The 72,089-nt window shown below is 37.4% G+C and overlaps 1 pseudogene; it reads left to right on the plus strand.

Annotated features, from left to right (window-relative positions):
* Nucleotides 1-22,048: 22,048 nt before the first annotated feature.
* LOC113295509 lies at nucleotides 22,049-29,500 on the plus strand (annotated as a pseudogene).
* Nucleotides 29,501-72,089: the final 42,589 nt, after the last annotated feature.

Here is a 72,089-nt window from a genome sequence, read left to right on the forward strand (position 1 = left end):
GGTACTAGATTGGTGACTTAATTTGTCTGCCATGCTAGAATAAGCTAAAATTGTGTTTTGAAAAGGTCTTTGTTGTTGCCATATTCTTTTGTTTCGTCTTGCCACAACTCACATTGTTATCGGTTAGCATATGTCACATTGCTATGTGTTGAGCTCTCATTGGACCGTTCACTAGATTTAAGTAATTTGGATTGACATAGCTTCCCATAATAACTCGGTGAGAGATAAAATTTGCTCAATCCACATTTACTGCATGCGAGATGTTTGGAAAATTTAAGGTTTAATAGAAATCTTATATAAGGCATTCGTTGTTAGGGTTTGTCCTCTTCTTTGCGCACCTTGCGAGACGAAACATTGAAAATAGAAAAATAAAATAAAAAATAGAATAGGTTACCAGCAGAGAAACTGTTTTTGCTTGTGGTGGCGAGCAGTGTTAAAACCTCATTGTCACATACATATCATCTTATAAGAGGAAGAGAAAGAACTTTTGTTCACGGGTGGAACTTGGGGATTCTTGGCATCCCGTATTTTGCATCTGTTTTTCCTTAGGATTATTGCTAACGTTTGAGATAGGCGCAACACAATCAAAAACCTTTTTTTTATTTAAGTTTCTTTTAATTAAGTTTATGTTTGCAAGTTTTCACTAATATATGGATGATAATCGATGTTGTGAGCATGATTATGAATGTTGGGCTGCGGTTCATAGATTATGATTCTTAAAAACATTTTTGAAGGGATACGAGATATCCTTGGGAACGGTTTTGTTTCCCTAAACCCACGTGGGGCTCCCTGGGTCGAGCGGATTGATTGAATTTATTGTTGTTTATGGATGAGGTGTTTCCATGTGTTTGCGGTGTTGTTAATCATGTTAGATGTTTTTAAAAGGAATTGAAAAATATTGCATAAAATGTTTTGTTGCTTCTTTGCCTACTGGGTGTCACAACTCACGTCGCATTATGACAAAAATTCCAGATTTGATGCATGAGAAGGAAGTTGATTAACTTGGAGCCTAGAGAATGATTAGAGATGTATAAAGTTATCATTTATGCCTAAAATTCTATTTTTAAGATTTAATTAATCTTAGTTTGAATGCTGTAAAAATATTGTATGATGTTTAGTTGACTGATCATCATTTTAAATTACCAACAGGTTTTGATATTATTATTTTTGTAATAAATGTAAAACATCTTAAGGGACATTTGGTAAAATTCATAGAATTTTCTGAGTTGTATAACTATTTTTAAAATAATTCTTTATACGAGTGTTAAATCCATAAAATATCTGACCGTTTTAAATGTCTTATAAAAATCCTATTAAGAGCTATGATACATTGGCTTTTAGATCTTAGTGTCCACGGAGGAAATCACCATCTATGTTTTATCTTTCTAAAATGACAAGACTCATCCAATTCTGAGTTGTAAGCGATTTAATATAATTTTTTTAAAACAGAGTGTCATGGTTTTGTTTTTCTGCAGGTTTGGTCGACTATGAGTTTGATTGTGGTCTTGGTCTGCTAATCTCTAATTAAAAATTCTAGAAAATTTATGAACAATAGTGTTAGCAGTGTTGATTAATCCATATAAATATAATGAATTTTGGAACTCGTATGAAGCCTATAAAATTCTAGGAATCTACCTTTATCTGTTTTTCAGTTTTACAATTTGGTTTTGAAATCGTTACTTATTAATTTATCATGAAACATGAACGGTGTTAGTATTTTTATTTGAGAACTAAAATGTGTTTTGTTTCCGGTGGCTTTAAATTTAGATTAAATCAATGGTTAGATTATCCTAAATAATTTTCTAAGTATTCCGCTGCGATAGAAATGGTAACTTGACCATAAATTAATTAAGCCCAAATGAATTACTTAACGAGCTTGGGCTTAGTAGCCGGGATTCGGCTATGGTATCGAAGTAGCACTTCGGGTTTTCGGGCATGGGATCCGAGCAAGATCCGGGCCCGAAAATCGGGGTGTTACAGCCATAACATGGGGATGGCCACATGAGCAAGGGAGGCTATGAGTGGCCATAGCATGGCGCCATTTTTAGGGTTTTCTGGGTCCCGCATGGCTCGTGGTATGTTGTGGGAGCCAAAGTGGCGTAATTTTGGCCACGATTGGAAATTAGGATTTCGACTAATGTTCCTAAAGAAAAGTCGTGTTTTTGATTAGAATACCCTAATTGGAATTTGTTATGGCGTTGGCCACGAATAGGAGGTGGGTTGGCACGTAGGCTCGCTATTTATGGCACGTTGGCACGTTCGGATGCTACTGCGGTAAAGTGGAATGTTTGGCATGTTCGGCATGCTCGGCATGCTGCTGCAGCAAAGTGGCACATTTGGCATGTTTGGCCGATTAGCGTATTGGCGCGGCATGGTATGTTTGGCATGCCATTAGCACGCTGGAGCGGAATGGTACGTTTGGCATGCCATTAGCATGTTGGAGCGGTTTTGGAAAGCCAATTTGGCATTGTGACCATCTGGCACAATATGCCTCTTTTAATACTGTGACAGGTTTAGAACGACCTAATTGGTCAATAGAAAAGGGGCCGGCCAAACATGGGCGTGGCCACACTTCTAGTGTGTGTGTGGCGGTTTTAAAGCGACCTGACTGGTCGATGAGAAAGAGGAGGGTCGGTCAAGCAGCATGGGGGTGTGGCCATCTGCAAGTGGCGCCCGCTGGCCTATGGCACGACCATACCTCCCTTTGTTGATGTTCATATTTTCCGCGGCTCCTCTTTTATCCCTTGTATTCTGATTTTGGGTAGGATTTTGTACCTACTAATCCATGGCGGATCAATTGCGTAGCTTGCCTAGGTTTAGTTTCGACCAGCGGGGTCTGACATACTGCACGGGGCGCAAAACCCTAATTTTGCAAATTAATAGGGTTGAGATTTGATTTTCGTGAGTTATCATGCACAAAATTGATCGAACTCTGGATAGAGTTCTTTAAATTTATTGTCGGAGAGCAGTATGCTTTCCTATTGAGTACTTTTATGCAAATACCTTAACCTTGATATTCGGGAAATTCATGCTACTCTGCGGCGAGTGAATATTAATTGTCATGTCATATCAATATTAAGGGTTCATCCGGGGAATATAGCATAGAAAGCATTCAAATAAGCTCATATTAATTGGACAATATAGGCAAGGTGCCGAAATTTTTACAGAATATATGGGATTGTTGCTGGATGCACCATTCTGGATAAATTTCATGTGAATATATTGAGTTGCTCAATAAATGCGCCAGTGGATAGGTTGAACACTCATCACTTTTACATGGCTTCGTTTCTTTGCAGAGTGACGGCACATTAAATGTAAGGTTTTACAAATTTGGCCCTGAACTAAAAACCACTATCAACATTAAGTCCCCTGCTTAGCACGTAATAGTGACGCTATTGCGGGGTAAGCATTAGATGGTGACAGTCAAAGAAATTCACGAGAGAAGCTTGGCGTACATTACCAGGATAGAGGCTGGCTCGGATTTTGAGCAGGATATGTTTAATTAAATGTCGAGGCGAGTAGCAATCGCCCTTATGGTACGTTGATGCCGAGAACACTAAAATGACGTATTTAAGTAGTGGAGCCTCGACTGATGAGTGTTAAGGAAGTTGATCCTTGAATACAAGGATGAGTGTTGAGGTGGTGGAGCCGCCAACACTATGATGTGTTGAGGCAGTGACGCCTGACAACACGAGTGAGTGATGAACAGATTGCGCGCCTCAACACTAATATGAAGATGTGTTGAGGCAATGATGCCTGACAACACAATAATGAGTGTTGAGGAATTACATCGTCTCAACACTAAGGTGATGATAGGTTGAGGCAGTATGCCTGAAAACACAGTAGTGAGTGTTAAGGAATTTGCACGTCTCAACACTAAGAGGAAGGATGTGTTGAAGCAGCATGCCTGGCAACACAGTAGTGAGTGTTGAGGAATTTGCACGTCTCAACACTAAGAAGAAAGATGTGTTGAAGCAGCATGCCTGGCAACACAGTAGTGAGTGTTGAGGAACTTGCACGTCTCAACACTAAGAGGTAGGATGTGTTGAAGCAGCATGCCTGGAAACACAGTAGTGAGTGTTCATTAATTTGCACGTCTCAACACTAAGAGGAAAGATGTGTTGAAGCAGTATGCCTGGCAACACAGTAGTGAGTGTTGAGGAATTTGCACGTCTCAACACTTATAGGAAAACGTGTTGAGGCAGTACGCCTGGCAACACAATGGTGAGTGTTGAGGGATTTGCACGTCTCAATACTAAGAGGAAAACGTGTTGAGGCAGTACGTCTGACAACACAATGGTGAGTGTTGAGGGATTTGCACATCCCAACACTAATAGGAAAACGTGTTGAGGCAGTACGCCTGGAAACACAATGGTAAGTGTTGAGGGATTTGCACATCTCAACACTAAGAGGAAAACGTGTTGAGGCAGTACCCCTGGAAACACAATGGTGAGTGTTGAGGAATTTGCACATCTCAACACTAATAGGAAAACATGTTGAGGCAGTACGCCTGGCAACACAATGGTGAGTGTTGAGGTATTTGCACATCTCAACACTAAGAGGAAAACGTGTTGAGGCAGTATGCCTGGAAACACAATGGTGAGTGTTGAGGGATTTGCACATCTCAACACTAAGAGGAAAACGTATTGAGGCAGTACGCCTGGCAACACAATGGTGAGTGTTGAGGAATTTTCGCATCTCAACACTAAGAGGAAAACGTGTTGAGGCAGTACGCCTAGTAACACAATGGTGAGTGTTGAGGGATTCGCACATCTCAACACTAAAAGGAAAACGTGTTGAGACAATACGCCTGGTAACACAATGATGGGTGTTGAGGGATTTGCACATCTCAACACTAAGAGGAAAACGTGTTGAGGCAGTACGCCTGGCAACACAATGGTGAGTGTTGAGGGATTTGCACATCTCAACACTAAGAGGAAAACGTGTTGAGGCAGTACGCCTGGCAACACAATGGTAAGTGTTGAGGAATTTGCACGTCTCAACACTAAGATATTTAAAATTTATTTGATAGGCCTAATAGATATAAAACATTTAGTTTAAGGATAGTTACTTAGCTCTGTCTCCGCTAGGCATGTCCTTCGCGCATGATTGGTCTTTGGGTATATTAGGCTCTCCCGTGAGTAAGCGGCATCAGGCGTTAGTGATGACATTAGGATGATGACAGATTGATAGACGAACAAAAGTCCTCAGGTCTTGATGGGACGAAAAATAACCGGGTTTAAATAGAGTTGTTCAACGAGACTTACTTGTGTGTGGAACCTGCGAACAAATGCTGCTACACTCTCTCTGGGCAATTTTATCACATTTGCGAGTTGTCCATACAACATCAAATAATCTTCAGGATTAGATGGCTTGTTGGAGATCCTCTCAGGTATAGACACTGGTGAAGGAGATAATCCTAGTTCCGTTTTCTTGCTACGTATCCATGAGCGCCCCAGAACATATCATAATTCAGGTATTCCTCTCGAGTCCCCAGGTGCAATCTCCTTCGGTAACTCAACTACTCTCTCTATGGGAGAGGAAATTCTGAAAGCGTCTCTCATTGATGTTGTTGCCGTTGAACCAGATATGGTGTAACTTGGACGTGGTTTTCTCATTGTGGTCGTCGCGCATGCGGTACTAGAGTTAGAGTTGGCGGTTTCGGATGCGCAAGATGTTGCATCTCTAGAGCGGTGGCTTTTCTCTTGCTGCTTCAGTGAAACTGCTTACAGAAGACTGAAGGTTGTATTGCATGTTTGTGAGATGTATGCTTCCACGAATATCATGAGGCTCTTCGTTCTTAGAAGGCCTGGTTCTTTCTAGAAGGGTTGGTGCTGTTGTAGTCGACCGCTTAGCAGCTTCATGAAGTTCAGAAAACGTCTAGAAATGCAGGTTCTCCAGTAGAGCGCGATAGACGGGTACCATGTCATTAATGCACAACTCCACTAAATGATGTTCAGTCACCTTTGGATCATGACAATCTAGAGTCTGAATTCTGAATCTCTTGACATAATCATTCGGATGTTCATTGCTTCGCTCCTTCTGAGTTGTGGCCATGTCCATCTGAGCTTTGGCGGGAACTTCTTGTCTCTCCATTAAATTGATAATGGTAATGGGAGTTTGGTTTCCTCTAGTTCCTCCAGTCTCTCGTCTTGAGGAAGAAGTGGTAGCAGCCCTGGTGATGATCGGAGGCGTCATGCTCGAAGAAATATTAGGAGTAACGGCGGCTCTGGCTCTGGTAATAGGAGGCGTCACGCCAAAGGGGATGCTTCTGCTGGCATTGGTGCTAAAGGATGTAACGCCATGGGATGTGTCGACTGCGCTTGCGGACGGTACATTGGTGTTGGTCATTCCCTTTTGCTCTCGTTCGATACGGCCCCATACTCTGTCTGCATCGTCGTTGGCGGAGGCACATACCTCAGACAAGGATTCAACATTTTTGTGTCATCTCTGGCGCTCTCCGAGCAAATGTTTGCGGGCTTTTGCCAAAGACGGTTTGCCATACTCTTCCATGGTGATTCGAGCATTGGCGGCTTTGGAAGTGCTTCGGATGGCCGTGGTAACTCATGAAGCGAAAGGTTGGGATTGATGATTGAAGTGAATTCTGGTTAATGATTGAATTTATATCTAAGACCCACCATCTTGAGTTTGAGAAGATTGGAATGAAAATTGTGAAATTGGCTTCACAACCGAGAGATTAATCTCCCACTGTGGTCGCCAATTGGTTTTGGTAAATTTGGGTGTGTTGATGAGAAACAAATTTAGACCTAAACAAATGCACTGCACGAGAGTACTTTAGATTCGACAGATCAATCTGTACAATCCTGGCCTAAACCAAGAAATGGTCGTTTCAGTCTTGCTTCGGTCACAAAGTGAAGGAGAAGGGTTGGTCATATGGAGGGAAGCGAAGAAGGTGTTGAGACCAGAATGGTTGGTTCTGAAGGTTTGGCTGTTTTGTGACTTGTATCAGAATATGGAACTGGCTTGCGGAATGTAAGCTATCAGTTATTTTGTGTTTTTTATGGATACTTGTGTTGTTGTTAACCAAAACTCTGTTGTTTTGGTCGAGATAGGTAAAACCTATTTATATAAGTCATAATTGTACGCACCCTGATCTCGTAGGAAATGGGAGTGATTGAGTGATGGAGAAGTGGAGTAATGTGTAACTGCCAGAAACCACGCCTCCAATATGAAGGAACGGGTTTGTTTACACCCACTACTTCTTGCCGCCACTAACTTCCCCGTTTTCCTGACACTTTCTTATGATGGGCGTGTTGCACGCCGCACGCTGTAAATCGCCAGACCAATACCCTAATGAGCATCCCCCAGTTTTTGACATGTTTGATGTCTCGAGTATGGAAAAGTGTAATAGATTGCAGAGTGGATCTTGTGTACAAGACCTGGATGCTTTGATTAATTATACGCCAACTAAGTAGCAAATAGCCATGTGTGGTAAGTCAAAGTCATGAGACTTGCCGTAAGAGAATAGCATGTGATGCTATTAGGCTTGCTGGTCGCCTAAAACTTACCATGGGCCTGTCAATTCTGTGGCGAATTTGGACGGCTGAGATTGTAATTCATGCGAGAGGGTGACCATTGATTATGGCCACATACCGTTAGCATCTTTTAATAGCATAGTCGAGCCATTGGCACATGCTGGTGGCATGGTGGCATAGCCGCACCTGTGGCATGGTGGCATAGCCTCGCATGTGGCATGAACAAAGCTAGGATTTGGTGCTGTGGCCAAAGTTAAGGGCTTGGAAGCATGTCCAAGGATAGGATTTTGGCATATTGGTGTTAGACCTAAATATGGCTTCGGCAACATTGGCTCCAGTTGTCATATCAAACTTAATGCCCTAGGGAGCATTACTTGGCTTGGTTGGCGTGGCAACCTTAGCTAAATTAGTGTTTGGCATATCGAAACCCTAATTTGCGCATGTGGCATGTGGTCGTGGCACGGTGACGTTTTTTGTGCGAACGGCGCCATGGCCACGCCAAAGGAATTATGGCAGAGCCATAACATGGGGATGGCCACAGGAGCAAGGGAGGATATGAGTGGCCATAACATGGCGCCATTTTTAGTCCCGCATGGCTCGTGGCATGTTGTGGGAGCCAAAGTGGCGTAATTTGGGCCACGATTGGAAATTAGGGTTTCGAATAATGTCACTAAAGCAAAGTCGTGTTTCTGATTATAATACCATAATTGGAATTCGTTATGGCGTTGGCTACGAACAGGAGGTGGGTTGGCACGTAGGCGCCCTATTTATGGCACGTTGGCACGTTCGGCATGCTATTGCGGCAAAGTGGCACGTTTGGCATGCTCGGCATGCTGCTGCGGCAAAGTGGCACTTTGGCATGCCGGTTAGCGTATTGGCGCGACACGGTATGTTTGGCATGCCATTAGCACGCTAGAGCGGAATGGTACGTTTGGCATGCCATTAGCATGTTGGCGCGGCTTTGGAAAGCCAATTTGGCATTGTGACCATCTGGCACAATTTGCCTCTTTTAGTACTGTGGCAGGTTTGCGACCTAATTGGTCAATAGAAAAGGGGTCGATCAAACATGGGAGTGGCTACACTAGTGTGCGTGTGGCGGGTTTAAAGCGACTTGATTGGTCGATGGGAAATAGGAGGGCCGGTCAAGCAGCATGGGGGTGTGGCCATCTGCAAGTGGCGCCGGTTGGACAATGGCACGGCCACACCTCCCTTTGCTGCTGATCCTATTTTCCGCGACTCCTCTTTTATCCCTTGTTTTCTGATTTTGGGTAGGATTTTGTACCTACTAATCCATGGCGGATCAATTGCATAGCTTGCCTAGGTTTAGTTTCGACCAGCGGGGTCTGACATACTGCGCGGGGCGCAAAACCCTAATTTTGCAAATTAATAGGGTTGAGATTTGATTTTCGTGAGTTATCATGCACAAAATTGATCGAACTCTGCATAGAGTTCTTTAAATTTATTGCCGGAGAGCAGTATGCTTTCCTATTGAGTACTTTTATGCAAAGACCTTAACCTTGATATTTCGGGAAATTCATGCTACTCTGCTGCGAGTGAATATTAATTGTCATGTTATATCAATATTAATGGTTCAACCGGGGAACATAAGACAGAAATCATTCAAAGAAGCTCATATTAATTGGACAATATAGGCAAGGTGCTGAAATTTACAGAATATCTGGGATTGTTGCTGCATGCACCATTCTGGATAAATTTCATGTGAATATATTGAGTTGCTCAATAAATGCGCCAGTGGAGAGGTTGAACACTCATCAATTTTACATAGCTCTGTTTCTTTGCAGAGTGACGACACATTAAATCTAAGGTTTTACAAATTTAGCCCTGAACTAAAAACCAACATCAACAAAAGCTTCTGAACTGCTTTGACATAGATGGTGACATGTCGTATTTGTTCAAGTTTGGTGATAAGTATATAGAGTCCACACCAGAAAATTTTGCTGGTATACTTGCGATGAAGAGGACTGGAAGTAGAAAGGGTCAAAAGTTGTTAAGAGAGTTTAAGATAGGCGATTTGGAAGATAACGTTTTATACAACAAGTACTTTAGTGATAATAAACAAACAACACATACAACGTCGGTGACCAAGAGGAATATCATAGACAAGATAAAACAGGTTATGAACAGAAATAAGATGAGAAAGATTGATAATCAACATGTAGTTTATATGATAGGATTCTATCTTTGATTTGTACTCTTTTTCGGGGACATAAACGCAAGCGCGGTGAATGTGAAATTTCTTGCTATTATCGGGACTTATGAGACTGTGCTCAAAGTGTCATGGCCCGATTTAATACACGAGTACTTGTTTACCCAACTTCTAGAAAATGCTGGTAGTGTTACAAACGTCAAAGCTTGTGTGCCATACCTACTGGTATGGATAATATTTTTACTTTACTGTTGTAAATTAGTTTTATTGTTTCGTTGTAGATATTTTTGTTCAATGATAGGGGTCTAAAACACCTTGATATTTATCTATTTTTTATGCTTTCTTTGATAAGTTTTCTTGTAAATTATGTATTTTATGTTTAATTTTGAGTTTTAGGTACTTTGGAGCAAAAGAAGAAGAAACGTCGCTTAAAAGGGCTAAAGTGTCATTTCATGTGCAACTGCTGTTAGAGGCGACTTATTTCTCATTATTTACTTTTAATTCTTCATCTCATTCTGAAAGGCATGTCGGCTTTAGTGATGCAAGTTTTGTCTGAAAAGCATGGCAACCTTAGTGATGTATAAAAATTGAAGAAAAGAAGTGAATATGAGAGGTAAGAGATGGATTGGCGGCTCGAGAAACTACTAAAAGCACCCAGAAAAGTGTTAAAGGCACCCCCAGAAATGTCCCGGAGGAGTTGATAAAGTCACCTAGCAGTTTTTCACTATATACAGCCCAAAAGTCATCTTTGTACCCCACAAATTTCTATTCGCACCCCAAGAAATTGCTAAACGTAGCCCAAATTGCTAAAGGGACACCGTTGTTGGATAAGGGGAAGGTCATCTTCTCCATTTGAATTTCAAATTTTGGCGGGAAAGCTGGTTTTAATGGCTGCAGAATTAGGGTTTGTGTTTTAGGCAAGTTGTGGTGAGACTAAAGCCCTGAAACTAAATGGGTTCGTCCTAATAGACTTAACAGATCTGGTGATGGTTTTAGTTTCGACTAGAATTGGCTATATAATCGGGAAAAGCTAAATCAGAGCTTTCGAAAATTGGCGGGAAACCTGTTCTTCATGTACCAGAATTAGAGTTTAATTTTTCAGTAAGTTAGAAGGAGATTCAATCGCTGTTTTGACTTGGACTGAGCTTGTTACAGATAAACAGGATTGGTATATCTTCCGGATTCGAGAAAATAGGGTTGAATCACCACATTGAAGCAAAACTGTGGAAGAAATATTCACGGGTTTCTGTTGGTTCGAGTTTGGCATGTTTGGGAGAATTTCAAGGGTTCTACGGTCTGGATACATTGTTACCTAATAAAAAAAAGGAAGAATGACGTGTATTGGATCTAAAAGAAGGAATCAAATCTGGTTATATATACGGTTGTTGCGTTAACAGAGAAGGAGAAATATTCTTGGTTTTCTTACAGGGAAATTTTGAGTTGAAAACAAAGGAAGTTACGTGCAGTTTGGGAATATTTTCGATTACACAGTACACGTATGATCTTACAACTGTATTCTATTGGTTAGAAAAGGTTTTGACAACACAGATAATCCATGTAGAAAAAGGGAAAGTACGAGACTTGGGAGGAAAGATAAGATATTTAATCGAGAAATTTAGGGTTCTGTGGTGTATATATAGCCTTCGATTGAGTCAGAGTCGATATACGGAGAAACCAGGAGAGAATAGATACTACTGAATCGAAAAAAAATCACAAGTTTCAGAAAGTTACCTGCTGCTGCAAAATTCAAGAACACGAAGAACATAGGCCGTTCAGAACAGTCGCAGCGGCAGTCTTATATTCAACAACATAAGGACAATATCGTACACTATTTTAGTTGCAGTAGATCTTTCACAACTGAGTTATTGTAACAGCTTCGTGGCTGAATACCTTTGGCGACCAAAAATTGTTGTAAGCATATTTATATCTTTTTGAATACAATGATTAATCAAGTTTTCTTCAATTCTCGATTCATGAGTAGCTAAATTTCTTTTCTAGGGTTTTGGAAGAAGCTATTTTTGATGCGTAATTTTTAGTAATTATTTTCTATGACAAAAAATACTCCAATATTGTGCTTTAAAATTATTAAAAATTCGTTCTTCTTTACATGCTTCGTAATAATTGTTTTGGGTAATTTCTACCGATCTTTTATAAGCGAAGGAGAATTAGGCCTTAAAATAGTGACAAGAGTCATAAAAAGAGCTTGTAACGTCATATCTTCCAAAGCATGAGATTGGGTTCGAAATTGTTTTGAGTAAAATATGAGTATTTTGTCAAAGAAATTGTTATTGAATTTACAAATATTGGAAGTAGTGGAATCCAAAACCCTAGAATCATCTCTCCTTGATAAATTAAAAATTAACTTTAATTAGTTTGTCTTAGTAAATTCTTTTAGTAATCAAAAACCAAATCTTCATAAAAGTCCGAGAATCGAATCCTTAGTACCACAATCAAAACTACTTCATTCAATCGACTAATTAAATTTATATGTTGCAGATCTTGTTTGTTGAGCACACACCAGCAGGTTTAATCCCCAAAGTTCCAAACCACGAACAACAAATCCCAAGGGTTGGAAGGTGGGATGTACAACAGATTTCGGATTTCATATCTAGGACAAACATGACAGAGTTTTCAGTAAGTGTTCTATGTTACTTGGTTTATATTTTTGTATAATTATGGTACAAATGCATCTGGTAGTTGGACATCATCAGATTTTGTCATGTGTAGCTGTAAGTTACACATGCAAATGAGCTTGTGTAATTTTAAGTTACACATATATATAAATGTGCTTGTGTAAAGTTACACATGCAGATACCAGTGAACTTAACTACATTTTGTATATTTACATTGTGTTACTTAAAGTTACAAATGCATTTTTGTATCTCTTTTTAACCTCTCCATCTGTTAATTGCAGCCAACTGCTAGCTTTGTGGATGAGTTTTCACAGCTTGAAAAGCATCTTGGTATAGCAGCCGTGGAACCAAGCAAAGAAGAGCTGAAAAGGTGGCTCAGAGAGCAAACAATTGAGAACGAAAAACTAAAAGAGCAACTACAAGCAAAGCAAGAAATGTTTGATGAAGTGCGTGAAATTGCCAGAGGAGGTATAATAGAAGGGACCTTACCGACACACAAAAATTCGAGAAGCACATTGTATGTTGCAACATTATGAAAGCGATGGGTATTGAACCTTACAAAGTGACCCAAGAAGAGTTTATGCAACAAGAAGATGGTGGACAAGGACATGGAGGAACTGAGCATCAACAAGAAGAGTACGAAGAAGAGACTGAGCAAGACAAAGATGACGCTGAAACTTCCTTCCAAGAAGATTGTAAGGAGTTGTTTTTCGTTCTTTTTTTAAAAAAAAAAAATTTAACGTCATCATCATCATCCTAAATAAACAAAGCCTTAATATTATTTCTCATTTCGATCCTTATGCAGTTCCATGTGTCAGTCTTGCAGCTGGAAATACACCCACAATTATGCAATCTCAAACTACTGCAGAGGGCCGCAAAGCACCTCTCAGGACATACAGTTCGAGTATGAAGAGTGTGAAAAAATGCAAGACTCCTCCAAAGAAAAGGCCAATTGCTAAGAAAAAGCCCACTCCTGCAGATGTTGTTGATGAGGCGCAGAAGAAAGCTGATGAAGAGACACCTGTTGCTAATGAGGCGCAGAAGAAAGTTGTAGAAGGTGGTGTTGTGGATGAGCCGCAGGAGAAAGCCGCTGGTGATGATGCAAATGTCGATGAAGAGACACCTGCAACTGTTGGTGGCAGTTTGGTTATGACTTCTCCAACTCGGCCAACACCTTCAACTTTTGATGACAGTTTTACTTCTACACAGTTTGATGACTCGTTGGTGATAACTGCTACAATACATCAAACTCCGTGTGACAATCCTGAGACCTACAGGTTGGTGCGAATAGGAGCTAACCCTGGTGATATGACGGATGTAACTGAAATGATAGATGCAGTTGTCAGCAACATTAACTAAGCTGAAGTGCATAGATGAATCCGGAACCTACCTCCAGTGGTAAACCATCTTCCTTGTGTAACTTCTTATGAATTTTTTTCCTTCTGATTCCATATTTTTCTCTTGTTGTTTATAATGCATGTGTAACTTCAATTTACAAATTGTATATGCATGTGTAACTTCAATTTATACATTGTATATGCATGTGTAACTTAAGGCTACATTACACACTTTGATATTACACATTGTATATGCATGTGTAACTTCATATTACACATTGTATATGCAAGTGTAACTTTAGTTTACACAATCATGAGGAAATACAACTTTTTTTTTTTATGATTATCCCTATTTTTGTTGTTGCACAGATCAAACTCAACTGAACCTTGGTAGTGATCCAACTACTTTTAGCCTTGGCCTAGACGATACTCCATTACCTGTTGGAGAACTAGTCAAGGGATTTGTGAATGAACAAAGCCAACCTGGAATCATACAACAACGCTGGCTGAGGAGCAGAAAAGCTGAGAAACAAGATATCAAAAGTACAAAAGACAGCCAAAGAAGAGTAAGGTATTGTTATTGAAGAAACAATGTCTGTAGTTCAAGAAGAAGAAGAAACAATGGATGCAGTCTCATAGGTAGAAGAAACAATGGATGCATATGCTGAAGAAGATGATGGGACAATGAGCAAGGATGTAAAAGGTTGTAGAATTATTGAAATGATGGATGGCGATCAAAAGCAGAAAGTACTTGAATACTTCAATACACATCACAGAATGTAAGTAGATACAAATGAAACCAAAAAGGTTATGCGCTTATTGATTCTGTTATATAGATTTTAATGTTAAACGTTGCGTCTTACTTCTGTTATGTGGTTTAATTTTTTTTATTTTTAATGCAGAGACATTGCTTGGATGGGATTCAAAGACGATGGTAGCCCGATGTTTGATATAAGTGGAGAACTTATGCTTCAACTAACCAGCAAAGAGGCCTACTTGGATTCGGAAGTCATTGACTTCTACATTAGTAGGTTGAGGACAAAGATGAACTCAAACCCCAAGTATGAAAAAGCGATATCCCTCTCCCCGAAAGCATATGTAAGTACATTGGAAAATTTAAAATCTTCTTGTATGTAGATTAAAAAAAGGCTAATTCTTGGATTATAATGTTCATTCTTGTATGTAGATCCAAAAAATTTAAAATCTTCTTGTAAGTAACTTAAAGTTACACATACTTATACAATATGCATTTATAACGTTCATTCTTTTGCTTTATGTTTATGCAAGAATCTTTTCTGAATGATAAGCATGAATTCAAGAAATTCTGGATTAAAAAGCTTGATAATGACTATCGTGATTGCAAACCAGTCAAATTGTTCGCACCCATGAGTAACAACAAGACCCATTTCTCACTACTGGAGTATGACTTGAATAGCGCTGCAGGTTGGTGCCACAGGAACTCGTTAAGCGCTGTGAAGAAAGAACACTTTGAGCAAGCTAAGTCCTATGCAGCTGCAATAAGTCAAGCATTGAACTATCGAATTCTTCTTGATTTGAATCCGAAGGCCAGATCTATCAATTCGCCTAAATAAGGTTCACATCCTGATTGTCTGTTATTTGTATGCTATTACATGAAGTGTGGGATGAAGAATACATAATTTGAAACACAATCATCTCGCGTAGGCACACACATGCATAGGGTAACGGTTCAAAAGGTGGGTGACATGAGAGCAAGCATGATTTACAAGATTATTTAAGATGCAAACAGTAGGGCTGATTAAACATTATTGTAGAACAGTTCGTCGTATTGAAAAACTTCTATACTTTTATGCAAAGCAGCTCATTTGGATTAAGAAACTTTTATACTTTTGTTAGACTTGCAAAACATGTTGTTAGAACTTCTATACTTCGTCAGATAGTATATCTTTAATTAAATAGAAAGTTATCTATTTAATAATACTTGCTATAAATAGGTTGTGAATTAAGTAACCTAAAGGTTTCAGAAGTATCCAAAAGGTTAAGTAACCTGAAGTAACTTGAAGTTACACATCAATTTAAGATGTGTAACTTGAATTTACATACGATAAAAAAATAACAGTTTCCAGTCAACAAGTAAGATAGGGTAGTGGAATGTGTAACAGGGTCAAATGCTGAAAAAATAAGTTAAGTAACTCATATTTACACATGCTAAATTAGAAATTTGTAAAAATAACAATGTGTAAATAATAGTTACACATCCATGTTTTATAAGTGTAAACCAAAGTTACACATGCATTTCCCTTGTATTCAGAAGATACTCACCTGTGTACTCACAAAATATAAAATCTGAATAAATGATCGTTGCACGTGATATGAATAAATGATCCTTGCAGAAAAATAAAAAAGTTTGGTCCATGCAAACAGAAATGAAGAAAACTAAAAAACAATAATCCAAGCCAAATAAGAAACCACACATGAAATCAATACTTGCATGTAGAAATGAACTTCTTCAGCTTAAAGCTAGGGGGGTGTATACTTCAGAGGATTCTTACAACCTGCCCTGTTGTGACTTGCTTCCTTACAATTGCTGCAATATGAACTTTCCTCTTTACCTTCTTTTCACCTTTACTTAGAATTCTTTTTCCTCGGGGTCTACCTGGTTGCTTCTTTACGATAGGCGGGTTGATGGTGTTGTCTTTTTCAATTTCAGCAGGCCTGTTGTAGTTGGGAATCGACTGGATGACATGCAAATAGGTCTTCCTAAAATAGTCGCTTGTAAAATACGGTGAAATGAAATCAATAGCTTCACGTTTAATCTTCCGTATGGCTGCAAGAGCATGAGCACAAGGTAAACCATAGAGCGCCACATTAAAAAAACAAAAACAATAAAAAGATCAGTTAGTTGCACATGCAAATCATAAAACACTCAAAAATTAGCTAGTTACACATGCATATACAGGATGTGTATCTTTAAGTTACACTTGCAAAATAAATGTGTAACTAGTATTTACACATGCATATATCTAATGTAACTATAAGATACACATTCTATAAACTTTCAAAAAACAAAAACATACAAAAAGAAATAAAGCATAAGAATAAAACCTTTGACATGTGCAAGTCTCGTGTTCGAGGTCCACTCCGTGAGTGCTTTCGCTAAAAACTTCAAACACGGTAGGACTAGCCACCAATACTTTCCAAGCCAAACCTTCATCTTGAAGATCCTCAAGCTTTTCCTCATACTCTGGAGCAATGTAGTCAATATCGGCCATATCGACCAATATATCGGCGAAATATCGGATATCGCTATGGAGCGATACGAGAAGCAGTATATCAGCGATACAATATCTTACCAATAATAGCGGCCGATATGAGCCGATACGAAATTTTTAGGATAATCCGGTATTATTAAATTGGTCGTTTTAGGTAAAGATTAAGGGTATTTTCCCGATAATAACGGCCGATATCTATAATTACTAGTATGATTTTGATTAAAATTGTAATATCCTTATTTAATTACCATTTTAGGTAGTAAACTTTAAAGTTGTTGAAGTTACTCTCCTGTTTCTAGTTTGAACTTGTTTAATAACCATTTTAGGTAGTGAACTTTAATGTTATTGAAGTTACTCTTTTGTGTTTTTGATAAAATTAATGGTATCTATTATATCTTAACAGAAAATGTTTGTTGTAAAATTATAATCTTAAAATTTGGAACCGATATTATACCGATATTTCAACGATAATATCCTCGATATAAAGTCGTACCAGTGTATCGGTCCCGGCCGAGATAAACTGATATCTGATATTAACTACATTGCTCTGGGGTTAATGGAGTCATCATATTAGCGCCATCTTCACGACGGTGTGCCATTATTACCATTATTTTCATCCTAATCTGAAAAGGAAAAAAACTTATGAATATACAAAGTGACAAAACAAGAAATAAAGAAAAAAAAACACACTCTACTAACCTGATCAAGAAGAGCAGATGCAGGCATCTTCTTGTGAACCATAATCCAGCTATTGAGTGATTCTGCTAGAGTACTATATGTGCGTCCATACCGACAACCTTTGAAATAGGCATTCACATATGATTCAGGTGGGACGGTCTCGATGTAATCATCCACCCAATCGCAGTTCAAATCTCTAATTTTTTGTATGGCCTTAGCTGGTTTTCAGGTGAGAGTGCGTATGTCGCTTCTTGGAAATGGTCCAGCACAAGCGTGTATCTAGGATCTGAGCCCATGATGGCAGATTATTCTTCAAATGATAGTAGTAGAAGCTGTGGAATGAATCTGGAAAGACAAGTGGAACACCACGCAAGATTCCTTCATGGCGATCCGAAAAGAAGGTGATTGGCCTCCCATCACCAACAACTTGAGTCAAATTCCTTAAGAACCACTCCCAGTTTTCGTTAGTCTCATAACTGACTAGTGCCACAACAAGTGGGAAAAATCCTACAAAGTGTGCATAAATGAAAGAATAATAAGTTGCAAAAAGAACAGAAAACAATGTGTAAATACAAGTCACACATCCTAACCAACTATGTAGTATCTGTCAGTTACAGTTGTTCAGAAAAGTAGCATACCTTTACCACCATTGATTCCCTTAGCGGCCATCAGGCGACCTATGAATCTACCAGTAAGGAATGTAGCATCCAAGCATACCATTGCCCGACAAAACCGGTACCCCTTGATGCATGCATCAAACGAGATCAAAATGCGATGGAATTTTTTTGTTGCAGGATCGAATTGAAAATCAACCACACTATCTGGGTTTTTTTTCTCTTATATCGTTAATATACCATACCAAGTGTGAGTAGGACTTCACATCGTCACCATAAATGGTCTCGTAAACCTTTTCCCTACCATTATAGGCCTGATAATACTCCATGGTAATCCATAGTTGGTCTGGAAATCATCTGCAATTTGCTCTGGCTTCTTGTGAGGATTTTTCCGAACTTCTTCCTCAATCAAACTAGACATGAAGCTGGTGGAGTATTTTTAATTCCAGTTGCGCCCACCAGCATCACAAATGTGCTCAGGGTTATAAGCCCTGACCTGAGAGGTTTATATAAAATATAAACAAATAAACCAAAAACCAATATGGTGCAAAAAACATCATGTGTAACTCAAAGTTACACATACTGTAACAAAACATAAGATGACAGACACACGGAAAACCTACCTGAAACATTTCGTTCCTTTCATCAATAGAAGCTGCATGAATTTTCCAGCCGCATTCTTTTACTGCACACTTAGACGTGAACCTAGAATGCTCATTATGTGTTACAACCATGTTGAAACCAGTGCGAAGACAATACTTGGTGTAAGCAATCCTGACTTGCTTAACTCCTTCAACAAACACGTGACCAATCCACCAAGGACCTTGGGCCAACCATACGATAACAAAGGATTTGCAGGTTTGCTTTTATCTTCCAAATACATTCCAACATAACGATTATTTCTCGATGAAGACATACTAGAACCATTAAAAATTGAAGAAGCTGCCCTAGATATAGATGATGAGGCTACATGAGTAACATTTTGCAAGAAAATGTCAAAACTGGTCTTATTTTTACTATGTGAGATGGATGCAAGAGCTTGAAGCGAATAATCACAGTCAACCGGAAATTCTTTCCCACCTTCTCGGAAGAAGAAACAAATACCAAGTAGAGTAAATTGCTTCCATTCCTTGCAAACTTGTTCCTTAAACTCATCAAGTTTAGTTTCAACATTAACATGGATGGTAATGAAATCTGAAAAGTAGCGAACAACAACAATGCAACTAACAACATCCATGACAACCTGAAAAATACAAACATACAATAAAAATATCAAAAAAACAAACGAACGCAATTCACCCAGGGGCGTTGCCCCCTCACGAGAAATATATTCTATGAGGCAAGCTAAATAATACAATGAGCAATCAACATACTCAACAATAGAAATATGAGTAAAAGATACAAATGATACAATTGTTTACAAATAAAGATGCTACATGACATATATCTGTAACTTCAAGTTACACATGTTAAAAATACAACAGGATATATATGTGTAAACTAAAGTTACACATGCTGTAACAAAAAAACAACATCTCTGCATCAATTGTTTTCCTTCTGAAACAAAATTGTATCTTCATCCTCTTTACACATGCTTAAAATACATCAGGATATATATGTGTAACCTCAAGTTATACATATTGTAACGAAAAAAAAAGCAACATGTCTACATCAATTTGAAGTTGTTTTTCCGAAACAAAATTGTTTCTTCATACTCCTCTCAGTATCAACAAAAGTAAACAATAAATTCTCAGATCGGACATGCAAGAACAACAAATAATAAAATAAATAAATTAAAAGAAGTTTTAAAATCAAACTAAAATAAAATTCATACCTATATTTGTTGTTTTCTTTCTTCTGAAACAATGTTTTTTCTATTCCTCTTCTCATTATCAACCAATCCTGTTGTAAGTATCAACCAAATAATGCTCAGTATCAACCAAATCAAAAAACGAATAAGAAAGATCCAAATCATAAAAACCGAAATAAATTGAATTGAAAACTAGATTAAAAACACACCTATGTTGATTTCTCTATTCCAACCCGTCTTCTTCCTCTTCTCAGACTCAACACAATCGAAACAAAACAAAAAACGAAAATCAGTAGAAGATCGAAATCAAAAAATCGATCAGAAAAACTAGTGAATCAAACCTATTTGATACAAACAAAAAAGATAAATTGATACAAACCTATTTGTTGTTCTTCAATGCGTTGTCTCACTCTCGTCAGATCTGAAATCCAGTGAATAACATCAACAAATTGAGAAAAAAATTAACGAATTGTTGTTCTTCCTCTCGTCTTCAACACAACAAACTAACGAATTCTTGTTCTTCAATGTAACGATTCGTGTGAAGAAAAAATTCTAATTCTGTTCCCGAAGAAAAAATAAACGAGAGCAAAGAGAAGAGAGAGCTAAAAAACTAATTGATTTGATTTTCTGTTTCTGTTACTGTATAAAACGACTATAAATACTGGAGGTTAATTTTGGTATTTTTAAATTTATTAAAAAGGTTGCTGACGTCAGCAATCCGGAAGAATTCAAAACCTGACCCCAAAAATAAAAGTTCAGGGCCTAGAAAAATCAAAAAGTGAAAGTATGGAGTTGATAGTGACAGATTCATTTTGTGGGGCTTCTAACATATTGAACCCATATAGTAGGGGGTTCTAGTATTTTTCACTACCTAGATTTATGTAGGAATTACTGGCTAGTTCAGTTCTAGCAGACCCAGTTAATGGCTAGTCCACCCGTGGAAAAGATTTACTCTCTAGTCCAAAAACATGTTTTTGGACTAGATTATTTACTCTCTAGTCCAAAAACTTCGTGGAGACTATAAAGTGTATTTTATAAATTCCTAAAACTCCCTTCCAGGTCTAATTAGTATCAACACATGTAAATGTTACTAGTAGTATGTTACTACATACTAGTAGTATCAATACGGTGATACTACATATTAATATATACTGTACTAGTAGTAACAAAAATATCTTATTGTTACTAGTAAATTATGTAACTACTTTGCTATACTAAACTAATATACTACTATAGTATAGTATACTAGTAAACTAGTAGTAACTAGTACTAGTAGTAAAATATGTAGTATCAATACATAACAATTTTTTTTTGATATGTAGTATCAATACATAACATACTACATATCAATATGTAGTATCAATATATAACATACTACATATCAAACATACTACATATCAATATGTAGTATCAATACATAACATATTACATATCAATATATAACATACTACATGTCAATATGTAGTAATACATAGCATACTACATATCAATATGTAGTATCAATACATAACATATTACTACTAGTATACTAGTTACTACTAGTATACTACATACTACATATGTTATTACTACATACTAGTTACTACTAGTATATTACATACTACATATGTTATTACTACATACTAGTTACTACTAATTACTACTAGTATATACTAGTATACTAGTATACTACATATGTATTATTATACGTAATGTTATATAATAGGGTTAGTAGAGTAATTTACTCTTTTCAAAAAAAAATTGGACTAGGAAGTAAATATTTTTTGGTGCTGGACTAGCCAGTAATCCGGGTCGGGTTTTCTGGACTAAACAGTAAATCCCTCTAGATTTATTCGGTCCACTAAAAGAAGATCCGGAACGTTAGAACCCGTCGTTTTTTACCGGGTCCAGTGTTACCTGGAACGAACCGGATCCGTTGACAACCCAGGGTGAAAGTTAGAGTTTATTACCAGTTTACTCCATAGGATGGCAGAAATCCCGTCCAAATTTTGTCCTCTTTCCCTACACACTTGTTTCTCTTTCTGCTTTTGTTTATAGAAGATGGAGTTCAGGTATATTTGTTCCTCTAACCTAATTTTCATTTTTAACGTTGCTGTACTTTCTCTGAGAATTAGGGTTTGTACTTTCAAAAGATGATTATCGGCAAACTTGAGAGGGTTAGATCTCATCAACAAGAAATTACACATTCACTAATGAAGGAGAGAGGATTGGGAAAGATAGAAGGGATTGAATGCTTTGTAGGAAAACCCTAGCTGTCTAGCAACATTTGTGAACCAAATTCTAAGAACTCGTAACTTCAGAGAAATTTTTATCTAATCTAGCAACATTCAGGTTAATAACAACTCTAGGGTGTAGATTTTTGTTATGATCAGTTAATTTGATGGATAAGTAAAGTTTTTTTTAATCAAATTCTGTTGAAATTTCCCTGTGATGCTTTTTGTTTTCTGATATGGGAGCTTTCATATTAGCTGCATCGGTTCACCTATATTTCCCTTTTTAGCTTAAATGTTTCTTGGCAGGTGACTACTAAAGTGGAAGTTAACATTCTACTACTTGGAGTTATAAGATGGAGGCAGAATTAGATACTAGTGGCTTGCTTGAAGTTGAGGATTCTAGTTTTGCAATCATGGGTGATATGGTAAGTAATGTTCTGTTGTACTTTTTCTGAAAACCGGTTACTTTGGGTGCATTTTGAGACTGTAATCTCATCCCTCTGCTGGTTATATGTTTTCAGCACATCTCATCCTTCAGTAGTACACTTGTACAATAAAAGTAATGAATCAAATTGTGGTTGTTGCTATTTTTGAATTTTTTAACATTCTCATCCTTTGCGCTTCGCAGGATACCACTTCTTTCGAGAATGAAAAATGTGGGATATGCATGGATGTTGTCATAGACAGGGGTGCTATAGACAGCTGCCAGCATTGGTATGCTCATATAGATTGTTGTTGATGTCTCTGTTTATTTAGCTTAGTCGCCTCAAAGTGTTTGCTAAAGTAACTTCGGAAATTATGTTTTTATGTATTTTTACTATGAAGGTTCTGCATTTTCAGGTTTTGCTTTTCATGCATTGACAATTGGTCTACAATCACAAGTTTGTGCCCACTTTGTCAGAAAGAATTTCAATTGATCACATGTGTTCCAGTAAGTATCCATTAACTTTGCACACTTTTCCCCTAGAGTCCTGTACTGCTCGAATTGTTTTTAAGTACCATTTGTATGGTATCTGTTTTTTTTACGAGCTTATTTTATCCATCTCTGCTTTCTTAAGTTTTTGTAGTTTAACTCTATAAGTTCTTCTAAAATAGTTTGCAGATATTATATATGAAATTCCAGAACTAAAGTATTTTGTTTTCTTTTTTTTTTAAGGTATTCGACACGATTGGAAGTGGCAGAGCTGATGATGAATTTCTCTCAGGGTATGTGGTTTATTTTGTTCTCTTTGTAATACATCCCAATTCAAATGATTATTAATCGGGATAAAAGGGACATACAAAATTACTAGGACTATTGCATCTCTAAACTTTTGGTGGCATTATTTGCTTTTAGAGATGAAGAATGGAGCATTCAGGGGTTGAATAATACTCTTTCATTTCCATCATACTACATTGATGAAAATGTAATTAAGTAATGCCCTTTTCCATTTGCCTCATGTCTTCTTATTATTGAAGTTATTTACCATGATGATAGCAGCTCATTTTTCTATGTAATTGTATGTAACACTTTGTAGGCAGTTATCTGTTTGGATGGAGATGGCTGCAAGATAAGAAGTGGTTCAGCAAAAATTGAGGATGATCCAAATCTTGATACATCAATCGCTTGTGATTCTTGTGATTTATGGTAACTTTTCTTATGGGTTCTTAAAGAATACTATGTTGTAGCAGGGGATTGGGGTTGTTAGTCTGAAAATTGTAGTGGGATAGCATCAGTTGAATATTTTTCAGACAAAACTAAGGAGTTTCGTACCAGTGTTTGATGTCCTTCTATTGAACATTAACCTTACAGGTTCCACCAACATGCTTTCTTAGGATTTATAACTTTTGATCAATCTCAGGATAGAGAAAATTATAAGTATCAGAAGCCAGGCTAAATGAGGTAGGACTAAAATATTCTTTGGATTTCCGAAGTTGTCATGTGTCACCTGGAAATTCACCATTTAGGTATATTATCTTCGCTCAAGTCCGTGTCTGTAGATAGTCAAGTTGCTAGTAGCAGAGATTGGAAGCAGAGGTTCCAATTTAACGCAAATGAACATTAAGTTTCTGATTTTTCTGCTGCCCTCTCCATGCTTTTCCAGTATTCTTGTTTTCTTAGCTTTTCCTTGTTATTGGGCAGTGATTTCACCCGTTTTTTCTTTTGTCTTAACCTGGTGTGCAAATCTTTCTTATGTTTGCCACTTTTTTATGTTTCGTCATCTAATACTTGGTTTTTTTATCTGTGGAGCCAGGTATCATGCTTTCTGTGTAGGATTTGATACAGAAGCTACATCCGAGAATTCGTGGTTATGTCCAAGGTAATTCAGAAAAATAAAATATCTTGTTTCTTTTTGCAGCCAATAGAACACTCCCTTCAGTCACGGCCTTCGTTAAATATGAGTTTATGCACTCATATGAAAATGTACAACTAAAGGAAATGTAATCATGCACTATACGAAAATGCCGCCGTCTGTCTAGGAGTGAGACCCCTGGGATTTTTATGTGCGCATGGTTTTAACTTAACCAGTGACATTTATGAAAATTGATTTCTTCACATCCCTGTTGTTGGAAGCCATTAAATATTGTTTCCCAGGTCCTAGGTTTACCATGTGCTTTATGTTTGTTTACAGGATGCAGTAATTATTTCTTGCAAAATATTTTGATAAAGTCTTGTTTTGTCTCCTCGTTTTCTATTTACACAGGTGTGTTGTTAATGAAGTTGCACATAAATTCGACGGGGCTTCAGAAATTGATCATGAATGTTCAGATGAGACTGCATTGTCTAAACCATTACACGTATCTGTTGCTGATGCCGGAGAAACTGCTGTTGTTGTCTCCTCGGTTGAAAAGAAGCAGTGTGAAGTTCCGAATGATAATATTGCATCAGCCTTCGACACAAAAGAGGATAGAATAAAAGAGCACTCTTTGTCTTACACTACCTTTAGTAGTACCACACTGGAAATGGAATCTGTTTATAATATACAACCAAACAGTAATCTGCCGGAGGCTTTGTCAGCACTTTCCTTCTCATTAGATACTCCTGGCAAATTGAAGAGTAATGGGGTTCAAGTAAAAGTTGCACCAGATATTTCTGATGGAGATAAAACTGCTGCTGATATGACCTCGAGTGGGAGTGAGCCAACTATTAGTGTACCCAATTTTGATCTTTATTTTGGCTTATCTTCGCAGTCTTCTTTATCAGGTATGCATTTTTAGTTGGAGGCTTTTGTGTATATTGGCTGTTCCCTTCGAGATTTAATGACTCACTTTTTGGTCGTTCCTTGGTATTCTTTTAGTTGACAAGAATGACTTTAATGCAACTGAAAGTCACATGGAAGATCTCATGCAGCAGGTATAGAAGTGAGTGTATAGGGTGTCCTTATCTCCCTTTTATAGAAGTGAGTGGTATAGAACTGTTTTATTTCCTTTACACAGTCTCTAAGCATGTACTCCCTTTTTCCTTTTTTCTTTTTTTCACCCCTCTTTTTTGTCTTCAGCTAAAAAGTTGGGACCTGATGCTAAGGAGTCTGCTGTTGGTTTTAATGCTTTAAAGAGAAAGGTTATGAGTCCTAGGTCAGTAGTTATCACCAAACTAGATATCAACTGCCATTGGGGTTCTTCTAAGAATCAATGTGTGTTTCAGTTAGCTGGATCTTTGATTTGTTACCAGTTTTCTGATTCATTTGTCTGCCTGTGGTAATAGTAGTGGTCACATCGATGTGAATGAAGACTCTGAAATTGGGATTAGAGAAAACAGTGTCAAAGTGGATACTGGAGTTTCCGCAAAGAGTGCAAGAGCTGATAGAAAGTTCCCAAAAGCAGCATGTAACTCTGGAGTTAAAGATTACTTGAAAAGAGGACCCCAGAAACACCCTAGGCTCCCAGCAGCTTCTGAAAATGACAAGGTAAATGATGTTGCTTATAAGAAGCGTGCGGTTCCAGATATTATGACAATTGTCAGAGCGACACTATCAAAACCTACTGTCAGGTTATCTGACGGAAGAGATAATGGAGCTGGATTAAGAGTAAAGAAGATAATGCGCAGGAATGTGGAGGATGAGTCATCCAAACTATTAGAGGAACTGAGAAACCAAATTAGAGAAGCAGTTCGCAACAAAGACACTAAAGATCTAAACAAATATGCATTTGACCCAAAGCTGCTTAAAGCATTTAGAGCTGCTGTTGGGGGAAAGAAAGCTGAATCAGAGCCAAGTAAAAAGCTCGATCCTTCAATTGCAAGGGCGAAAAAGTCAATGCTGCAAAAGGGTAAGACACGTGAGAGTTTAACGAAGAAAATCTACGGAAATGTAAATGGACGGCGTAAACGTGCATGGGACAGGGAATGGGAAGTCGAATTTTGGAAGCATCGTGCCACAAATATTAGCAGACCTGAAAAGATGGAAACTCTGAAATCTGTTCTTGATCTCCTGAGGAAGAGTTCTGAGAGCTCAGATGTGGATAGCGAGCCTGAAGATGATGCTAAAAGTTCAATTCTATCCAGATTGTATCTTGCAGATACTTCTGTTTTCCCTAGGAAGGATGATATCAAACCTCTATCAGTTCTTACAGAGATTGATAACAACGAGACAAATTTAGAGGATAAAATTTCAAGTCTAACCGATAATGATAGAGTGGGCCAAAGCCTTATTCGCAACTCTAAGAATACCTCCGCAGTTAGTGGTCCTTCAGTTGGTGATAAAAGGAAAATCAACGTTTCCCCTAGCTTGAAGGTTGAAACTGCTAGTAGGAAACCAATGCCCCATGATTCCAAAATGAAGGCCCAATCTGTGAAGGAATCGCCTGGTAAATCTGATCCGAAGATTGATAAAAGGAAGTGGGCTCTGGAGGTTCTCGCGAGGAAAACAGCGGTAACAGAAAGGGATTCTAATCAACGGAAACAGGAAGACAACTCTGCGCTTAAAGGAAATTACCCTTTATTGGTACGTGAATTTATCTTTCATTGACAATTCTGATTTACGTAATGTGCGTCATGATTCTGTCATGTGAAACTGATCTGGGAATGCATTTTGTTGACTGGTTTGTGCAGGCACAACTGCCTGCAGACATGAAACCGGTACTAGCAGAAAGTCGTCATAATAAGGTTCCTATATCAGTTAGACAGGTGTGTAGTGAAAGTATAGCAGAAAGTCTCTCTCTCTCTCTCTCTCTCTCTCTCTCTATCTATCTATCTATATATATATATATATATATATATATATATATATATATATATATACACATATGTATATATATGTGGATAGCATCTGTCTTATATGTTATTGGCTATCGTTTTTGTACAGGCACAACTTCACCGTATGGCCGAGTACTTCTTAAAGTTAGCAGATCTCCCTGTTATCCGCAGAACTGCTATAACTGAGTTGGCTGTTGCAGATGCAGTTAACATTGAAAAGGATGTTCTTGATAGGTCAAGTAGCAAACTAGTATATGTAAATCTCTGTTCTCAGGCTCTACGTCAACATGTACATAGCAGCAAACTTGTTGGACCTGAAGAATCAAATCCTTCTTTATCATCACCACCTCATCCTGAAAGTGAAGAACCTTCTCCAGGAGATTCCACCGATCCATCAATCGAGGAAGCATTGAAAATGGCAGGACTTGTATCCAATTCCCCTGGTGACAGTCCTTACCGTGTTACAGAAAAAGAACCCGACAGTGTGTTTGATATGGATTCTCATCCAGATCTTGATATATATGGGGATTTTGAGTATGATTTGGGAGATGGAGATCTGATTGGTGCTAGTGCTTTTAAATGTATCCACGTCACAAACGGAGGAAGTAGATATGAAAATGAAGGTGGTGTTCTCTACCCTTAACACAGAAAAGATAGATGATTCCCTGAACTCTAAAGACCAAAAGAGGACAGTAACTGATGAAAAACCACCTGATAGCAAAGAAAGAAACATGGAAAACTCAATGTTAGAGTTGGCAACAAATACTTCTTGTCCTTCATTAGAACAGTTACAAGGTGAACTAGATGGGGAGCTTTCTTTTGCAGAATATGAAGAACTGTATGGCCCTGACGAAGAACCCTTAGTAGAAAAATTTCCAAAAATAGAATCAATGGAGCAAAATAAGTCAATCATTAGTTGTGGGGATATTGTAAATCACACAATAAGTAAAGGATCTGAACATCAAGGTGAGAGTTCTGCAGAAAAAATGGTCGAAGAAAGTTTCCCCGCTGAAGTTGGGTCTTCTGAGGGGAATCACTCACCAAATCACTCCTTGATGAGTAAGAGTGTCAGGACGAAGGACAAGAAACCCCAAAGTGGCAAGCAGACTGAGATCAGTCACTCCGTATCTAAAAAGGTAAAGAGGCACTCACGTTGTCCTTGTGCGACATTTACTTGCCTTTTTGCATCAATCGTCACATCCACTGTTTTGATGCCAACACAAGGTTTTCGATACGTATATATTTTACACATTTAATTTGATTTCCCTCCAAACATTTGAAAGTAAGTTAAGTTTTCTGAATGTTAGTTTGTTCACTGTTGGATTGTGTTAATTGTGTATAGAATAGAAAAAAGAACGAAAAAGAAGAAAGAAAGAAGAAGAAGAGTGGTAGTTTAGATATTTCATTTTGAAACTAACCATGCACTTATCTTTTGGATTGTTACTAGTTTATAATTAAGTTGATGGTAGACTAGGTATGTTGTGGTGATCAACTCAAGAACACAAAATGGAAATGCTTTTCAGAATTAAATTACTCATCTGAAACAGAAAGTGAGACAGAAGGTGGGAATGCATTCAGTTAAAGTACTCTTCTGAAACAGAAAGTAGTTTGTTTAAAAGCTGAAACAGTTATGGACTCGGATTTTTTTATATCTTTCAAGCTTTGTCTTTCTCTGACCTGTTTGTTATCACTAAATATCCTTCTCAGGTTGAAGCTTACATCAAGGAGCACATCAGGCCACTATGCAAGAGTGGTGTCATTACAGCAGAACAGTATCGATGGGCAGTGACTAAAACAACAGAAAAAGTAATGAGATACCACATGAAAGACAAGACTGCAAATTTTGTCATCAAGGAAGGTGAAAAGGTGAAGAAGCTTGCTGAAGAATATGTTGAGGCCGCACAAGAAAACTAGATAGATTTGTAGACTCGTAGGTGTGTAAGAAGTCTGGACTCTGGAGCTGTTTTCAGTAGAAAGTAAACCAAAAGTAGATTACTGTAAATCGTAGTAGCACGGTGATTAAAGTGATTAAAGAACTGCTTGTATATTTCAGCATAACCTTAGTTCCAGTTCCAGATAGTTGCTTGTTGCATTTAATGAAGTTGACATCTGGGCCATAGTTTTTTCACAACCAAGTTACTGTGAACTTCATTGTCATTAATCTTAGGCTTTCAAACAGTCCACAAAAATCTCAAAAGTTTCACTGCTTAGCCATTTCAGGTGATCATGTATTCCCCGCTCAATCTGATACACTTTACCTAAACAAAAGAATTTAAACACAATGAAACTCTGAAAATCCATTTGATGGAGGACTCCTGGTCCTTGACGAGAATTCATGGTGATGAAAGAATCTCTCTAGGCTCCACTCCATCCCCTGCCATGTGTGAGCCCTGCCAATCAGCCAAATAAGATTAGTTGGGCAACTTGGGTACTTAACTTCAATAATCAGCGAATGAACCAGCAACCAGTCCAAGTCTCCAATGGTCTCTCACAATTAACCAACCATTAATTAATACTCGATTATTTAATAGACTATCTTAAATAATATTTTCAAGTCCCGAATCGGGGACAACGTGCCAAACTAATATTTCGCTAAAATTATAAATTAATACATTTTTTATTACCTATATATTGAGGAGGATACATTTATTCCGAATTCAAAGCTGTCTGCGCGCAGAAGTAGTTGTAAATTAATAATCCATTATATTAAGAAGATTTCTTGAAAAATGAATCAATTGTCTTCTGTTTTTTATTAAAATCAATATCACATTGAACTAATTTTTCTTATCATCGTAAGAATTTCCAGTGTTGTTTCTCATGGCCAGCGAAAAATTATTTAATGTGATTGTTGCCTTAACAACCTCGTTTCGTGAGGGGGATCTATTATAGAGATTTCATCATCTTTTTCCCATCTTTATCAGTTCCATAACGCTTTCGATTATTTCGTCATCAATCAACAATTGCGTAACTTCATTTTCTTTCAGATATTTAGGACATCTTGACATTCACTGAATTGCGACAACCCAACTTTTCGATCAAATTTTGCAAGTCTTGAGTGATATCACCGTCTAACTGTTCGTCTAAACTATCTTAACCTATGTTATCTGTTAATCAAAGTTAAATTTATCTATAAGCTAATAAAATATTAATTAATATATACATTATTAATTATTAATTTATCGGTTAATTAATATCTCGCTTAATAAATAAATTTTGGTGGTCCAAACAACATTAATTTATAGAGTTTCCACTGCACAATACCGGAAGGTTTAGTTCCGGGTTCACATCCTACCCGTTTTACCTGTACTACCTTCTCTTACGTGAATTCCGACCCAGACAATGTACCAACTTCGTCGTTCATCTCATCCCCAACAAATTAAAAGCTTATCTCTCCGCTCTGCTAAAACCTTTTCAAAAACCCTAATTAAATCATTTTTTGTTGTCACTCTTGACGGAGAAAAAATAAATAGAAAATGTTCGCTTATTTAAAGTTGCATTTGTCTTCACTCATCTGAAAACCCTCACCATATCCGTCTTCAACAACTATACTCTGTATCCCTGCATTTACTCTCTTTTGTAACCCCAGAAGATGCAGCTGCAGAATGTAGATGCAGAAAACGTCGGCTTCGTATAGTGGAACCACCGTCAAACTCACTACATCAATCACAACCTCTACGTCCTCCTACTTTTATATCTCAAACCTCTTTAAGATTTAAAGCATTTTTTTTAATCACCGCCCTTCTCTCCCTAACCTAGATATTGCCCTCTCTTCTGTGCTTCTTCCTGCTTATCACCCCACCACAACTGCCATCTCTCTCCATAATAACCACACCCTTAGAGCAAGGAATGTAGCTGCAGGAAAACCCACAGTATCCCCGAGGAACAATGATTCTAAAGCTACAAACACAAGCAACAATCAAGCATTCAAGATACGAGGTTAAGATTCGTGAAGTAAGCAAAGTATCAAGATCCAAACGATTGAAAGAATAAAAAAGATTGATATCAAAAAGATTGTGGTGGTTCGAAATAAAACAAGATTTGTCGTTCAAGGCTACTCCAAAATTGAAGAAATAGATTTTGACGAAACCTTCGCTCTTGTTGCACGTCTTGAGTCCATAGGTAGGTTGTTGAATAAGAACAAATAAATCCATATGAATTAAATCTTGTGATGACTTATTTGGAACTCTAGCTTGTTTGCCTTTATGACAGGCACCACAAGCACCATCCACTTTGGCACTGATTCTGGGTACACCTCTAACAAGTTCTTTGTTAGTGATCTCATCAAGGAGGTGATAATTGATGTGACCAAAACGCACATGCCAAAGTTGAGTAGATTCCACCTTAGTCAAGTTGCTGCAAAGATTAAACTGAATATCATGAAGATAACAGTTTTTTTTGTCACCAATGCCATGAAAAATTACTTTTCCATATTTATCTTCAATATCACATCCTTCAGCATCGAAGACAACTTTATGGCTTTTGTCACAAATTTGACTAACATAAAGAAGATTAACAGACATACCTTTGACGTAAACAACATCATGGATTTCAGGTACTCCCGGAAGTTTCATCGTCCCCTTTTTGCTACCATAGCAACAACTCCCATCTCCAAAGGTCATAGTTCCTCCTTTAAACTCGTCCGCGTTAATGAACCATGAAAGATCACCTGCCATATGCCGACTACATCCATTGTCGAGAAACCATTGAAATGGTGAGGTTGACTTTAAAACAAAAGCTCCCAAACTGACATTACTTTTCCTTGAAATAAGATTTCTTGTCGTTCCTTCTGTAAGTTTTTCAAAAAGTTTTATATCCTTCCTATATAAAACATTGGCAGCTTTTAACTTTTGTCTAAAAACCTTACACGTATGTTGACAATGATTATATGAACCACAAAACATACAAGAGCCTACAAAAGTGGTGGATGCATCATTAGGTCCTTCCGTAAAAGTCCGAGTCCCATCAGGTTTAACAAAGCCAAGACCTCGTTTATCTCCTGATTTTCGACATTTCTTTAGACAAGAATCAAGAGGAACATGACATAGATTCTTTATGGAGCTAGATTTTTATTTTTCAGACTTCAAATTCTCAAGGGTTTTTGCTAAGGTAGCCTTTGAATCAGCCTACATGGCAGCAGTATCCTTGTTAATACTAACTTGATCATCCAACTCCCTTTGAAGAACCTTTTTTCTTTCAGATACTTCTCGAAGATCAGAATTTTTGATGTATAGTTCACAACGAAATCCATCAATTTTCCTTATTAATCATTGTTTCTCATGACAAAGATTATTAATGACTTTAATCAAATCAATATTCAAATCAACATCGGTGGTTTCTAGAACATACTCGGGATTTTCTAATTGATTGCTCCTATCAAAGTAAGAGATCGTCATGTCGATTATTACACTGTTGGTACACGAACCTGCTCTGATACCTATCGAAAACGCAAGGGATACCAAATACACCCAACTTTTTCGTTTTGATAATAATATGAACCTATGTAGTAATTTTAACAATCAAAAGATGCGGAAAAGTAAAAAGCACACACAAGAATTTTGTTAACGAGAAAGCCGCAACAGCAGAAAATCCCCGGGACCTCGTCCAAATTCAACACCACATTGTATTAAGCCGCTAGAGACACTAGCCTACTATCAGACTTTGGAATGAAATGTAGTTAAGACCGAATCCACCCTCCAAGTGATTCAGTTACAATCGCGCTCCTTACGTCTCTAGAACCTCACAAGGTTCAACGCACTTGATTCCCTTAGCTGACGTCCTTTACCGCCTAAGAGTTTTTCATCCAAAGTGAAGACTTCTGATACCAATCTTTCTCTAATAGATAATCTTATTTGATTTTCATTTAGATCAAAGATCAAGGTATGAAAATCTGTTTGCAATAGACAAGCTAGCAAATCTCACAAATCTGGAACTTACGACTCCCGAAGAGCAGTCTAGATTCTTAACCACCCCTCAAGAAAAATCATCGAAAGATCAACTAAGATCAGTCTTTAGATATTTATCTTGAGGAATCACAAAATATTAGACGAAGAGAACTTTGTGATTACTATCTATCTTACCTAAAAGAGATTACGAAAACCTCGATAACATAAAAGAAAGATCAGGATTCACAAACAATCAAGGTAAAGATAGTCGGACCTGGCATCACGAATTCCCTAAGTAAAGTGTTTTATTGGTAGACCTAAAAGGTCAACAGAGGGCGACTCTAGGATCAACTAGGGCACAAAGTGTCAGGGATTGATTTTCCCAGTTGACAGAGATGCTCTATTTATAGTTTTCCAAGATCAGGGTTATCCTAGAATTCAAGCTAAGATAACTTGAGAATCAAGAATATAATTTAGGTCTTCAAAATACAATAGAATATTATACACATAGGTTCGGTCGCGGAACCGTGTTTAATGACTGTTCGTTTTGGCAAGTTATCCAAAGAATTGAAAGCTATTTGATGTTCATTTAAACACCAAAGAAATTAATCATGATACAAACACATAAGTGTTTAAGTAATCAATGAAGTTATAAAAGTGTTTAAGATTTCTAGCAATGTTAAACATATTAAAATAATAAATATTTGAGCACCTGTTAAACATTGTCGGGATAGTTGGTACAAAGGTTTTCCAACCGTAGGGATTGTTCACGAGTCAGGGTGCTACGGTTTTTGAACCGAGTTCGCCAACCCTACTAGACTACCGAACTCAGTTGATCACGGTTCGTGAACCGATTTCACCAACTGCTAGCCTATTTATCCAACATTTAAAATTCAGTTCACCATGGTTCGCCAACTAGGTTCGTGAACTGTTCCCTATTGAACTTTCGGTTTGCGAATTAGTTCACCAACCTTCTTGTTATTTTAATATCTCGGATATCTATGGTTTGCGAACTGGTTCACCAACCTAGCATGAGTAGAAATTTCAGTAAGTTCATATTTCTCTCTTATGATGTTTGAAACATTACCAAGTGATATAATCATTTGCATGGGAAATATTTAATTGATCCACAAATTAATTCACATAAATAATATTGTTAAGGACCTTTGAACATCTAATCCCTAAATCATATTTTGAGATTTTTTACAAGACAAGCTTTACTTGAAACATCTTCTTTGTGATTCTACTGTAAGTCATACGACATAGTTTCAATAGATATAATAATGATATAGTGAGTAAAATAGAATGGTTCAGTCTTCACATACCTAATACAGAAGTTCTCCAAATGTCTTCGTCGATCTTCAGTCTTCAAGGGTGATCTCTGATACTCACCTACAATAATATCCTATCCGAAACTTGACTTAGTAGACTAGAAATCAAGATATAGTTTTAATCACCTAACATTGACAACAAGCTTGAGATAGCAAAACTTGTGGGTTCAATCGAGCAATGATCTAACACTTATCAAAATAATTCTTCCCTCGATTTCCACAACTACACACCCCACAAGAATATTCATTAAGCACCAGTTCAACGTAGAACTCTCACCCTATGTATTCCATCCCTTGCAAAACAAAAGAATAACAAAAAACAACCTTTACTAAAAAACAACCTTTACTAAACAAGAGAAAGGACAATAAGATCTCTGCTTCACCTTCCACAAGAGAAACTAAAAAGCTAAAAGCGAAACAACTCGTATGTATAGCAAATACACAATTTATAGAACGTAAATCGATACTAGTATATATGTGACTCACAAGTCACACATGCCATCATCTTTTAATGATTATTTGATAAAGCAACCTTAAAGGTTAGACATGAAATCCGCTAAATCCGCTAAATCAAAAAATCATAAAAAGATAAGACAAATATGAGACGAAGACTTATACTTGATGAAAACTTAAAGTTTATCTCATAACTGAAATAAAAACAAGAAATCATTAAATCTGAGCAAGTTTCGCAATCAAAACCATCAATAAAATAAAAAACAAAGTTATAAAATAAAGCTTATCATTAACTTTTATTAATAGTTTCAAGTAGCCTTATATAAATATTGATAGAAATCATCAATTGAATAATCTATTCATAAAAGAATACAAAAAAGAAGATCTTATTTAATCTTTAGATGTGCCATGCTTGATTACGTATTCTTCAGATTTTCTTATGAGATTCTTCCTTTCTTTCAATCGATTGAACTGTGCTTTTGAAAGGTTCAGTTCGATAATCATCTTCATAACCTTGGACTCAAGCCATTCCTTTAACATCAAGTTGCTCTTGAGAAATTCTGAAATCATGGATAATCATGAACACAAGTTCAAGAAATAACTGATTTACCTTATGTTCTTTTGAGAGATAAAACTTGATTTCAGGTGTGTTATATGTTTCAAGACTTCGTAATTGAGAATCAATATATAGTTGAAGCTTCACCCATCTTGAACAAAAATCTTTTGTACGAAATCGAAACCGTTCAAGTGGTATTTATATCAAGTAAGAATCCTGAAAACCAAGTTTCCGAAATACCAGAAATAATTCAGTATTTACATGATACCTAAAAGGGGTAAATTAGAACCAAAATAAGAAATAAAATATGAAAATTAGGTTTTCCAGAAAGACAACAAATATAAAAGGAATCGTGTAATATATTTATCATGAACTTTCCTATTCTCTCAGAACTTGGACTTATAATATTATAAAGTAACCTTATATAATACTAAAATACCAAATTTAATAAAGCATAAAATATCTCAGAGTATTCATGATATATTCGTCTTGGAGACTCGATTTCTTCTCTAAGTTGATTTATTTGCAAGTGTTCTCGAATCAAAGACGAATTAATCGTTTAAGGTTTAACTATAACTATGAAAAATAAGAAGAAAATGATTCTGAATTAGAGTTTTAATTTTTCAATTCGGCTAGGGTTTTAGATTACTGTAAAGGTAATCCATAATTTTAAAAATTAAAGGATAAAAGGAGTTATTTACTACTCAGTGGGATCCCTTGTCCCTCTATACCACATGACATGTTTCCAAAGCAGTCCCTGTTAGAGCATAGCTCGGTCGACCTCGCATGCGTTCCTATCTCAAGCATGTTTGTCAATGTTAGTGATCAAAACTATAAGTCTTGATTTCTAGCCTACATATCTAAGTCTCAGACAAGGATAGAAAAGTGTAGTTGAGCTCAAGGACTTCATGGAGATTCATCATACAACGACGAAGATCTATACAAGGAACCGTGGAACTTCATCAACAAAAAGGTATGTGGAGACTTGAACTTATTTATCACTCAAAAGTCTATCTATTCTATCTCCTACTTCTTATGAGACAAAAATCGTATGCTATATAGACTAGATCATACACATTTGACATTTCGAGCTGAGCATTCATTGCTTATATTTTATCTCGAAATCGTGTGTTGGTAAAGCGTTTCGCTTTGATCAAGTTATCTTCACCTAATGACGAAAGTCATGAAAAGTTTCAATCAGTTTGAGAATTGCTCTGACGTGAATCAGTCTGTCAATAACGGCTACATAGCGTCCTCTGAGAATGTCTCAATGATTGAAATGAGAGTTTAGATTACATAACCATGTATTCCTTGAACCGAAGTTTTCAAACTTTGTTGATCAAGAGAAATAGGGAGGATTGTGGAATTGTCTTGCCAAGTCCGCGAACCCAGTCCACAAACTGTCGGAAGTTCTCGACCGAGAATTTCTGCTGGATTTTCCAAAACTCGTTTGTGTGCTAAGTTCGCGAACCCAGTCCGCGAACTGGCGGAAGTTCTCTTTCCGAGAATTTCTGCTGAGTTTGGAAAACTCAACCGATTAACTTAAGTCCACGAACTTGTTTGTGAACTTAAGAGATTATGATCTAAAGATGTGCTCTGAACATGAAACATTAAATTACTAAGAAATGCTTAAGCAAACCGTGGCTATAATGTTCATGAGCCGATTCAGTCGAATCGAATCATCTTTGTTTCAACTGTGTTTTGTGTAGTTACATAAGATCTCATATCAATTGAACAACTCTTTAACTAGTTAATTTGAGTCAATTGAACTAGTTATGGTGAAGAAGAATAAGGTTGATATGAAATGCTCATATGGTTAACCTTTTGGGTTACTATGTTGAACCGACATACACGTACACGTTTGGGCATGTTTTCACAAACCCAGTAAACTTTTACCCAAGTGTGTGACAAGCTAAGTTTTCGATCTAACGGTTAAGAAATATTAGCTTGAATCTAAATCAGGTTTTTATCTAACGGTGAATATGGATTGCTTTGTACCTAAGGTAAAACCCTGATTTGAAGGCTATATAAAGAAGACATCTAGCATTGTGCAAAACTAATCCCCACACGTCTGTGTGCTACTAGTGCGCTCGCTAGAGTCGATCTCCATTAACCTTTGATTTTCTTCTTTAAAATCAGGTTAACGACTTAAAGACTTCATTGGGATTGTGAAGCCAGACCGATACTACTTTATCGTAGTTGTGTGATCTGATCTTGGATCTTCTATCGTACGAGTACAATCGATTGATTGACTTGAGATCGTGAGAGTTCTCCGATAGGCAAGATAAAGAAGTCACAAACATCTTCGTCTCACTGTTTGTGATTCCTCGACAAACCGCCTGTGCAGTCAGGAAGGATTGCAGAGAGGTGATTGATTAATCTAGTTTGTTCTTCGGGAATATAAGACCGGATTATCAATTGGTTCCTGTTCACCTTGATTTTATATCTTAAGACGGAACAAAACCTAGGGTTTATCTGTGGGAGACAGATTTATTCTTTGATAGACTTTTCTGTGTGAGACAGATCTGTTTATTATCAAGTCTGTGATTTTGGGTTGCAACAACTCTTGGTTGTGGGTGAAATCAGCTAAGGGAATCAAGTGCGTAGTATCCTGCTGGGATCAGAGGCGTAGGAGTACAACTGTACCTTGGATCGGTGGGAGACTGATTTGGGTTCAACTATAGTCCAGTCCGAAGTTAGTTTGCAGTAGGCTAGTGTCTGTAGCGGCTTAATACAATGTGTATTCAATCTGGACTAGTAATGTTTTTTCAAATGTTGTTGTAGATAGTGGTAAAAGGGGTTCTTTTCGAACTTGTGAAGGTAACTCTTTTTTTTTAAGATTTAAACAAATAAATAAATGAAGGAAATTAATAGTAATGTCAAGATTTTAGAAGGATTAAGGCTTCAGAAATTATTATTAAGCTCTTTTGCTTATCAAATCACTTTTTAATTTAAAAGGTGTCCAAATATTAAGTTGTAATCCTTAAGCATGATTTATCAAAGAATTATTCTAAGAATAAAACATCAAACTGATTCACAACTAATTAAGAAAACCATTTTATCCCTTTTTTTTATATTTATCCAAGTGAATTAAATAAAGTAAATAATTAAAGAAATTATAAATAAAAATATTACCAATCAAACATGAGTGAATAGATCCTCCATTGCCTCAATCACCAAGAATTTAGCCTCTCATAGTGTTGGAAATATACTCAAAAGATTTTATTAATGCTCAAAAGTTGATTACAAATGATGAAATAAGAAGAAAATCGTTTTAAGACCGTTCTTTGCGACCCACTGAAAGCGTCAGGGAACAACGGCACTTTAGAAGTGCCGTAAGCACAACACCGGAGTCGCGGTAAAGGAACTGAGAATTGTCACAAATATGCGACACTAGTCAACGACTCTCCTGGACTGTACAATGTTCTTCGTGTTCTTGGCTGAGCAGCAGCAGAACTTCTTCGCCTATCGACCTCTTCTTTTGATTCTCTCGGCTCTAACTCTCTCCCAATGACTTGCCAAACTTGCTAGCTTCAATTGTACGTGTATTTATAGTGAATTGAGGCCAAAAATCCGACCATTGATTGTGTATATACTCTCTTTAATTCGATTATTCCTTGCTGCCAAAAATAACGATAATTTCCATTTTTAAACCCATGCACGCGTTAGATTTGATCCTGCACGCTCTAGTTAGCCTTCTCCACGTCTCAGCACTCTTCCAACGCTATTAGAACTCCTCCATGCACACAAGAACTTCAATTTTGCTCGTGTTACAGTACACGTGCTCTGTTTTGGGTGTGTGAATCATCACGGGTTTTCCAGCCAATTCCGATCGAACCCACTGCCCAAAATGTGTTCCTTAACCTATATCACATCTCTCTATCAAATTTCAGCCATTGAATCGACCCGTAACCCCTTCATTTTTGTGATCAAACTTCTGCCAGTTGAGAATTTAATTTCCCGCCAAAAAACGAATTTGAATGTTGAAGATGAATGCCCCTATCCTGAACTGGGGTGCGAATAGCAGATGCCTTGGGGGTGACCTGGGGGTGCCCCTTAGTAATTAGGTTACCCCTTATCCAAAAGCGAGAGTCCGAATAACACTTGTCCTCCGGGTGCCAAAATCAACTTTTCGAGCCGAATTTTCCAAAAATGTTTATTTCCTAAAAATACATAAAAACACAATATTAACACAAAAATAGAGTTCCAACAATACGGACATTGAGGACAAATTAGACACAAAAATGCGTCTATCAAATACCCCCAAACCTATTATTTGCTAGTCCTCGAGCAAATCTAATCTAAAAAATAAAATGACTACACTTAGCACGTGGAACAAGCCGTTAAACCACTAGGTGGCCCTAGTGGCGGAGTGTTGTCTCCGGAGGGTTTACCAGAGGTGTACCCACAAAACCTTTATACTCCAGACCCTAGCTATCTACAACGAACCTTGGAAGGCACTAAAGAATCTCCTTGGTTGCCATACTTATTGACTACAAGAGGAAGTACCCTGATGCGAGATTCCAATTGATGTACACGAGTTTGCACTCAAGCATACTAAAATTCATATATAAGTGACAGAGCTCTACTCAGATAGTTGCACTATGGACATCATATTCGGAGTCAAACTAATCACATGAAAAGATTAAGAAGATGGAAAAAGAAAAATGTAGATGGTTGAAAAGTGAACGGTGTTTCCCATATCTGTCTGAAGGCCTCTGCCAAGGTGAACCTAACCTAAATGACTGAGATACCGGTCTGACTAATATTAACACACTGGCATATACAAGGGAACCAGCGGTCAATAACTTAAATCTAGATCAACAAACTGGAAAATATAAGGGAACCAGTAGTTGACTACACAGAACAATAACCTTTTTTTTTTTAACTTAACGGCATGAATAGATCTTTTTGATCCAAGCGCATGCTTCTTGTCAGCAGATTACACGATAGTTCCCACGGGTCCTGCATTCCACACTTGCTTAGGCGACGGAAATAGGGAGAACACACACATATTGCTATCCAAGTGTTAGTATTTATTCCGATTGGTCTACTGGTCTGGTCTTTTTTTTTTTTTTTTTTGGAAAGGTAACTCAGTCACTCTATTTCACCCTAGCAAAGGTAACAACTTGAATCGTGTGCCCCACCAAATCACTTGAAATAAAAGAAAACTAAAAATAGAAAGTGAAAAGGACTCGACGAGATATGGCGAAACTATCATGTTAATTCTAACACCTCAGCTCTGTGCTTTTATGAATAGACTCTATAGATGTTTCCATCTAGTCAGATTGGTTCCTCAACTCCTAAAACAAAAATGTTTCCATCCACTTAGATTGGTTAGTGCCATCCTAAATACGCGTAAATTTTTAGGCTCTGGAGTTTATTTATTGCAACTAAAAAGTTTCTCCCATACCCCCAAACTTAAATCTAACATTGTCCTCAATATTCTAAAGATGAAATTAAAAGCATGAACAAGGAGAAACGGTTACTATTGGATATTACCGTGTTGCATGAGATTGGGTTACCTTCCAAGAAGTGCTAAGTTTAAAGTCTTCAGCCAGGCATCAAATATCTCAAAAAGGATCTTCACCTTCCAATGTCATATACCAATAGCCGAAAAATTTGTGGGTCCATAATACCAAATAGAGCTAACACCAATATGAGACAACTGCACTGGCTCAGAAAAATGAACAGAAGGAGCACATCCTCATCTAGGTTTCTTGCAAGACAACCAGATCTATCCAGAGCCTCCAGTTGGGATTCATAAGAGTGTCTTGAAAAATAGATTCATCCGAAAAACGGGTTTCTAATATATGGATTCCTTCCTGAACAGTATCAGGCGGATCAGGTTGTGGAGTCTGAATAGACTCAAGCGATACCTCAGATGCACTAGGCTTGAGTCCCAAGTTAGGGACTTCTACTGGGGATAATTGACACTCTCTACCCCCAAACTTAGAGTTTTGGGTGTCTCTAGATAAACTAGTCACAATATTCCAAATTTCTAGACTATCCGGTTCCTGAAAAGGTCAATTGCTTTCTCTGAGTTATAATCAGGTGGTTCATCCTATAAATTCTTTTGAGGTATACTAGCTATAGGACTTATATGTTTCATATCCTCTATGGTCATACCTAGAGTTTCCTTATTATGTTGAAGCACGATTACTGGCCAAATCTCATGATCACTATCCAAATCGGAAGTTATAGGCAAAATCTCAGATGGGCCTACAAATGCATAATTGGGGTCCAACTTAGGAGGATCTTTAGGCTCTTCGAAATAAGGGCTTAAGGTAGATTCGGTAGCTAATAATGGTTCAAACCTAGATGTCCATCTATCGGTATCTAACATAGGAATAGAATCCAACAGAGCATTTACTTGTTCAATGTTGCTATCATCGTCGAAATCCATGCTAAAACGGGCTAGACAACTCTCTAATGGATCTTCCGATTCGGTGTTTGGTACAGACTTTGGAACTAAGGTTCCTATCATGTTGACCTCTTCAATGAACGTGTCATCTAGCTCAGAGGGTAGCTTACTAATATTAAAAATGTTCAGCTCAATAGTCATATTACCAAAAGACAAATTCATAATACCATTTCGACAGTTAATGATCGCATTGGATGTAGCTAAAAACGGGCGACCTAAAATCACTGGTATTTGGTTCTCTGGGTCAGGGATAGGTTGGGTATCTAGGATAACAAAATCCACCGGATATATAAACTTGTCGACCTCTATGAGAACATCCTCGACCACACCACGAGGAATTTTAACGGACCTATCAGCTAACTGAAGTGTCATCTGTGTAGGTTTCATCTCACCAAGTCCTAGCTTAAGGTACACATGGTATGGCAGTAAGTTCACACTGGCTCCTAAGTCAAGCAACGGTCTCTCAACACGGTACTTACCTATTGTACAAGCAATGGTAGGGGACCCTGGGTCTTTATACTTAGGAGTAGTGGTATTCTGAATAATAGAACTCACATGACTAGCTATGAAGGCTTTCTTCTGGACACTAAGCTTACGCTTTCGCGTACACAAGTCCTTAAGGAACTTGGCATAAGAAGGAATCTTCCTAATTGCATCTAATAATGGAAGGTTGATATTAACCTGCTTAAAAACCTCCAATATATCATTAAAGTTGGACTCCCTCTTAGTCGGAACTAGCAGTTGTGGGAATGGGGCTCTGGGAACAAAATTAGACTCAACATGACCCTCATTGGTCTCTTTAGAGACTCTATCAGTCTCTTCATTCTCTGGTTTAGATGGGTGAACTACAACATGTTCACTTTCAGGTATGTCGACCTTATTATCAACTTTCCTTCCACTCCTAAGGGTCGTAACAGAGTTAACATGACTGTACGATTTCTATCCTCTAGGGTTAGGATCAGTATGACTAGGGAACCTTCCTTCCTCTCTCTCATTAATATACTTAGCTATTTGGCCGACTTGAAGTTCTAATTTAGCAAAAGACTGGGCACTATTCTTAAAATTCTGTTTGGTTTCCTCTTGAAAATTACCCTGCCTTTTTACTAACATTTCCTGGCTTTGTGATAGCATTTCCTGGCTCTTCCTTAATATACTAAGGGTTTCCTCTAAGCTAGTTATTCTATTCTCAGATGGGTTCTGGGTCTGTCCTGAAGGGTTCTTAGTATAACCAAAACCTGGGGGAGGCTGAGAATTACTAGACTGGCCTTGATTCTGGCCCTTAGACCAAGAGAAATTAGGATGGTTTCTCCAACCAGGGTTGTAGGTCTCTGAGTAGGGGTCAAACTTCTGACGGTTCTCAAACCTAGCATTGTTATAGACAGCATGAGCTTGCTCTTCACTAACCTGACCTTCCCAAAATGAGTTATCGGGCTCTATTCCACAACTAGAGATTTGAGAGGCTCTATTAGGTTCAACAAGGGACTTATTTTTAGGTTGACCCATTTCCAACGCTTCTAACCTTCTAGATAAAGCAGCAAACTTGGCATCTGACGCAAAACTTGTATCTACCATATTGGTGCTACTTCTATTGACTAAGAGTCTTTTAGGGGGTTCCACACAAGACTCCCACTGTTGGGATTTCTCAGCGATAGCTCCTAAGAAGGTAAAAGCATCATCAACATTTTTACTAGTGAACTCACCAGCGCACATAGACTCGACCATGGCTTTGGTCGAATAGTCTAAACCATTATAAATAATCTCTACAAGTTTCATCTTATCAAATCCATGGTGAGGACACTGGGACAGGATATCATTGAATCTCTCCAAAAACCTATAAAGAGACTCTCCCTCTTGTTACACACTAGTACTAATGTTCTGCCTAACAGCTGCAGTTTTATGCTTAGGGTAGAACTTCATATAGAAGGCAACGATAAGTTCCTGCCATGTTTCTATGGATTCAGATGGTAGGTTGTTCAGCCAGGTCTTGGCTTTATCTCTCAAGGAAAAGGGAAACATTTTAAGTTTCAAGACTTCATCAGTAAGGTCTTTTATTCTAATTGTCCCGCAAATTTCCTCAAAGTCCCTAATATGGAAATAAGGGTTCTCATCATCTTTTCCTAAGAATATAGGGATCAGATGGAGAATACTAGGTTTTATCTCGAAATTAGCCGTAGTGGCTGGCAATTAAATGCACGAAGCTCGGTTGGTCCTAGTTGGGAACATGTAATCTTTCAAAGTTGCCATCGTTGGCACAACTGGAGTACTAGGGGTACTTTTGTCACTTAGAGATAAATTCTCAAAACTGAAGTTTCCAAAAACAGGGCTCTCAAAAGAACAATCTTCGAGCTCCCTGCTTATATCAGAAGAACTACTAGGTTTTTCGCTAATCAATCGACCTAGAGTATCTCTTTTCCAAGCCCTATTAACAAAATCGGGCATACACTAAATAAAAATCAAAAAGAAATAAAAATCCTAACAGGAAGGTTCTAGCAATCACACAGCAGGATGACTCGACTTTACCACAGCAAACCTAGAGATTTCTAGCAAACAACAAGCATGATGGCTCACTTAGATTGTTTCTAGACCAACTTCTATCTTTCGAAATGGAATTCGTTACCCTATGGAATCAATCCGAGTCAAAGTAAGTTGAATTGAGGCGAGGGAAGCTCAGTGGAGCTTTGATACCCAAGGCCTCACCGCAGTACAAGGCGGCGCAGTCACGCATTCAACTCACAGAAACCGTCATGAACTTCAAAGTATGCTAAAAGAATAACCAATATCCTTCGAAAATTTTTCCTAACAAGCTCGATACCCTATAGGTCTCTTTCTAATCAGATTTTAAAGCTTGGGTTCGCGTTAGGTTTTGTTCTCCTAAAGCGGGCAAGAAGGGAGCGGTGATGAAATCCGAACCCTTATCTTGTTTAGGCCAGGCCTTGCCCTTTACTAGGAAAATAAAGACAGTCCAAATTCGTCCTCAATCAATGATCACCTTAAGGAATACAGTAACTCGCTTACAGGAGATTCGCGAGTGTTTCGATTGGACTTACCTCCCGTACCAGACGGGGGATGAACCGTTGTCGTCGATTCGGGCCACGACTCCTATGCCGTGTGCGAACCCGAGGGGCCGAGGTGATATTGTAATCACCGTCCTTCCCTGCACACAGTTTGTATTTAACTACCCTTCCGTAGGGTTTCAAAAAAAAAATAATAAAGTCCAAGAGTCCAGTCCAAAGTCCAAATAAAGTAAAGTGCAAAAGAAAAAGAAAAATAACCTACAAAAAAAAAAAATCTCTCTTTTTTTTTCTTCTCTCTTTTCTATATATATATATATATATATATATAAAAATTCCTCTTTCGCTCCTTTCGCTTTAAGCTTTTCCTTCCAAGGTCCTTAGTACTCCACTTCGAACCTGCAAATCAAAGACTAAAAGAAACGTAAAAAGGAAAAAAAATAATAATAAACCTAAAAAAAAAATTCTACCTAAGCACAGGTCCCCGTCGGCGGCGCCAAAAATTTAATGTTTTTTCAAATGTTGTTGTAGATAGTGGTAAAAGGGGTTCTTTTCGAACTTGTGAAGGTAACTCTTTTTTTTTTTTTTAAGATTTAAACAAATAAATAAATGAAGGAAATTAATAGTAATGTCAAGATTTTAGAAGGATTAAGGCTCAGGATTCACTACCACTTCAAGTTGATTGGTTATAAATAATATTTCAGAAATTATTATTAATCTCTTTTTCTTATTAAATCACTTTTTAATTTAAAGGGTGTCCAAATATTAAGTTGTAATCCTTAAGCATGATTTATCAAAGAATTATTCTAAGCATAAAACATCAAACTGATTCACAACTAATTAAGAAAACCATTTTATCCCTTTTTTTTATATTTATCCAAGTGAATTAAATAAAGTAAATAATTAAAGAAATTATAAATAAAAATATTACCAATCAAACATGAGTGAATAGATCCTCCATTGCCTCAATCACCAAGAATTTAGCCTCTCATCGTGTTGGAAATATACTCAAAAGATTTTATTAATGCTCAAAAGTTGATTACAAATGATGAAATAAGAAGAAAATCGTTTTAAGACCGTTCTTTGCGACCCACTGAAAGCGTCAGGGAACAACGGCACTTTATAAGTGTTGTAAGCACAACACCGAAGTCGCGGGAAAGGAACTGAGAATTGTCACAAATATGTGACACTAGTCAACGACTCTCCTGGATTGTACAATGTTCTTCGTGTTCTTGGCTGAGCAGCAGCAGAACTTCTTCGCCTGTCGACCTCTTCTTTTGATTCTCTCGGCTCTAACTCTCTCCCAATGACTTTCCAAACTTGCTAGCTTCAATTGTACGTGTATTTATAGTGAATTGAGGCCAAAAATCCGACCATTGATTGCGTATATACTCTCTTTAATTCGATTATTCCTTGCTGCCAAAAATAACGATAATTTCTATTTTTAAGCCCATGCACGCGTTAGATTTGATCCTGCACGCTCTAGTTAGCCTTCTCCACGTCTCGGCACTCTTCCAACGCTATTAGAACTCCTCCATGCACACAAGAACTTCAATTTTGCTCGTGTTACAGTACACGTGCTCTGTTTTGGGTGTGTGAATCATCACGCGTTTTCCAGCCAATTCCGATCGAACCCACTGCCCAAAATGTGTTCCTTAACCTATATCACATCTCTCTATCAAATTTCAGCCATTGAATCGACCCGTAACCCCTTCATTTTTGTGATCAAACTTCTGCCAGTTGAGAATTTAATTTCCCGCCAAAAAACGAATTTGAATGTTGAAGATGATATGCCCCCTATCCTGAACTGGGGTGCGAATAGCAGATGCCTTGGGGGTGACCTGGGGGTGCCCCTTAGTAATTAGGCTACCCCTTATCCAAAAGCGAGAGTCCGGATAACACTTGTCCTCCGGGCGCCAAAATCAACTTTTCGAGCCGAATTTTCCAAAAATGTTTATTTCCTAAAAATACATAAAAACACAATATTAGTACAAAAATAGAGTTCCAACAATACGGACATTGAGGAAAAATTAGACAAAAAAATGCGTCTATCAACTAGGTCCCGGGGTTTTTCTGCATTTGCGGTTTCCTAGTTAACAAAATTTCTGGTGTCTGTGTTATTTCTTTTCCGCATCATATTTTATATAATTGAAATAATACAGGTTGTGTGTTCGCGATCATCAATTGGAAATCCAACCTTAGGTTGTTGACTGATATTGATTGATCCTTGGACATTGGTCTTTGGTACCGTCCAAGTATTCCTTGTATTTGATAAAGACTCGCTATTGTTTTTAGCTTGAGTAAAAATCAAATCAAGAGAGAGATATTAACTCCTTGAGATACTTTTATCTAGATTGAGTCTGACTGTCTAGTTGATTCTCTAGCAAAGTATTTCGGAATTAGTCCATACAGATTGCTAAGTGAAATATTGGGTGGTGTTGTTAGACCCCCGCTTTTTCAATTAGTATCAGAGCAGGCAAACACGCTAAGACCTCATCAATCTGTGTTTGTAGCGATCTGACTCTATGGACAAAGGTGTTATCTCTATTAACGTACCACCAGTCTTCGATGACTCCAATTAATTATGGTGGAAAATTGATATGCGAGCTTTTCTTCAATCACGTGATTTTCAATCATGGGTGTATGTGGTTAATGGCTATGATGCTCCCGTTGTGGCAGTCGGTGATGTAAACGTTCCCAAACCTATTGGTGAATACTCCGCTGTTGAGATAACTGCCGCAAAGCAAAATTCCGAGGTTTGAATGCTATCATACATGCCATTACCCCAAATCTTCAGCATCATGTGACAAACTGCACTAGATATAATGATGCTTGGGATATCTTAGAAACCGTATTTGAAGGCAACTCCAGTGAAAAGGATGCTATGCTTCAAAACCTTAATTCCGATTGGGAGAACCTTCGTATGGAAGATGAAGAAACATTTGATGAGTTTAATCACAAAGTGTCTGAAATTTTTAATGCATCTTTTGCATTGGGTAAGACTATTCCTAAAAAGGACACTGTGATGAAAATTCTCAGATCGCTGCCATCTAGATACGATTCTAAGAAGCATGCCATCGTTGAGGGGAATAACCTCGATAATCTTTCCAGAAACACCTTGGTTGGAAAGCTTAAGATCTTTGACCATGAGCATACATCCAAAGTCGGTAAGGATGTTGACTTTAAAGCACAAAAGAACACTAAATTACTGGTCAAAGGTAAGAGTGTTCATGTCTCTGAGGATGATCAGTCTGAGGATGATTTTTTGGATGAAGATCTTGACAAATCAGTCTCTTTGATCACAAGACAGTTTAGTGATCTTCTGTTGAAGAGAAGTAAACGGTTTTCAAGAGACAAACCTAAGTCATCAGACAAACCTCACGGTCGCGTACCTCCTAAAAAAGGGATGCTGACGAGGCTGATGACGAGGACATGCCTCAGTGCTTTAAGTGTAAGGGTTTTGGTCATTTTGCTAACGAATGCCCACATCGTAGTATATACATTGGGAACAAAGGTCTAGCTGTAACACTTGATGAAATGTCTGAAACCTATGATTCTGATTAAGATAGGAAATCAAGTGTAGGGATTCTTTGTGAAAACATCAATTTTGATACTTGTAGCAATACATATATCAACCTCAATGGGTTCTGAGAAGAGGGAAACCCAATCAAGCTGGAAGATTCTTTGAATCCGATAACTGGAAACCCTTTCAGTGATGTTTCAGGATCAACTGTATGTCTGTCTGCTTGCATATCTCAGATGCCTGAATACTATCCAAGTTTGACATGCTCGTTTTGTTCGATGAAGGGACACGAACTATCAAAGTGTTACAAATACAAGCACCAAATAAGGCACGCCAGCAAACTTCAACGAAGATCAGATCGATTAGCAAGGAAGCTGAAACTTGCTCAGAAGACCCCCGAGGTATGTAAGATCTTATCTTTGTCTAAGAAGTTGGTTTCCAAGGATAGAATAAGACCATTTGAAAATAAAATATGGTCAAATCGTTTTGATAGACAAAGATCAGAGGATTCCTTCCATGAGGAAAAAGATGGACAAATCATTGTTCATCGCAACACAACTTGATTGTGTTGTTGGGAATATCTTGTCTCATGTGCCTGTTCGAAAAGAGACAAGATTGAGTGCTGATCCAGGCTTCAGAAGAGTTTTTCCTTCTTTTCTTAGTTTTGTTATTTTTGTCTATCAAAAAAAAAGAAAGGGTTATTATCAACAATTCTACTCTTTATAGGATTTTAGAGTTGGGCGTATAAGAACCTGTCAATAGGTTTCAAACCCTACATTCCTTTTTCCTCTTGACATCCTATATAAGACTGCTTGTTGAGTTAAGTGATTCAATCACACAAATCCAGTTGTTTATAACTGTTCTCAAAGCACTATGTCGTCAGATGGAAAGGATGTCAACATGATTGTTAAGTCTTCAATCAAGGAAAAAGAAAAATCTCCTGTTTTTAAGTCCCTGAAAAGAAAAAGAAGGAATTCAAGAAAACCCAGAGCTGTTCCTTCTAACTCTCAGAAGTTTTTCGTTGTTCTTGATGAGTTAAAGGAAATAAGAAGGGAGATTTATGAAATAAAGACGTTCGTGTCTAAATCTTTGGAAATTCAGAGGGCCCTAATTAGACCTCTTCAGCCAAGACAGTTCGTGGGTATTGACACTTATCTCCGTGAACCTTATGTCCCGATGGTTGTCGATAAAAAGGAGTTCGGGAATGATAAAGAATTTCTCAAAGGAATTGTTGCCTAGTATATCTTCTTTTTGGTTTAGTTGGAAGAATAACTAGTGCTTTGAATAGCGATGATTGTGACTACACAAAGCTATTTTTGTTTTCATCTTCTTATGTTATTTTTTAAGTTTATTGATTTTTAAATTCTAAAAATATTTGGAGGATGATGTTATTGCAGTATTGATCATTATGATTTTGTGATATTGGAATTTGATTATGGGATATGTATTGTTTGCGTCCGTGAAATTGAAGATCCCATATTGCGGTCAAAAGTAAAGTCGTTTATGAATCGGTATTCGTATTGATGAAAAGACGAATGGACTTTTGACATATACAAAAGTTATGCCTATGCAGTCATGTATTTGATGGAAAATAGGATGATATCTTTTGTTTGGCAAGGATGAAGTCTATTATATCGTTATGATGGAAAATAGAATAAATCCTTGTATGTTATCCACGGTATTGATCTTCATTGATCCATTTTATTATGCTTTACCTTGAAGGCTCCATTGTGTGTCTTATGTTGAGCACCTTACGACTAAGTCGATTTACCTTGGCTTTCTTGGTTGTTCCATAAGATTCTATATGTCGAGCATTAGGAACTAAATTAATCAACCAGTTTGGTTATTTAGTTTGTACTCCATAAATTTTCTTTCTTATGTCGAGTACATGTACGATTAAGGTTGTCATATTCTATGATGAACTTAGTCGGGGTTCCATAAGTTCTCTTATGTTGAGCCCAAAATAATTAAATTGATTACTTCGGTGATTAATTTGGTTGTTTGTATTCCAATTAGATTAATTATAGGTTCTCTTGTAATTAATCTAGTTGAGTTTTCATATATTCCATAAATTCTTGTGTTGAGTATATGAATGGCTATACTAATCATGTTCTATTGGATAATGTAGTCGTATATTCCGTAAGGTTTTCCTTATGTTGAGTATGTGAACGATTAAGTTAGTCATCTCCGTATGATTACCTTAGTCGTAGCTCCGTAAGTTTACTTATGTTGAGCACTTTCAATTAAATTGATCACTTTTGTGGTTTGATTTAGTTGCATTTTCAATTGAATTAATCATGGGTTTACTTGTGATTAATTTGGTTCAACTTTGGATATAGGAAATCATTCCTATGGTTTTTTGTGTCCAAATAAAAATTCCTTCTTTTCTTTCGAAATTAAGGTCGCTCTTGTTGTTCTTTCGGGAATGGCATCTAATGGGGGAGAGTTCTTTGAACTTGTGCTTAATGGTAATATCTTGCGGGGTGTGCGGCTGTGGAATTTTATAGGGGTTATCTTGTATCTTAAAACTCCTTGATGAATGCATTTAGCTTCGGCTTTATGATTGCTTATAAATTAAGTTGGTATGTATTTTTCTTTTAGTCTATGAAATGTCTCTTGTGGAAATTTCATTATGATCCCGTTGTTGTACATTTGCCAATTTTATTGACAAAAAGGGGGAGAAATAATGTAGTTCACAATACAAATACATATGGTTTTCAGATCATTGTGTAAGGGGGAGTGGTTTCCATGATCGATATGGAGTATTGACTAAAGGGGAGTGATACATATCACCGTAGTATTATTGTTAAAGTCGTGATACAATTGGACTTTGATATTACATAATAATACTATGACACAGTATAATAATGATCGATAATCTCGATTTCTCTCATTGGTATAGCTACGGATCTTCCACAACGGTGATGCTAAACTTACAACTTTTGGGATCATTGGAGTACTTGGAAGGACGAAGATTTCGGGGAACGTTGAAGATTAGACTATGGAATAGGAGCCACTAAAGTTTATCTTTATTGTATTTCATATGTATTAATGGTTTTGTCACTAAAATTGACAAAGGGGGAGATTGTTAGAGCATAGCTCGGTCGACCTCGCATGCGTTGTTATCTCAAGCATGTTTATCAATGTTAGTGATCAAAACTATAAGTCTTGATTTCTAGCCTACATAGCTAAGTCTCAAACTAGGATAGAAAAGTGTAGTTTAGCTCAAGGACTTCATGACGATTCATCATATAACAACGAAGATCTATACAAGGAACCGTGAAACATCATCAACAAAAAGGTATGTGGAGACTTGAACTTATCTATCACTCAAAAGTCTATCTATTCTATTTCCTACTTCTTATGAGACAAAATTCGTATGCTATATAGACTAGATCATACACATTTGACATTTCGAGCTGAGAATTCATTGCTTATCTTTTATCTCGAAATCGTGTGTTGGTAAAGCGTTTCACTTTGATCAAGTTTATCTTCACTTAGTGACGAAAGTCATGAAAAGTTTCAATCACTTTGAGAATTGCTCTGACGTGAATCAGTCTGTGAATAACGGCTACATAGCGTCCTCTGAGAATGTCTCAATGATTGAAATGAGAGTTTAGATTACATAACCATGTATTCCTTGAACCAAAGTGTTCAAACTTTGTTGATCAAGAGAAATAGGGAGGAATGTGGAATTGGCTTGCCAAGTCCGCGAACCCAGTCCATGAACTGTCGGAAGTTCTCGACCGAGAATTTCTGCTGGATTTTCCAAAACTAGTTTGTGTGCTAAGTCCGCGAACCCAGTCCGCGAACTGGCGGAAGTTCTCTTTCCGAGAATTTCTGCTGAGTTTGGAAAACTCAACCGATTAACTTAAGTCCACGAACTTGTTTGTGAACTTAAGAGGTTATGATCTAAAGATGTGCTCTGAACATGAAACATTAAATTACTAAGAAATGCTTTACGCAAACCGTGGCTATAATGTTCACGAGCCGATTCAGTCGAATCGAATCATCTTTGTTTCAACCGTGTCTTGTGTAGTTACATAAGATCTCATTACAATTGAACAACTCTTTAACTAGTTCATTTGAGTCAATTGAACTAGTTATGGTGAAGAAGAACAAGGTTGATATGAAATGCTCATATGGTTAACCTTTTGGTTTACAATGTTGAACCGTCATACACGTACACGTTTGGGCATGGTTTTCAAAAACCCAGTAAACGTTTACCCAAGTGTGTGAAAAGCTAAGTTTTCGATCTAACGGTTGAGAAATATTAGCTTGAATCTAAATCAGGTTTTCATCAAACGGTGAATATGGATTGCTTTATACCTAAGGTAAAACCCTGATTTGAAGGCTATATAAAGGAGACGTATAGCATTATGCAAAACTAATCCCCACACGTCTGTGTGCTACTAGTGCGCTCGCTAGAGTCGATCTCCATTAACCTTTGATTTTCTTCTTTAAAATCAGGTTAACGACTTAAAAACTTCATTGGGATTGTGAAGCCAGACCGATACTACTTTATCGTAGTTGTGTGATCTGATCTTGCATCTTCTATCGTACGAGTACAATCGATTGATTGACTTGAGATCGTGAGAGTTCTCCGATAGGCAAGATAAAGAAGTCACAAACATCTTCGTCTCACTGTTTGTGATTCCTCGACAAACCGCCTGTGTAGTCAGGAAGGATTGCAGAGAGGTGATTGATTAATCTAGGATGTTCTTAGGGAATATAAGACCGGATTATCAATTGGTTCATGTTCACCTTGATTTTATATCTTAAGACGGAACAAAACCTAGGGTTTATCTGTGGGAGACAGATTTATCCTTTGATAGACTTTTCTGTGTGAGACAGATCTGTTTATTATCAAGTCTGTGATTTTGGGTTGCAGAAACTCTTGGTTGTGGGTGAGATCATCTAAGGGAATCAAGTGTGTAGTATCCTGCTGGGATTAGAGGCGTAGGAGTACAACTGTACCTTGGATCGGTGGGAGACTGATTTGGGTTCAACTACAATTCAGTCCGAAGTTAGTTTGCAGTAGGCTAGTGTCTGTAGCGGCTTAATACAATGTGTATTCAATCTGGACTAGCACCCGGCGTTTTTCTGCATTTGCGGTTTCCTCTTTAACAAAATTTCTGGTGTTTGTGTTATTTCTTTTCCGCATCATATTTTATATAATTGAAATAATACAGGTTGTGTATTCGCGATCATCAATTGGAAATCCAACCTTAGGTTGTTGATTGATATTGATTGATCCTTGGACATTGGTCTTTGGTACCGTCCAAGTATTTGATAAAGACTCGCTACTGTTTTTAGCTTGAGTAAAAATAAAATCAAGAGAGAAATATTGACTCCTTGAGATTCCTTTATCTAGATTGAGTCTGACTGTCTAGTTGATTCTCTAGCAAAGTATTTTGGAGTTAGTCCATACAGATTCCTAAGCGAAATATTGGGTGGTGTTGTTAGACCCCCGCTTTTTCAATTGGTAGCAGAGCAGGCAAACACGCTAAGACCTCATCAATATGTGTTTATAGCGATCTGACTCTATGGACAAAGGTGTTATCTCTATTAACGTACCACCAGTCTTCGATGACTCCAATTACTTATGATGGAAAATTGCTATGCGAGCTTTTCTTCAATCGCGTGATTTTCAATCATGGGTATATGTGGTTAATGGCTATGATGCTCCCGTTGTGGCAGTCGTGATGTAACGTTCTCAAACCTATTGGTGAATACTCCGCTGTTGAGATAACTGCTGCAAAGCAAAATTCGACGGTTTGAATTGCTATCATGCCATTACCCTACCATCCCCAAATCTTAGCATCATGTGACAAACTTGCACTAGATATAATGATGCTTGGGATATCTTAGAAACCGTATTTGAAGGCAACTCCAGTGAAAAGGATGCTATGCTTCAAAACCTTAATTCCGATTGGGAGAACCTTCGTATGGCAGATGAAGAAAAATTTGATGAGTTTAATCACAAAGTGTTTGAAATTGTTAATGCATCTTTTGCATTGGGTAAGACTATTCTTGAAAACCACATTGTGATGAAAATTATCAGATCGCTGCCATCTAGATACGAGTCTAAGAAGCATGCCATCGCTGAGGGGAATAACCTCGATAATCTTTCCAGAAACACCTTGGTTGGAAAGCTTAAGATCTTTGACCATGAGCATACATCCAAAGTCGGTAAGGATGTTCCTTTAAAGCACAGAAAACACTAAATACTGGTCAAAGGTAAGTGTTCATGTCTCTGAGGATGATTAGTCTGAGGATGATTTTTGGATGAATATCTTGAAAAATCAGTCTCCTTGATCACAAATAGTTTAGGGATCTTCTGTTGGAGAAGTAAACGGTTTTCAAGAGACAAACCTAAGTCATCAGACAAACCTCACGGTCGCGTACCTCCTAAAAACAGGGATGCTGATGAGGCTGATGACGAGGACATGCCTCAGTGCTTTAAGTGTAAGGGTTTTGGTCATTTTTCTAACGAATGCCCACATCGTAGAAAATACACTGGGAACAAAGGTCTAGCTGTAACACTTGATGAAATGTCCAAACCTATGATTCTGATGAAGATAGGAAATCAAGTGTAGGGCTTCTTTGTGAAAACATCGATTTTGATACTTGTAGCAATACATTATCAACCTCAATGGGTTCTGAGAAGAGGGAAACCCAATCAAGCTGGAAGATTCTTTGAATCAGATAACTGGAAACCCTTTCAGTGATGTTTCAGGATCAACTGTATGTCTGTCTGCTTGCATATCTCAGATGCCTGAATACTATCCAAGTTTGACGTGCTCGTTTTGTTCGATGAAGGGACACGAACTATCAAGGCGTTACAAATACAAGCACCAAATAAGGCACGCCAGCAAACTTCAACGAAGAGTCAGATCGATTAGCAAGGAAGCTGAAACTTGCTCAGAAGACCGCCGAGGTATGTAGGATCTTATCTTCGTCTAAGAAGTTGGTTTCCAAGGATAGAATAAGACCATTTGAAAATAAATATGGTCAAATCGTTTTGATAGACAAAGATCAGAGGATTCCTTCCATGAGGAAAAAGATGGACAAATCATTGTTCATCGCAACACAACTTGATTGTGTTGTTGTCTTGTCTCATGTGCCTATTCGAAAAAGACAAGATTGAGTGCTGATCCAGGCTTCAGAAGAGTTTTTCCTTCTTTTCTTAGTTTTGTTATTTTTGTCTATCATAAAAAAAGGTTATTATCGACAATTCTACTCTTTATAGGGTTTTAGAGTTGGGCGTATAAGAACCTGTCAATAGGTTTCAAACCCTACATTCCTTTCCTCTTGACATCCTATATAAGACTGCTTGTTGAGTTAAGTGATTCAATCACACAAATCCAGTTGTTTATAACTGTTCTCAAAGCACTATGTCGTCAGATGGAAAGGATGTCAACATGATTGTTAAGTCTTCAATCAAGGAAAAAGAAAAATCTCCTGTTTTTAAGTCCCTGAAAAGAAAAAGAAGGAATTCAAGAAAACCCAGAGCTGTTCCTTCTAACTCTCAGAAGTTTTCGATGTTTTGATGAGTTAAAGGAAATAAGAAGGGAGATTTATGAAATAAACGTTCGTGTCTAAATCTTTGGAAATTCAGAGGGCCCTAATTCGACCTCTTCAGCCAAGACAGTTCGTGGGTATTGACACTTATCTCCGTGAACCTTATGTCCCGATGGTTGTCGATAAAAGGAGTTCGGGAATGATAAAGAATTTCTCAAAGGAATTGTTGCCTAGTATATCTTCTTTTTGGATTAGTTGGAAGAATAACTAGTGCTTTGAATAGCGATGATTGTGACTACACATAGCTATTTTTGTTTTCATCTTCTTATGTTATTTTTTAGTTTATTGATTTTTAAATTCTAAAAATATTTGGAGGATGATGTTATTGCAGTATTGATCTTATGATTTTGTGATATTGAATTTGATTATGGGATATGTATTGTTTGCGTCCGTGAAATTGAAGATCCCATATTGCGGTCAAAATAAAGTCGTTTATGAATCGGTATTCGTATTGATGAAAAACGAATGGACTTTTGACATATACAAAAGTTATGCCTATGCAGTCATGTATTTGATGGAAAATAGGATGATATCTTTTGTTTGACAAGGATGAAGTCTATTATATCGTTATGATGGAAAATAGAATAGATCCTTGTATGTTATCCACGGTATTGATCTTCATTGATCCATTTTATTATGCTTACCTTGAAGGCTCCATTGTGTGTCTTATGTTGAGCACCTTACGACTAAGTCGATTTACCTTGGCTTTCTTGGTTGTTCCATAAGATTCTATATGTCGAGCATTAGGAACTAAATTAATCAACCAGTTTGGTTATTTAGTTTGTACTCCATAATTTTCTTTCTTATGTCGAGTACATGTACGATTAAGGTTGTCATATTCTATGATGAACTTAGTCGGGGTTCCATAAGTTCTCTTATGTTGAGCCCAAAATAATTAAATTGATTACTTCGGTGATTAATTTGGTTGTTTGTATTCCAATTAGATTAATTATAGGTTCTCTTGTAATTAATCTAGTTGAGTTTTCATATATTCCATAAATTCTTGTGTTGAGTATATGAACGGCTATACTAATCATGTTCTATTGGTAATGTAGTCGTATATTCCGTAAGGTTTTCCTTATGTTGAGTATGTGAACGATTAAGTTAGTCATCTCCGTATGATTACCTTAGTCGTAGCTCCGTAAGTTTACTTATGTTGAGCACTTTCAATTAAATTGATCACTTTTGTGGTTTGATTTAGTTGCATTTCAATTGAATTAATCATGGGTTTACTTGTGATTAATTTGGTTCAACTTTGGATATAGGAAATCATTCCTATGGTTTTTTGTGTCCAATAAAAATCCTTCTTTTCTTTCGAAATTAAGGTCGCTCTTGTTGTTCTTTCGGGAATGGCATCTAATGGGGGAGAGTTCTTTGAACTTGTGCTTAATGGTAATATCTTGCGGGTGTGCGGCTGTGGAATTTTATAGGGGTTATCTTGTATCTTAAAACTCCTTGATGAATGCATTTAGCTTCGGCTTTATGATTGCTTATAAATTAAGTTGGTATGTATTTTTCTTTTAGTCTATGAAATGTCTCTTGTGGAAATTTCATTATGATCCCGTTGTTGTACATTTGCCAATTTTATTGACAAAAAGGGGGAGAAATAATGTAGTTCACAATACAAATACATATGGTTTTCAGATCATTGTGTAAGGGGGAGTGGTTTCCATGATCGATATGGAGTATTGACTAAAGGGGAGTGATACATATCACCGTAGTATTATTGTTAAAGTCGTGATACAATTGGACTTTGATATTACATAATAATACTATGACACAGTATAATAATGATCGATAATCTCGATTTCTCTCATTGGTATAGCTACGGATCTTCCACAACGGTGATGCTAAACTTACAACTTTTGGGATCATTGGAGTACTTGGAAGGACGAAGATTTCGGGGAACGTTGAAGATTAGACTATGGAATAGGAGCCACTAAAGTTTATCTTTATTGTATTTCATATGTATTAATGGTTTTGTCACTAAAATTGACAAAGGGGGAGATTGTTAGAGCATAGCTCGGTCGACCTCGCATGCGTTGTTATCTCAAGCATGTTTATCAATGTTAGTGATCAAAACTATAAGTCTTGATTTCTAGCCTACATAGCTAAGTCTCAAACTAGGATAGAAAAGTGTAGTTTAGCTCAAGGACTTCATGACGATTCATCATATAACAACGAAGATCTATACAAGGAACCGTGAAACATCATCAACAAAAAGGTATGTGGAGACTTGAACTTATCTATCACTCAAAAGTCTATCTATTCTATTTCCTACTTCTTATGAGACAAAATTCGTATGCTATATAGACTAGATCATACACATTTGACATTTCGAGCTGAGAATTCATTGCTTATCTTTTATCTCGAAATCGTGTGTTGGTAAAGCGTTTCACTTTGATCAAGTTTATCTTCACCTAGTGACGAAAGTCATGAAAAGTTTCAATCACTTTGAGAATTGCTCTGACGTGAATCAGTCTGTGAATAACGGCTACATAGCGTCCTCTGAGAATGTCTCAATGATTGAAATGAGAGTTTAGATTACATAACCATGTATTCCTTGAACCAAAGTGTTCAAACTTTGTTGATCAAGAGAAATAGGGAGGAATGTGGAATTGGCTTGCCAAGTCCGCGAACCCAGTCCATGAACTGTCGGAAGTTCTCGACCGAGAATTTCTGCTGGATTTTCCAAAACTAGTTTGTGTGCTAAGTCCGCGAACCCAGTCCGCGAACTGGCGGAAGTTCTCTTTCCGAGAATTTCTGCTGAGTTTGGAAAACTCAACCGATTAACTTAAGTCCACGAACTTGTTTGTGAACTTAAGAGGTTATGATCTAAAGATGTGCTCTGAACATGAAACATTAAATTACTAAGAAATGCTTTACGCAAACCGTGGCTATAATGTTCACGAGCCGATTCAGTCGAATCGAATCATCTTTGTTTCAACCGTTGTCTTGTGTAGTTACATAAGATCTCATTACAATTGAACAACTCTTTAACTAGTTCATTTGAGTCAATTGAACTAGTTATGGTGAAGAAGAACAAGGTTGATATGAAATGCTCATATGGTTAACCTTTTGGTTTACAATGTTGAACCGTCATACACGTACACGTTTGGGCATGGTTTTCAAAAACCCAGTAAACGTTTACCCAAGTGTGTGAAAAGCTAAGTTTTCGATCTAACGGTTGAGAAATATTAGCTTGAATCTAAATCAGGTTTTCATCAAACGGTGAATATGGATTGCTTTATACCTAAGGTAAAACCCTGATTTGAAGGCTATATAAAGGAGACGTATAGCATTATGCAAAACTAATCCCCACACGTCTGTGTGCTACTAGTGCGCTCGCTAGAGTCGATCTCCATTAACCTTTGATTTTCTTCTTTAAAATCAGGTTAACGACTTAAAAACTTCATTGGGATTGTGAAGCCAGACCGATACTACTTTATCGTAGTTGTGTGATCTGATCTTGCATCTTCTATCGTACGAGTACAATCGATTGATTGACTTGAGATCGTGAGAGTTCTCCGATAGGCAAGATAAAGAAGTCACAAACATCTTCGTCTCACTGTTTGTGATTCCTCGACAAACCGCCTGTGTAGTCAGGAAGGATTGCAGAGAGGTGATTGATTAATCTAGGATGTTCTTAGGGAATATAAGACCGGATTATCAATTGGTTCATGTTCACCTTGATTTTAATCTTAAGACGGAACAAAACCTAGGGTTTATCTGTGGGAGACAGATTTATCCTTTGATAGACTTTTCTGTGTGAGACAGATCTGTTTATTATCAAGTCTGTGATTTTGGGTTGCAGAACTCTTGGTTGTGGGTGAGATCATCTAAGGGAATCAAGTGTGTAGTATCCTGCTGGGATTAGAGGCGTAGGAGTACAACTGTACCTTGGATCGGTGGGAGACTGATTTGGGTTCAACTACAATTCAGTCCGAAGTTAGTTTGCAGTAGGCTAGTGTCTGTAGCGGCTTAATACAATGTGTATTCAATCTGGACTAGCACCCGGCGTTTTTCTGCATTTGCGGTTTCCTCTTTAACAAAATTTCTGGTGTTTGTGTTATTTCTTTTCCGCATCATATTTTATATAATTGAAATAATACAGGTTGTGTATTCGCGATCATCAATTGGAAATCCAACCTTAGGTTTTTGATTGATATTGATTGATCCTTGGACATTGGTCTTTGGTACCGTCCAAGTATTTGATAAAGACTCGCTACTGTTTTTAGCTTGAGTAAAAATAAAATCAAGAGAGAAATATTGACTCCTTGAGATTCCTTTATCTAGATTGAGTCTGACTGTCTAGTTGATTCTCTAGCAAAGTATTTTGGAGTTAGTCCATACAGATTCCTAAGCGAAATATTGGGTGGTGTTGTTAGACCCCCGCTTTTTCAATTGGTAGCAGAGCAGGCAAACACGCTAAGACCTCATCAATATGTGTTTATAGCGATCTGACTCTATGGACAAAGGTGTTATCTCTATTAACGTACCACCAGTCTTCGATGACTCCAATTACTTATGATGGAAAATTGCTATGCGAGCTTTTCTTCAATCGCGTGATTTTCAATCATGGGTATATGTGGTTAATGGCTATGATGCTCCCGTTGTGGCAGTCGGTGATGTAAACGTTCTCAAACCTATTGGTGAATACTCCGCTGTTGAGATAAATGCTGCAAAGCAAAATTTCGACGGTTTAAATGCTATCATACATGCCATTACCCCAAATCTTCAGCATCATGTGACAAACTGCACTAGATATAATGATGCTTGGGATATCTTAGAAACCGTATTTGAAGGCAACTCCAGTGAAAAGGATGCTATGCTTCAAAACCTTAATTCCGATTGGGAGAACCTTCGTATGGCAGATGAAGAAAAATTTGATGAGTTTAATCACAAAGTGTTTGAAATTGTTAATGCATCTTTTGCATTGGGTAAGACTATTCTTGAAAACCACATTGTGATGAAAATTATCAGATCGCTGCCATCTAGATACGAGTCTAAGAAGCATGCCATCGCTGAGGGGAATAACCTCGATAATCTTTCCAGAAACACCTTGGTTGGAAAGCTTAAGATCTTTGACCATGAGCATACATCCAAAGTCGGTAAGGATGTTTCCTTTAAAGCACAGAAGAACACTAAAATACTGGTCAAAGGTAAGAGTGTTCATGTCTCTGAGGATGATTAGTCTGAGGATGATTTTTTGGATGAATATCTTGAAAAATCAGTCTCCTTGATCACAAAATAGTTTAGGGATCTTCTGTTGAAGAGAAGTAAACGATTTTCAAGAGACAAACTTAAGTCATCAGACAAACCTCACGGTCACGTACCTCCTAAAAACAGGGATGCTGATGAGGCTGATGACGAGGACATGCCTCAGTGCTTTAAGTGTAAGGGTTTTGGTCATTTTTCTAACGAATTCCCACATCGTAGAAAATACACTGGGAACAAAGGTCTAGCTGTAACACTTGATGAAATGTCCGAAACCTATGATTCTGATGAAGATAGGAAATCAAGTGTAGGGCTTCTTTGTGAAAACATCGATTTTGATACTTGTAGCAATACATATATCAACCTCAATGGGTTCTGAGAAGAGGGAAACCCAATCAAGCTGGAAGATTCTTTGAATCAGATAACTGAAAACCCTTTCAGTGATGTTTCAGGATCAACTGTATGTCTGTCTGCTTGCATATCTCAGATGCCTGAATACTATCCAAGTTTGACGTGCTCGTTTTGTTCGATGAAGGGACACGAACTATCAAGGCGTTACAAATACAAGCACCAAATAAGGCACGCCAGCAAACTTCAACGAAGAGTAAATCAATTAGCAAGGAAGATGAAACTTGCTCAGAAGACCGCCGAGGTATGTAGGATCTTATCTTCGTCTAAGAAGTTGGTTTCCAAGGATAGAATAAGACCATTTGAAAATAACATATGGTCAAATCGTTTTGATAGACAAAGATCAGAGGATTCCTTCCATGAGGAAAAAGATGGACAAATCATTGTTCATCGCAACACAACTTGATTGTGTTGTTGTCTTGTCTCATGTGCCTATTCAAAAATAGACAAGATTGAGTGCTGATCCAGGCTTCAGAAGAGTTTTTCCTTCTTTTCTTAGTTTTCTTATTTTTTGTCTATATAAAAAAAAGGTTATTATCGACAATTCTACTATTTATAGGGTTTTAGAGTTGGGCGTATAAGAACCTGTCAATAGGTTTCAAACCCTACATTCCTTTTTCCTCTTGACATCCTATATAAGACTGCTTGTTGAGTTAAGTGATTCAATCACACAAATCCAGTTGTTTATAACTGTTCTCAAAGCACTATGTCGTCAGATGGAAAGGATGTCAACATGATTGTTAAGTCTTCAATCAAGGAAAAAGAAAAATCTCCTGTTTTTAAGTCCCTGAAAAGAAAAAGAAGGAATTCAAGAAAACCCAGAGCTGTTCCTTCTAACTCTCAGAAGTTTTCAGATGTTTTTGATGAGTTAAAGGAAATAAGAAGGGAGATTTATGAAATAAAGACGTTCGTGTCTAAATCTTTGGAAATTCAGAGGGCCCTAATTCGACCTCTTCAGCCAAGACAGTTCGTGGGTATTGACACTTATCTCCGTGAACCTTATGTCCCGATGGTTGTCGATAAAAAGGAGTTCGGGAATGATAAAGAATTTCTCAAAGGAATTGTTGCCTAGTATATCTTCTTTTTGGATTAGTTGGAAGAATAACTAGTGCTTTGAATAGCGATGATTGTGACTACACATAGCTATTTTTGTTTTCATCTTCTTATGTTATTTTTTAAGTTTATTGATTTTTAAATTCTAAAAATATTTGGAGGATGATGTTATTGCAGTATTGATCGTTATGATTTTGTGATATTTGAATTTGATTATGGGATATGTATTATTTGCGTCCGTGAAATTGAAGATCCCATATTGCGGTCAAAATTAAAGTCGTTTATGAATCGGTATTCGTATTGATGAAAAGACGAATGGACTTTTGACATATACAAAAGTTATGCCTATGCAGTCATGTATTTGATGGAAAATAGGATGATATCTTTTGTTTGACAAGGATGAAGTCTATTATATCGTTATGATGGAAAATAGAATAGATCCTTGTATGTTATCCACGGTATTGATCTTCATTGATCCATTTTATTATGCTTTACCTTGAAGGCTCCATTGTGTGTCTTATGTTGAGCACCTTACGACTAAGTCGATTTACCTTGGCTTTCTTGGTTGTTCCATAAGATTCTATATGTCGAGCATTAGGAACTAAATTAATCAACCAGTTTGGTTATTTAGTTTGTACTCCATAAATTTTCTTTCTTATGTCGAGTACATGTACGATTAAGGTTGTCATATTCTATGATGAACTTAGTCGGGGTTCCATAAGTTCTCTTATGTTGAGCCCAAAATAATTAAATTGATTACTTCGGTGATTAATTTGGTTGTTTGTATTCCAATTAGATTAATTATAGGTTCTCTTGTAATTAATCTAGTTGAGTTTTCATATATTCCATAAATTCTTGTGTTGAGTATATGAACGGCTATACTAATCATGTTCTATTGGATAATGTAGTCGTATATTCCGTAAGGTTTTCCTTATGTTGAGTATGTGAACGATTAAGTTAGTCATCTCCGTATGATTACCTTAGTCGTAGCTCCGTAAGTTTACTTATGTTGAGCACTTTCAATTAAATTGATCACTTTTGTGGTTTGATTTAGTTGCATTTTCAATTGAATTAATCATGGGTTTACTTGTGATTAATTTGGTTCAACTTTGGATATAGGAAATCATTCCTATGGTTTTTTGTGTCCAAATAAAAATTCCTTCTTTTCTTTCGAAATTAAGGTCGCTCTTGTTGTTCTTTCGGGAATGGCATCTAATGGGGGAGAGTTCTTTGAACTTGTGCTTGGGGTTCCATAAGTTCTCTTATGTTGAGCCCAAAATAATTGAATTGATTACTTCGGTGATTAGTTTGGTTGTTTGTATTCCAATTAGATTAATTATAGGTTCTCTTGTAATTAATCTAGTTGAGTTTTCATATATTCCATAAATTCTTGTGTTGAGTATATGAACGACTATACTAATCATGTTCTATTGGATAATGTAGTCGTATATTCCGTAAGGTTTTCCTTATGTGGAGTATGTGAACGATTAAGTTAGTCATCTCCGTATGATTACCTTAGTCGTATCTTCATAAGTTTACTTATGTTGAGCACTTTCAATTAAATTGATCACTTTTGTGGTTTGATTTAGTTGCGTTTTCAATTGAATTAATCATGGGTTTTACTTGTGATTAATTTGGTTCAACTTTGGATATAGAAAATCATTCCTATGGTTTTTGGTGTCCAATTAAAAAATCCTTCTTTTCTTTCGAAATTAAGGTCGCTCTTGTTGTTCTTTCGGGAATGACATCTAATGGGGGAGAGTTCTTTTGAACTTGTGCTTAATGGTAATATCTTGCGGGGTGTGCGGCTGTGGAATTTTATAGGGGTTATCTTGTATCTTAAAACTCCTTGATGAATGCATTTAACTTTGGATTTTTGATTGAATCTAAATTAAGTTGGTATGTATTTTTCTTTTAGTCTATGAAATGTCTCTTGTGGAAATTTCATTATGATCCCGTTCTTGTACCTTTGCCAATTTTATTGACAAAAAGGGGGAGAAATAATGTAGTTCACACTACAAAAACATATGGTTTTCGGATCATTGTGTAAGGGGGAGTGGTTTCCATGATCGAGATGGAGTATTGACTAAGGGGGAGCGATACATATCACCGTAGTATTATTGTTAAAGTCGTGATACAATTGGACTTTGATATTACATAATAATACTATGACACAGTATAATAATGATCGATAATCTCGATTTCTCTCATTTTCATAGCTACGGATCTTCAACAACGGTGATGCTAAACTTACAACCTTTGGGATCATTGGAGTACTTGGAAGGACGAAGATTTCAGGGAACGTTAAAGATTAGACTATGGAATAGGAGCCACTAAAGCTTATCTTTTTTGTATTCCATATGTATTAATGGTTTTGTCACTAAAATTGACAAAGGGCGAGATTGTTAGAGCATAGATCGGTCGACCTCGCATGCGTTGCTATCTCAAGCATGTTTGTCAATGTTAGTGATCAAAACTATAAGTCTTGATTTCTAGCCTACATAGCTAAGTCTTGATTTCTAGCCTACATAGCTAAGTCTCAGACTAGGATAAAAAAGTGTAGTTGAGCTCAAGGACTTCATGGCGATTCATCATACAACGACGAAGATCTATACAAGGAACCGTGGAACATCATCAACAAAAAGGTATGTGGAGACTTGAACTTATCTATCACTCAAAAGTCTATCTATTCTATCTCTTAGTTCTTATGAGACAAAAGTCGTATGCTATATAGACTAGATCATACACATTTGACATTTCCAGCTGAGCATTCATTGCTTATCTTTTATCTCTAAATCGTGTGTTGGTAAAGCGTTTCACTTTGATCAAGTTTATCTTCACCTAGTGACGAAAGTCATGAAAAGTTTCAATCACTTTGAGAATTGCTCTGACGTGAATCGGTCTGTGCATAACGGTTACATAACGTCCTCTGAGAATGTCTCAATGATTGAAATGAGAGTTTAGATTACATAACCATGTATTCCTTGAACCGAAGTTTTCAAACTTTGTTGATCAAGAGAAATCGGGAGGATTGTGGAATTGGCTTGCCAAGTCCGCGAACCCAGTCCGCAGACTCAGTCCGCGAACTGTCGGAAGTTCTCGACCGAGAATTTCTGCCGGATTTTCCAAAACTCGTTTGTGTGCTAAGTCCGCGAACTCAGTCCGCGAACTGGCGGAAGTTCTCTTTCCGAGAATTTCTGCTGAGTTTGGAAAAGTCAACCGATTAACTTAAGTTCGCGAACTTGTTTGTGAAATTAAGAGGTTATGATCTAAAGATGTGCTCTGAACATGAAACATTAAATTACTAAGGAATGCTTTATGAAAACCGTTGCTATAATGTTCATGAGCCAATTCAATCGAATCGAATCATCTTTGTTTCAATTGTGTCTTGTGTAGTTACATAAGATCTCATAGCAATTGAACAACCCTTTAACTAGTTCATTTGAGTCAATTGAACTAATTATGGTAAATAAGAAGAAGGTTGATATGAAATGCTCATATGGTTAACCTTTTGGGTTACTATGTTAAACCAACATACACATACACGTTTGGGCATGGTTTTCACAAACCCAATAAACGTTTACCCAAGTGTGTGTGACAAGCTAAGTTTTCGATCTAACGGTTGAGAAATATTAGCTTGAATCTAAATCAGGTTTTCATCTAACGATGAATATGGATTGCTTTGTACCTAAGGCAAAATCCTGATTTGAAGGCTATATAAAGGAGACATCTAGCATTGTGAAAAACTAATCCCCACACGTCTGTGTGCTACTAGTGCGCCCGCTAGAGTCGATCTCCATTAACCTTTGATTTTCTTCTCTAAAATCAGGTTAACGACTTAAAGACTTCATTGGGATTGTGAAGCCAGACCGATACTACTTTATCGTAGTTGTGTAATCTGATCTTGCATCTTCTATCGTATGAGTACAATCAATTGATTGACTTGCGATCGTGAGAGTTCTCCGATAGGCAAGATAAAGAAGTCACAAACATCTTCGTCTCAATGTTTGTGATTCCTCGACAAACCTCCTGTGTAGTCAGAAGGATTGTAGAGAGGTGATTGATTAATCTAGGCTGTTCTTCGGGAATATAAGACCAGATTATCAATTGGTTCCTGTTTACCTTGATTTTATATCTTAAGACGGAACAAAACCTAGGGTTTATCTGTGGGAGACAGATTTATCCTTTGATAGACTTTTCTATGTGAGACAGATCTGTTTATTATCAAGTCTGTGATTTTGGGTTGCAGCAACTCTTGGTTGTGGATGAGATCAACTAAGGGAATCAAGTGCGTAGTTTCCTGCTGGGATCAGAAGCGTAGGAGTACAACTGTACCTTGGATCGGTGGGAGACTGATTGGGGTTCAACTATAGTCCAGTCCGAAGTTAGTTTGCAGTAGGCTAGTGTCTGTAGCGGCTTAATACAGTGTGTATTCAATCTGGACTAGGTCCTGGGGTTTTTCTGCATTTGCGGTTTCCTCGTTAACAAAATTTCTTGTGTCTGTGTTATTTCTTTTCCGCATTATATTTTATATAATTTAAATAATACAGGTTGTGCGTCCGTGATCATCAATTGGAAATCCAACCTTAGGTTGTTGATTGATATTGATTGATCCTTGGACATTGATCTTTGGTACCGTTCAAGTATTCCTTGTATTTGATAAAGACTCGCTATTGTTTTTAGCTTGAGTAAAAATCAAATCAAGAGAGAGATATTAACTCCTTGAGATACTTTTATCTAGATTGAGTCTGACTGTTAGTTGATTCTCTAGCAAAGTATTTCGGAGTTAGTCCATATATATTGCTAAGCGAAATATTGGGTGGTGTTGTTAGACCCCCGCTTTTTTCGTCCCCATAAAATACAAGCAGTTCCAAATAATGCTTTTCAAGGGTAACTCATGTGGAATACAAAAACACCCATAAGTTTATGTTTTTTTTTCTCGGTCAACAAAAAATAAAATAAAAAAGAAAAAACTGTATAAGGACTAGGATTTACCAGCAGCTAGCCGTGAGGCCACCCGCTAGGAAGAACTTATTTGAAACGAAAATAAACCTCCCCAGGCCATTTTACAGATAGAATAAAACCTGGCCTACCCTCATAAAACTCAAAAATATCTTCAGCCAGCAAACATGCTTGCTTAGCCAAAGCATCAGCTGAAAAATTAACTTCCCTATAGCCATGAATATAGCGTATGTTGGTGTAGAAATTCCTCGCCATTATCCACTTCTGCATTATCTGCCAAGGCAGCTCACCCTTTTGAAAATCTTGGATGCAACTCATCGAATCTGAACGAATGCAAATATTTTTAACATTCCACCTCTTGGCTAACATCGCACCATAAATAACCGCACACACTTCTGCATAATACTTAGTCTGCCAGCCAAGGCCAATACAAAGAACGCCAGGCACCACTGAGTTAACATCACGAAAAGTAACACCAAAACCAGCCTGGGATGGGATACCAAGTGACGCACCATCACAACAGATCATGATTTCATCTTGATTAGGAGGAGACCAACTAACCTCAATTGGAGTAGAAATTTTGCATGATCTATGCCGCACCTTGATATAATTCAATATGCGCAACTCTTCAAAATTTTTGTACATATGGCCCTTCATTCTAATTGAGTTATCACGAATTACTTGATAGACCCTCCCTTTAAAACCAAGCCATTGAACCACCTTATCTTCAAAATAAGCCTTGTTGTGCAGCTTCCATAATTCCGTGACAATTGCAATATTTGCAACAAGCCACAGGTCCTTTATCATCCTGCTACGCCCCTTAGCAGCTTTGTAAGAGGCCACCAGATCTTCATTCGGTTGCAGATTAAAAATTCCAGCCGCCCAAGCCTAAATCCTCATAGCAACTCTGCACTTCCAAGTGATATAGCTAATAGTTTCGCAACTTTTCCTGCACAACCGACACATAGTAGGCATGATCCTGCCAGTCTTCTTAATAATGTTGTCTTCACTAGCACAACATTGCTTTGCCCAAATCTTCTAGTATTGCACACTCAAGGTAGGGTGCACAACCTGCTTAGTAAATAGAGCCGCACTAGGCAGAACTTCTGCAGGCGCTTTAATGGCAGCTTTAGCAGACTTGACCGAAAAAACGCCTTTACTATCTAGGTCCCAAATTTTGTAATCTTCACCACCAGCAATAAGAGGCAAATTGTCAACATCAATGTTGCAGCGTAAAATCAAATCTCTTGTTCTCTGAGGTATGTCCCAAGCGCCATCAACAATAATATCACTAACCTTAGCCGTAAAATCATTAGGGTCTTTGGAAGTGATTCCAAGCCTTTGCACAATCGAAAAATCCCCACACCAATTATCAAAGAATAAGGAAGTATTAACACCATCACCTATAATCGAGTGTGTATGTTTCTGCACAAAATTGTAAACCAGTCTGATTCCTGGAAAAACCGAAGGACCCAGTTTATAATCAATCAAATTGCCATTTATTTTGAAGTATTTCGCTCTCAAAAATCTGGCCCAAGTCTTGTTAGAGTCTCTAATATAAACCCACAACTTCATTAGCATGGCCCTGTTAACATCATTAAATTTCTTAATACCAAGGCCACCTTCACGCCTTGAAAGACACAGATCATCATAAAGAACCGTAAAATATTTACGTTTTTCAGCATCACCAGACCAAAGTAAATTTCTAATGGCCCTCTCCACTTGCTTAATAACCGTACATGGCCACTTGTACACAGCCATGGAATGACTAACATAGCTAGAAATCACCGATCTAATTAACACAAGTCTAGCTTGAAAAGATAAAATCTTACCCTTCCAACCAGCCAGCTTGTCCATAATCTTCTCCACCACTTGACGAACATGAATGAGGCGAACAATACCAGGCTTCAATTGAATTCCCAAATATTTATCCGGAAATAAAGCTCTTTCCATGCCCAAATAATTAGATATAGCAATAACACGAGAGCATGTACCACCTCCATAGCAAAACTTACTTTTGGCATAATTTACGCATTGGCCAGAAGCTCGTTGATACATACCGAGCATATTTTTCAAATTTTGTAGACTATGAAGATTACCCCTGCAGAAAATATGAATATCATCCGCAAAAAGCAGATGCGTATGCGCCACACCTTTCTTACTAACCATAGTGTGCATGCTTCGTCTTGCAAACAACTCAAAGAGATTGCGGCTTAAAGCATCTTCAATAAGAACAAAAATCAATGGTGAAAGGGGATCACCTTGATGCAAACCTCTAGTGATACTAAAGAAACCTTCAGGGCATCCATTAATCATAACAGAAATCCGAGCCGAATTAAGAATACTAATAATCCACTTACACCAAGTCTCGGAGAAACCATATTGACAAAAAACTTCAGCTATGAAATCCCAACTAACCGTATCAAAAGCTTGGGCAATGTCCAGTTTGAGGCCAACATTTCCATACTTCCTTTCAGTGTTAATTTCATTGATCAATTCAGACGCCAAAGCTATATTCTCATGAATATTCCTTCCCTTCATAAACACCACTTGCTCCTCAGTAATCAACTTGTTAAGCACAGTACCAAGTCTGGTACCCATAATCTTTGTAATGATTTTGAATAAAAAATTACTCAAACCAATTGGTCTATATTCCTTGATAGCATCATATTTATTATTTTTTGGAATTAGAACAATAAAACTAGAGTTAATGCCATTGGGAATTTTTCGCATCGCCCAACAGTTTGCAATGGCATTAAAAAGATCTCTAGAAATAATGCTCCAACATTGTCTATAGAAAGAACCTGTAAAGCCATCTGGGCCAGAAGCAGAATCCGCTCCCAAGTCAAAAATAACTTCTTTAACTTCCTCCAAAGACGGTATAGCATCCATAAAAGCACTTTCAGCGGCTGAAATGCTCTCATGCTCAATATCAAACATCATTGGATCAATATTAACGTCACCACCATTGAATTTGTATTGATAATGATTAACAATGTAATCTGTTATCTCTTCCTGCAAAAACAAAGTAGTGTTAGTAGAAACCTTAAGTTCTGAGATTGTATTTTGGCTCCTCCTCATCCGAATGCTATTATGGAAAAATCGAGTGTTTTGATCACCATCCTCCAACCAAGTTACTCTCGACTTCATCTTAAGCATAACTGCCAACTCCGTTCTCACATCGTCAACAGCCTTCTTAGCATCCGCAACTTTCAAAAATTGAAAATCATCCGCCGGGTCATAATCAAGAAGATCATTCTCAGTTTCAAGATTTAATTCATCTTGCTTCAAACGAAATTGAACATCACCAAAAATAGTTCTATTCCAAATCTTCAACGTCTCCTTCAATATCTTTAATTTAGAAGTAAAAACAAAAGGAGGCGCACCATCAAGCCTCATTTTACAATTATCCTCTACCAGCTGCATAAAACTTGGATGAGAAAGCCACATTTTTTGAATTCTGAAAGGTACTCTAGCCGACCTTGGGTTCTCAAAAGCAAACCCAAAAAGAGGAGAATGATCCGATCAAACCCTAGGCAAGGCTTTACACCTCCAATTCGTATATTTATCGTACCAAGCATCATTAACAACCGCTCTATTATGTTTAGAAACGATTCTTTGAATTCCACTACGAAAATTGGACCAAGTATATTTTTTCCCAATAGCATCAGCTTCAACCAACCCATTACCAGAGATCCTACTTCTAAACTCATTCATATAAACTTCTTTTATTGGCCTACCACCCTTATTTTCATCCAAGCGCAAAACAAAATAAAAGTCCCCCAACACCAACCAAGGAATATATATGAAACCTATCCCCAATTGTTGCCAAAGTCTTTTCCTTTCCACCGGATAAGAAGCATGAACCGTGCCCAAGTCACCAGCAAAATTCAAAGTGATTGTTTGCTTTGAAGAAGATAACACATCCGGCCTAGCCAAAGAATTTCTCCACAAGACCCAAATGTTACCCTTTTCTCCACCAGCTTCATTTTTAATAACATCTTCAAAGAAATCAACTAATTTTAACTTCCTAACAAAACATGTAGTGCAAAAAACTTGCGGTTCTGCAATACAAATTATGTCTGGATTATGCAAGTGATATAGCTCCTCCAACTTGGCCCTTGCACCATCCTTATCCAATCCTTGAGAATTCCAATAAAAGACACGTATTATTTAACCAAGTCTCCAGAAGGGCTTCCCGAACCCTTATCATCATCTTTACGCGTCTGACTTCTACCTCTTCTTCCAATTTGGACTTCTTCTTCGCCCGGTTTGGGCACAATTTTAGGTTTCTTTTTTGGCCCAGTTTTAGA

The sequence above is a fragment of the Papaver somniferum genome, chromosome 7 (assembly GCF_003573695.1).
Source record: "Papaver somniferum cultivar HN1 chromosome 7, ASM357369v1, whole genome shotgun sequence".
In the NCBI taxonomy this organism is placed as follows: Eukaryota; Viridiplantae; Streptophyta; class Magnoliopsida; order Ranunculales; family Papaveraceae; genus Papaver; species Papaver somniferum.